Raw genomic sequence first — 70,540 nt, forward strand, 5'->3', positions numbered from 1 at the left:
GATTCTCTCCCGGGTCCCACACTGCATTTAGTCACCACGTCTCAGTGTCGTCTGTGCTGTGACAGTTGCTCAGACTTTGCTGTGTTTTGTTTGTTCGTTTTATGCCCTTTCCCCTTTGGAGAAATACTGGGCCAGGTATTTTGTAGAAGGTCTCTCCATTTGGCTTGTCTGGTGGTTTTCTTACCGTTAGGCTGGGGGTGTGGGTTTGGGGAAGAAGACCGCAGAGGCAAAGTGCCCTTCTCATCACATCACACAGGGGGACATGTCACCAAGAGGACTCCTCACTGATGATGTCATGCTTGATCACGGGGCTAAGGGCCTGCCCCACCTAACTTTCCCTTTCTTCTTTCCCTGAGTCTCTATAGCTCCCCCTCCTGGTGATTCGCCACTGTTTCAGTAATTAATAATAGGTTTGGGCACAACATCTCCAAGAGCCACTCTGGGCGGGGAGGGGGGAGCTTCATTCTTATTCCATTTAGGTTGCTGCTCAATGCTTTCACTACTGGAGAAGTGTCTTGTTGAGACATATCTTCTGGGGCGCCTGGGAGGTTCAGTCGTTAAGCATCTGCCTTTGGCTCAGATCACAATCCCAGGATCTTGGGATCGAGCCCCGTGTCAGACTCCCTACTCTGTGGGGCACCTGCTTCTCCCTCTCCCACTCCCCCTGCGTGTGTTCCCTCTCTCACTGTCTCTCCTTGTCTGTCAAATAAATAAAATCTTAAAAAAACAAAACAAAAACAAAAACACAACACATCCTCTGCCAACAAGTGCCCTGACTAAATGCAGTTGGTGATATTTTCCATGTAGAAGAGTAAGACCAAATAAAGACATTTTGCTGTCCTCCATGCTGTGAGCTTGTAGTCCACCTGTGCTCTGCCAGCAGCCTTCATCCCCACCTGAGGGAGACGTTGCCGAGTGATCAAGTGATCGTGGAAGAAAGAGAAGTTAAAGTCATACAACAGGGGCTCCTCTGGGAGACTGGGAATGCAGGAAAGGAGACTCTGCCCTCTGGGTGGAACGGATGTCGTCAGAGTCCTAAGTACAGGGTGGGAAGAGGTGCCCAAGACTCACCCTGACCTGCCTCAGGCCCTGAAACCCTACTCTCTGCCTCCCCTAGTGTCAAGAATCATCTTCAACTTCCAGAATTTTCCATTTCAGAGCTAAGTCTATATGGTTGGTTCCCGGTTTATTCAGAGATACTGAAATATTGGCATTTGTCCTTACTGAAAGGGCAAATTATGATGTACATGCCAGGCTGGAGTCTGCCCATGGAATACTCTGTATGTTTCTTTGCCACCCTGCACAGGATCCATGATGGTTCCGGGTAATATAGCACCAGTTCTCCCTCAGGAGTGGTAGAGGGCGGTGGGGGGAAGGAAGGGGCAGTCGGCTGCCACCACCACAAAATCTGGATGTTCACAGGAGAACCACTGTGGAAGAATGTTCTGTGCTCTCATTTGGGAAAAACCTGCCCATTGATCCAGCTGGACACACCCTGGAGCCACACACCTTCCAACAAGGAGAGGTGAGGAGCAAACAGATGTCCCAAGGCTATCGGCAGTGGTTTTCATCAGTTCTATTTAATGGCCGTGGCTGGAAACCCACCCAAAGCAGCCTCTGACCCTTCCCCTGAGGTGGGCGGCAGAAGCCGGAGTATGATCAGGCCTGGCTGGCTGGAACAGGGGTGAACACTGACCCAGACTGGGCCCTGAGCTATTCTGATTTGGAAAGGGCTAGAGAGTGAGTAGAACATGTCTGTGGCCACACAGCAACCACGTTCAGCCTCGTGTGTGGAGAACTGAAGGAAGCTGGTCTTAAGTAAGATGCTTGAGACCGTGGGGCCCAGAGAGAAAAGGGTTGCCTGGCTTCTCCGCCTTCCTGGGGCCTGGGTGTGTCACTTGTCCCAGCGTTCCAGCGGACACCTGTCCTTATAATAACTACCCTTTTTGTCTCAGCCTGAGTGGGTTTCTGTCACTTATACCCCCACCCCAAAAAGCCTAAGATGGGGGGTATGGGAGGGATTCAGGGAATATCACAGAAAGCAAGGGTGGGAAAACAATGGGGCTTAGGAACCAGAAAAATCACGTCTCTCTTTCTCTCTCAGTCTGCCCATCTGGTGCTTTTCTTGCCCCCATTTATCTGAACAGACCAGTTTTCTTTTTTGTTTCCATGAATAAATTCCCAACCAGGGCGCCTGGGTGGCTCAGTCAGTTAAGGTTAAGGGTCTGCCTTTGGCTCATATCATGATCCCAGGGTCCTGGGACCAGGTACCACATCGGGCTCCTTGCTCAGCAGGGACCTGCTTCTCTCTCTGCCTGCCACTCCCCCTGCTTGTGCTCTCTCTCCTTCTGACAAATAAATAAAATCTTAAAAAAAAAAAAAAAAAGTAGCCCCAAAGGAAAAACAGGATGGATTAACTCACATCACTAATTTGATCAGAATGAAAAGGGCTTCAGGAACAACTGGATCCAGAAACAGCAACAATGTCACTGGAGATCTACTCCTATTTGTGTTTGCCTCATTCCCCCATACTGGGCCTTTATGTGGGCTATAGGGAAGGCTGACAATGCTAGGCTTGTATCACCTCAACTGGTGACCCCAGGGTAAAGAAGGGGCTCTGTCTCCTGTTACCTGTACATAAGTTAAGGACCCAATCTGAGTCAAGTTCCCCTTCCTTGGGCTGGTCACGGTAGCCAGGAGGGCAAGGATAGTGTGATGGCAGCCCCATTGTCCACATGGAAGGGAAGGGGGTTCCTTAAAGAATAGGGCTGGTTGGGAGGATCCACTGTGCATGGTCTGCAGTATGATCCCTTTCAGGGGCTAAGAGGGGGGCAGATGGAATAGCAAAGCTGAGTGAGAAAGATGGAAACAGTGGCTCCAGATCCTTCTCTTCTGTCTTCCAGATCAGCTCCCCCTCAGAGCTCTGTCTCTGCAGATCCGAATCCTTCTGCCAACAGCTCTTTTGCTTCTTTGTGTTCTTGTGCTCCCTCCAACTTCAGTCTCCTGCTGTGACTCATTCTGCCGGGTGCAGCCCACAGCTCCGGGGCCCTCCCTTACCTCTGGAGGAAGATTCTGAGCGAGAGCCTGTAAGTCTCCCTGTGGGTTGGTATTGTCCACTGGGGCCAGAGGAGGTCAGTTTAGGGCGGACATGGTCTGTGCCTGGTATAGCATCATTGGCCCAGTGATCCTGGCCTGAAGGATCCCAAGCCGAGATGATTTCTGTCCCAGGGAGAATCTTCAGAGTAGCCCTTCCAGCAGCAGTTATAAGTTCCTCTCTATGTTGACTTCTGTCATCCCCAAGTCTTAAGTAAAGTTCTGTCAAATGCTAACAATAACAGAAAGACATTAGAGGTCAGGGGCCTGCAGGCAAACTCTGCCTTCAAAACCGAGACACGGGGAGACATCCGGATTACTTCACAACTCCAGTTGTCTCTCAAACAAGTCTGTTCAGACATCTTCAAATATGCATTTTAGCACTTCTCTCCGCCAGAGTGTTGACACTCGGGCTGGCTTCCCCAGGGCTGAGTGATGCCGGCGGGTCTGTGTAGCACTTTCCTGGTGCTCGGAGGCGCAGGCATCGCCAAGAGGCAGGAGAACGAGCCAGAAGAGCATTCCTGCTTCTCAATCAGTACCTTTTCTGTTTGCAAATCCCTCAGCACAGACCACTTAACACACGTGGACCAATCTGTCCAGACTTTCCAAAGATACAATGCTTGGGGGTGAGGGATAAAGAACAGTCCCCCCCACACCTTGGCTGTGACTTCCTATTCCCCTCCCTCTCAGCTCTGTCTGGGAAGATTCTGGGAGTGGACAAGAAAGCAGAAGCTTGGGGACCTCAGGGAAGCCAGAGGATGGGTCTCATGGACAGCCCGGGGCTGTGGCGGCCTGTGGGATCCACTGTCCTGCAAAGGTGTGGAACAGCATCACTCAGAATCTAATTTAGTCCCAGGCTGTGTTAATTCAGTAATTTCCTTTTAGCAGCCTTCTTATTTTGAAAATATTAAACCTACAGAAAAGTTAAAAGAATAGTATAATAAACTCCCAAATGCCCTTTACCAAGATTCACGAATATTTTACTACATGGGCTATGTATATATATTTTAAAAGATTTTATTTATTTATTTATTTGACAGACAGAGATCACAATAGGCAGAGAGGTAGACAGAGAGAGGAGGAAGCAGGGTCCCCAAGGAGCAGAGAGCCCGATGCGGGGCTCGATCCCAGCACCCTGGGATCACGACCTGAGCTGAAGGCAGAGGCTTTAACCCACTGAGCCACCCAGGCATCCCTACATGGGCTATATTATGTCTCTCTTAGACACACACAGACACACACATGTAAATCATTTTGGTACCGAACTATTTGAAAATAAGTTTCAGACACTCTAACAACATCCCTAAGCACATATCTCTTAAGAAGAAGGACATTTCCTTACCTGTCCTTAGGACAACTCCCAAGTTAAGGACCTGTCACTGATACACTATAATCTTTTTTTTTTTTTTTTTGGTTTTTAAAAGATTTTATTTTTATTTATTTATTAGAGAGAGAGAGAGCATGAGTTGGGGGGAGGGGCAGAGGGAGAGGGAGATGCAGACTCCCCACTGAGCAGGGAGCCTGACCTGGGACTTGATCTCAGGACCCTGGGATCATGACCCTAGCCGAACACAGACACACAGCCGACGAAGCGACCCAGGCGCCTGAAGTATTTGATTCTTGAAGCTAGAAGATATCTACATTGGTTTGAGGAGAGCTGTTATCTTGGGAAGTCTTTCTGTAAATCACTCTTATCGAGAAGTTCTCCTTTTCGGGATTTATCCAGGTTTGCAAGAAATTGTTCAAAAACTTTTATATAAGGAGCTAGACTGGTCTTCTTATAATCTCTGGTTCTACGTTTGATATCAGAATCGGCTTCATTTCCTTCTTTTCCCTCATCATTAATGGAAATGGCATCCAATTCACGGCAGAGAGAGCTTATGGTTGGAACAGTAAATGGATCAAACTGTTCCACTTTCTGTAAATCAATAGGCACAGAAATACGACCTGTTTTAGGATGAAACACTAAAGGGGCTCTTCAGTAAATGATTGATTCCTTTGCTAATATTGATGTCCAGCCGTGGGAAACAGTACTGGAGCATGATCTCCCATTCCAGCCAGGGTCCACATTTGTCATTTTTGGTACTATCCTGCAAGCTGATGGCTTTCGTCAAATATTCCCAACGCTGAAGTAAATTGTGATACTTCGGGAAGTTTTGCTGAAGTGGCTCATGAATTGTTTCAGGAACAAGGGCTAAAATCTTATCCCACCTTTCTTTATTTTCAAGAATATCTTGATCAACTAAGGCATATTCTTGGAAGTATTTTTTTTATTATGTTTATAGATTTGCTGACAAAAGGGTGAATTTTTTCACTTAGATGGACTTTCTTTTTAACATCTTGACCACCCTCTACAAGACTCAAATACTCAACTATCCCAGAATGTACTGCAGAGGAGAGTTTTCTAACCGATTCATCACAGACCCAACAATGAACACCTCTCCTTCCAGAATATACCCAGAGACGATGCTGAAATCCAAAGTCCTCCTTCAGTGCTCGGTCGATTATGTGTATGGCCATCGTCACGAGGGTCCAGCACTGAGAACATATGTCTGCAGAACTACAACATCTCCTCACATTGTCATAGTCTGTCATATCAATGTCAAACACCAGTTCTTTTTCTTGAGCCTGGAAAGCTCACAGCTTCACTGTATTGTGCTGATTGGGTCTGTGGGAATATATTGCGCCTATATCAATCTTGTATGGATTCATTTTCTGCATCTCCTTTTCCAGCTCACTCTGGTTGTTGAAGGATTGGGAGCGAATGTAAATATCTTTCAATGTGAATGAAAATTCACAGTGTTGAAAGTAATTCTTTATTACTCCGCCATAGTTGAGCCAACAGTAGTACTGGGCGTAGGGAAAAAGCCTCCAGTAATAAAGCTTAAGCAGTTTGGGCAGCTCGGCAGGGTCAAACGTCTCCATGGAAGGCTCGACTCACTGTCGTAGTACCGCAAAAATTGGCGGGGGCTGTCACTGATACACTATAATCTAATATACGGTCCTTATTCTAACTTTGCCTCTCCTCCCCTACTGTCTTCTGTAGCAGTTCCCCCCCACCCCAGGTTCAGTACTGATCCAGAATTATCTGTTGTGGTTTTGATGAGGGAACAGGAGGCTGGCTGAGGACAAAGCAAAAGCTGGCGCCTTGCACCCCCCCCCCTTCATCCGCTCCCCTCCATAGGTGTAGCATTCCTCAGGCACCCCTGACTGCCATAAAATGATAAATAGTTAACTTGCTAAGATCACAATTCTACAAGACAGGAGTCTCCCTTGGTTTGCAAATGTCCTTGAGATTTACAAACAAAGAAGTTACCTTATCAATAGCCCAAATTCCAAAGACACAGAACTCAGTTTCTCAAGCCTAATATCACCCTCCCCTCCATAAAAACCGAAGGAGGTGGAGGGAGAAGGAAAAGTAAATAAAGTTAAATTTCTTCTAAACCTAAATCTCATTAACAAGGATGCTTGATGGCAGGAATGTAACATTCCACCAGGAGACTCCCAATTGTCTTTACTTGATAGTAACTAAGCCTTCAATATCCTGATAGTATTCTTTGCCCCAATAGCCCTTCTGAATACCCCTTTGTCCTCACCTACCCAACTCCTGCGTATATAACCAACCACCCCTCACAACCCGGGGCGGCCGCATCTCTGCCTGCCCACGGGCCCTGTCCCCGTGCTTTAATAAACCACCATTTTGCACCAAAGATGTCTCAAGAATTCTTTCTTGGTCATCGGCTCCGGACCTCAGCCCACCAAACCTCACCTAGGTTCTAGAACTTCATCAGTTTTTCTCTTTTTTTGTTTTTTGTTTTTTAAAGATTTTATTTATTTATTTATTTGAGAGAGAGAGAACACAGGCACGGTGTGTGCAGAGGGAGAGGGAGAAGCAGGCTCTTGGTGGAGCAGGGACTCCATTCCAGGATCTTAGGATCATGACCCAAGCCAGAGGCAGATGCTTAACTGACTGAGCCACCCAGGCGCCCCTCTGTTGTGGTTTTTCATCTGGAAAAGTTATTCTCAGTTTCTTTTGCCTTTAATAATATTGACTTTTTGGAAGAGTTGGAATGTCTGACAGGTTTCCTAGGATCCGATTCCCTTTCTGCCATTGGGAAGCAGAGGCCACAAGAATGATGCTGAGTCCTCCTCAGCCTGTCAGGGGTTAAGCACGGCTGTGGAGTCGGACTGCTGGTGTTGGGACATTGGTCCGGCAGGATACCAACCTGTGTAACCTTGGGTAAATCCCTGAAGCTCTCTGGGTGGGCTTTGCTTTTGTCACTTGGGAAATGGACAGGATAATACCCGTCCCATGAGACTGTTGTGAGGATGAGACAGGCTAATGCACGGAAAGTGCTTATTGTTCAACGGAGGGACACTGTAGGCCACGGTGAGCCCCAGAGCTTCACTTACAGGCCCCCAGCCCCAGGGTCGAGTCTACCTGAAGCCAGAACCAGTGACTGCTTACTTGAGAGGCTGATGGGTGAGAGGAACAGGAAGGATCTCCCCACCCTGTGGGGCTGGGAGGGCCAGGATGACTCACTCACTTGTTTACACTGTTATCTCTCACCTGCTTTCAGAAAGACTTTGAAGTGGCTCATAATTAAGGCCTCAGGTGCCTCAGCCTGCTGGGACGGGAAAGACCATGTTCTGGCTGGAGCAGGCCTGGGCGAGGCTGGCACAGCTAGGCGGGTCCAGGGAGGAGGGCCTGACTTCCACTCCACTCTGGGGGTGGGGGATGGCAGGGGTGAGAGGGCGGGGGGAAGGAAGCTGGGTGAGCCCTGACTGACCACCAGGTGCAGAAGGACAGAGGTGACTGGAGGCTTGAAGTGTCCAGATGGAACAAAGGAATGGGGAGGAGGAGCCCTGAAAAGGGCTCCACAAAGACTCTGCAGTCTGGCTGGGCCCACTTTTGATATTTGCTGAGTTGCTGTCTTTGGGCTTAGATCATCCTGTAGGATATTCATGTTGGCCAGCCCTGGGCCCTCCTGCTGCCCCAAGGCTAATGCCCTTGGGGCCCACTGAGAAGCGCCAGCTTCTCCTCTGGGGAGGGGCCTCTTCCCTGGGTTCCAGGGGCCTCTGGCCTCGGGCTGAAATGTTTATTAAAGGAAATCTTGTCTTCCTCCTACCCCCTCACCATTCCCCCCCCAGCCTCCCTCCCTCAGCCCTTCTCCAGCAAGAGCTGGGCCCTACCCACCCCCATCTTAATGCTATCAGGAAGTCCCTGCCCCCTTCCTCCATTCTCTGCCACTCAGGGCCCGAGATTTGTCTGCCCCTCCCCCACACCATTTCCTGCCTCTCACCTTGAACGTCCTGACTTGCCCCGCCTCAGCTCTGCTCAGGTTTCCTGAGAAGGCACGGGGATTGCTTCCCGCGCTACACCAAGTTTTGGCAAGTCCTGCCCCACTGACAGACTTTCTGTCACACTTCCCTACAGCTACTTAAACCATACTTTACCTTGTAATGGAATAGCTTCCATTTCCGGAAGTGGAGGGGGCTCACCCAGGCGGGATTAAACATGATGACAGTTCCCAAAGTAGGAGCTGGAATTCAGGCTAAAAAGATGGCAAGATTTGGGGGAGAGAGAATCAGAGTTATAGAACCAGCAGCTGCTGGGTTGTGGTGCTTCCCGAGGGGCAGAGGTGGTCATTGGGCTCAGAGGATCTCCGCCTCCACCCCTGCCCTGCAGAAGGAAACCCTATCCCTGAGATCAAACTTGGGGCAGAAGGAAAACAAAGTGAGAGGGAGCTCAGAGAGTAGAGGAGAGAGTATAAGAGCTAGAGCTGCACCGGTCTAATACCTTGAAGACCAGAGGACAGGCTGGTAGCTAGATTTATTGTGGGGATCATTCTTCATTATTGTATACCTGAAACAGGTACGATATTGTGGGTCAACCACACATTGATAATAAAAACTTTAAAAAAGACTGCTATACAGTGTGCAGGATTTTATATGGAACATAGATTTTTCAACACATTTGGGTAAATACCAAGGACCACACTTGCTGGATCATATGGTAAGAGCATGTTAGTTTTGGAAGAAACTGCCAAATTGTCTTCTGAAGTGGCTGTACCATTTTGCATTCTCACCAGGAATGGATGAGAGTTCCTGTTGCTCCACATCCTTGCCAGCATTTGGTGTTGTCAGTGTCCTGGATTTTGGTCATTCTGGTAGGTTTGCAGGGGTATCTCATGGTTTTAATTTCCAATTCCCTAATGACATTGGGTGTAGAGCATCTTTTCATGTGTTCATTTTCCATCTGCATATCTTCTTTGGTGAAATCTTTTCAGGTCTTTTGTCCATTTTTAAAATTGGATTATTGGTTTTCTTATTTCTGATTGAAGAGGTCTTTGTATATTTTAGCTAGCAAGACTTGATCAGATGTATTTTTTGCAAATATTTTCTCCTAATCTGTGGTTTGTCTTCTCATTCACTTGGCAGTGTCTTTTGCACAGCAGAAGTTTTTCTTTGTTTGTTTGTTTTATTTTAAGATTTATTTATCCATTAGAGAGAGAGAGCACATGCAAGAGAGAGAGAGCAGGGGCTGGGGGGGGGGCGGTGTGCAGAGGGAGAGGGAGAATCCCAAGCAGACTCTGAGCTGAGTGAGCCCAACTCTGGGCTCCATTCACTGATGCAGGAGATCATGACCTGCGCTGAAACAAAGAATCAGACACATAACCTACTCAGCCACCCAGGTGAAACAGTGCACCAGGAGTTTTTAGTTATGATGAAGTCTAGCTTATCAATTATTTCTTTCATGGATAGTACCTTTGGCATTATATCTAAAGCCATACCCTAGGTCACCTTGGGTTTCTCCTAACCTATCTTTTCATGATGGCTCTTCGGGGAAGCATACAGCTGTGTCTTTACAGAGAAACCACCACCTCATCACAGGGATACCTAGTGAGTACGGCACCCAGATGTTTGGTCAGTTGTCACAATAGCTAGAACATACAATCTCAAACAACAAGCTCGGTTCTTAACCATTCATCAGTGAAAACTAGAAGCTGAACTTCTTCACATAGAGGAGCAACACTGGGAAAAGAAGTTGTTCCTGGAAAGCACAGATTCATTTAACAATGAACTTGAAAGGTTGTGTGGTTCACAGGTAAAAGTGGATATAGAGAAAATTGCAGTTGAAATTGCCCAGGCAGAGGAACCGACATGCAGAAGGCAGAAAGTGGCCGCAGAGCAAGTCAAACGGGGTCAGAGCAGTGCTGTTCCTGAGGAAGAGGCAGCAGCTAACCAAACCGAACCAAAGAAAGGAGGTAAGAGAAAGCATTCCCCTGGAGACAGAGGAGACACTCTGAAGACATTACAGAAAGCCAAGAGAATGGTGAAGAAGGCACGTCTGCTCCCGGGGACAAGGGGAGGGGGCAGGACGGGGCGGGGGGTGGGGGGGACCCATGCTAGTGACGCCAGCTAGAGGAGCCACGGCCCCATCCAGTATCAGAAGGTGGGAAAAAAAGAAATGTTGCCTTGTTTGATGCATTCTAAATAATTTTATAAATGAAAAAGTATTCTTTGAGTTAAGAAGAGAACAACAACAGAGGGATGGAGCCTCTAGAGGCTGCTTTTAGGCCACAGGCTTGAGCAATGGAAACTCCATCAAGGAAAAGAGCCCAAAGCAACCCTGGGGCTGAATGCAGATTAGCTCATTAAAGGACCCATTTCGAAAGAACCATAGGCCCTAACTGACCAATTATAACCAGGCACAGTTCCCCAGACTGCCCAAAAAGGGAAAATTGCATGCGTTCCCATATTCCCCACTCCGCCCTAGACCTGTGGTCTCACGACCGCCTGGTGGCAGAGGTCTCTGCTCCGCGGTCCTGCCCTCTGCTCCCTTGCGATGCATTCAATAAACTTCTGTCTCCTTTGTTCTGCCTTGGGTGAATTCTTTCACCTCCTGCAATGCTGGCCCCCACCCAATTGGGATGCCCCCCAGTTGGTGATCCCCATCCGATCAGAGCACCCCACAGAGCCCTCCTCTCACCATCACTGCGCGGCTGATCGGATGCTCCCACCCAAGACTCTGAGTCCTAATGGAGAGACAGGAAGGAGGAAATGGACAGTCGTTCCTTGTCCATGTCCGTGTCTCCCATCGTCCCCGTCCTACCTTTCCCGTCCCTTCCTCCTCCAGGCAGGGGGCACTGGCCAGATTGCTCTGGTGTGAAGCTATTCCTGTTGTTCCTCCTGCCTGGCTTTTGGGTTTTCTGGCTTTCCCAGACTCCTTCCAAAACGTCGCATCTTGTTGAGCTCAGTTAGCTCTTTAAGTTGGTTTCTGTTGCTTGCCATCAGGGACTCTAACTGACACGTGTCAGGGGATGGCTTTCCCAGCCATGGCTCTGCATTTCCTCCTAGTCCCATACTGGCAAACTAGAGCTCTGGACCCCAGCTTTAAGTGGCCAATCTGATTGGCCACCTAAAGTTAGGTTGGCCCAATCAGCCTGGCTCCAGAAGAGGAGAGAGCAACATGGCACTGGCAAGGCGAACAGAGAGGCGGACAGGACACAGACCCACAAGTGATTAGGCTGACAGTGCAAGCCCGATTCCCAGGGTCCCAGGGTCCCAGGGGTCCCCATCACTACAGACATTGTAAATATGCATACTCATCAGGAAACTACTTTGGCAGCTGGCAATAAAGCATATTGAGAAAGGGACACTTTTTTCCCAGTTCTTAGTAAAGTGCCATGGGCTACTGGCCACCCAGTGCGGCCCACTCCGCAGCACAAAGGGGCTTGGTAGGCAGCTCTTAGAGAAGATAACAAAGGCCAGGTCCACCCCATCAGCGATTCCACATATCACACATAGCTGGGAGCGGGGAAAATCCAGTGGCCTTGATATCTGACATACACATACCATTCCCTCTTCATGGGCAAAAACTGGTTGTGAAGCCCCTCATATTTCGAGACTAGTTCAAGGCTTTGGAATGGATGGCTTTGGAGAGAACGATGGTGAGAAGGTCTGGGCAGCAAAGTCTGACGAGCCAGGTTCCACCCACAGGGTTCAGAGCTGCCGCCCACACCTAGCAAAAGACACCAAGAGGGGTGCCTGTGTGGCTCAGTGGGTTAAAGCCTCTGCCTTCAATTCAGGTCATGATCCCAGGGTCCTGGGATCAAGCTCCCTGCTGAGCAGGGGGCCTGCTCCCTGCAACCCTGCCACTCTGCCTACTTGTGATCTCTGTCTGTCAAATAAATAAATAAAATCTTTAAAAAAAGAAAAAAGGCACTAAGAGATTTCTCCTCTCTGCAGCTCCCCTGGAGAGCCTTCATTCATTTGGTCACTGGCTGTGTGTCAGCTCTGCATTATGGGCTGGGTGGGGGACACAGCAGGAACAAGAGAGACAAAGTCCAGTCTAATGTGGGAGACAGGCCACGAATATTTCCTAGGTTATGCATGTGCTAGGAAAGGGGTATGAGGACAGTGCCCTTACAATGAGGGGATCCAACTTAGGGGTCAGGAAAATGTAGGATGAGTAGGATTCAACCAGGTGAAAAGTGGGGTAGCACAGAGAGGGCGGGTTTATTTAAGCTACAGGCTAAGCTCCTGTTAGAAACAAGCTGAAAACATGCAGTGGGTCAAATAAGATACAAGCGCTTTCTCTCTTGTAAAGTTCTAGCAGCTGGCAGGGTCCAAAATGAGTGGGTGTCTCAGTTCCATGAAGTCAGACCAAAGTGACAGTGGTTTAGGGGCACCTGGCAGGCTCAGTGGGTAGAGCGTGTGCCTGATGATGCCAGGGTTGTGATTTCTAGCCCCAAGCCCCATAATAGGGGTAGAGATTACTTAAAATCTTTAAAAAGCAACAACAGGGGCACCGGTGAGTCTCAGTGGGTTAAGCCTCTGCCTTTGGTTCCTGTCATGACCTCAGGACCCTGGGATTGAGCCCCGCATGGGGCTCTCTGCTCAGCAGGGAGCCTGCTTCCCTTCCTCTCTCTCTCTCTGCCTGCCTCTCTGCCTACTTGTGATCTCTGTCAAATAAATAAATAAATAAAATCTTTTAATAAATAAATAAATAAATAAATAGCAACAACAATGACAAAATAACTGTGGTTTAAACACGAGAGAAATGTACTTCTCCCTCTCAGGGCAAGGTCCAGAGCTAGAGAGACCAGGATTGGTGGGAAAATTCTGCTCCGTTAAGTCTGCAGGGAAGTTATTTTCTAGGTCAGCTGGGGAAGCAGAAGCACTGTATCACAGAAGCAGTGACTTATCAGAGGAACCAGACTTTGCACAGTTGTCAAGGGAGCTAGAGAACTAAAGATCATGAAGAGGAGTTGGAGGGTCCCAGAAAGCCACAACTTAGCTTTCCAGAAGCTCTGCGCCCATAAGAAATGTGCAAAATGCCAAACTTTGAACAAGAAGAAACAAAATAAGCCAACAACCAGGAAAATAATTGAAATGGTAATTGAAGTCATCTCCTTTAAAAATTTTTTCTCAGCTCTGTTGGCTTTAGAGCAAAGTTCTACCAAACCCACTATGTAACACGTGTCTTTTTATTCTGATTCTTTATATCTGGGACCCTGCTAATCCTGGGGAGATAGACCTCTAAGGCCCAGCCGATTCCTAGAGACAGCAAAGGATTCACCTGCGAGCGCGACTTTCACATATAAGCTAATGGGGCCAGCGCCCACACCTCTCTACCTCTTCTAACCAGTCCTTCCCGCCCCAGGCTGCCAGCATTTCTTTGCCCCCATCACCCCTGGGGCCAGGGACCGGGCTACTAGGCACAGCCCCTACACCCAAGAGTCCGTTGAAATTATTTAAACCAGCCAAGCTGGGGCACCTGGATGGCTCAGTGGGTTAAAGCCTCTGCCTTCGGCTCAGGTCATGATCCCAGTGTCCTGGGATTGAGCCCCACATCGGGCTCTCTGCTCATCGGGGAGCCTGCTTCCTCCTCTCTCTCTGCCTACTTGTGATCTCTGTCTGTCAAATAAATAAATAAAATCTTAAAAAAAAAAAAACAAACCAAAAAACAGCCAAGCCTAAGCTTGCTTACCTTGTCTTATATCATTGCCTCCTGGCCACATGCCTCTGAGCAATTCAGTCTGGACTCCACGAGGGGACAGATGAGTGTTGTTGGCTGTGAGACAGGAATCCGCAGCATCCTAAGTATCCATCATTAGGACAAGTAAAGGGGGCAGACAGATGCATTCTGTGGAGAGAAGAGGCAGCAGTTAGAAGCAGAGGGTTTGAGAAATACAGAGGAACACGACAAAAGTAAGGACCAGAAAGAGATCTAAAATGGATATGTATACAAAACACAATATATTTTCCAAAGACAAGTATATACCCAAAGACAGAAGCCAAATACAATATATTAAGTGTCTTTGAGGGAAAGAGGAAATCGGAGCAACACTAGAGATGAAGGGAAGAAAAACAAGCACATCAGAGAGAGCTGAGAGACGGCCCTCTCTGAGCCCATGACCCTGATGCATGGTCTGGGGCGTGTGGTGAATTGCTCTCTGCATCAGAGGCCCACCCCAGCCAAACGCTCCCCTCGCCCTGCCACACACACCTGCGTAAAAGCTACATCCTGGGCCAGATTGTTGGCTCCCTTAAATCAAGTCTGGGGCCTCTAAGGTGGGGAGCACAAGGACATTCGGGTGGCTCCTGGGCTACTGGCAACGTTCTATTTGTTAACCTGCATGATGGGGTATTTGTTAAAATCACAAATAAGGTATGTGGATTTTTCTTTATTGTTCTTTACATCTCATTTAAAAAAACATGACCTTGGGAGCCTAAGTGGCTCGGTCAGTTAGGCATCTGCCTTCTGCTCAGGTCATGACCCCAGGGCCTGGGGATCGAGCCCTGCATCGGGCTCCCCGCTCGTCCAGGAGTGTGCTTCTCTCTCTACCACTGTCCGCCTGGCTTGTGTTCTCCCTCTCTCTCAATCTCACAAAAATAAATAAATAAAAATTTTCATAAATAAATAAATAAAAACATGATCTCTTGGGGTACCTGGGTGGCTCAGTCCGTCCATCAAGTGTCTGACTCTTGATTTCAGCTCAGGTTATGATCTCAGGGTCGTGAGATCTAGTCCTGTGTCAGACTCTGAGCTGAGCTTGGAGCCTACTTGGTAGTCTCTCTTCTTCTCCTTCTGCCCCTCCCCTTCCTGCCCCTGCACATGCGCTTGCGCTCTCACTCTATCTCTTTCTCCCTCTCAAAAAAGCAAACACACACACACAACATGACCTTTTTTGGAGCTTCTCTAGTGAAATGGGGATGGGGGCTTTGAACCTTCCTTGCTCACCTTGCCACATACCTCTCCCTGCCTCCTTGACTCTGAGGGCTACTGAAAGCCACAGTTTCAAAAGCTTCAGTATAGTCCAACCCTTGTTTCACTGAGAAGCAAACTGCAGTTTGTGTGGGGCGCCTCTGGGATGGCCTCTTGTCGGCTTTCAAAGAGGGCTTAATCATCAGTGGTTGTAACAAGTCGTGATAAAACTAAGGCCGAGGGATGGAGGCTCTGCTCCCTCTTGACCCCAGAGTCAGGCTGCCCTCTAAGTGCCAGGCACTGAGCTGGGCACAGATGGTGGAGGTCTTAGTCCTGCCTGCTGGACAAGCCAGACCGTAGCCCTGAAACTGACCCATGAAGTTCATCCATGAGCTTCCTCTGCCTGGAAATCCTTCTGCTGTCCTTTTTCTGAACTTGTCAGGTCCTGTGCTTGTCAGTCCTCAACCCCAGCCAGAGTCCTCTTGGGAGAGAGTTAAAAAGGGAGCGTACTAATCAGTATGCCAGCCCCCACCCGAACCCAGGTTCACCTCTTTGGCTTGAAGCCGGTCTGTCAAGATGCAGCCTTTTCCTCCTTTTTAGAAGTTACCTGCGTGTCAGTTTCAGTGTGTGTTTAAAGATGTTCCATGGGTGAGGGAAAAGAGGATTAAAGTGGCTTGTGAATATTCCCTTTTCCTGGGACAACTTAACATCCCATAAAGTAAAGTGAAGTGAAGTGAAGTGAAGTGTTAGATCTCTTCTTTTCATCTCTATTTCACAGAAGATGACTGTGGAAGTGATGGAGCTTGCCCAAGGTCACCAGCCGAGTCAAGACTGGACAACAGATCTGTCTCACTCCAGAGCACCTAGCCACCTAACCCTCTCCAGAAGCCATCTGGGTGGGCGTGTGGGTGGGAGGAGAGGGTTCAAAACCAAGTACATTTCTAACTCTGGAGGGGGACTTGTGGGAAAATACCTTCTCATCCCCTCTGGAGCGAGACTGGGGTCTGTGCAGAGAAATGAAGCTCTGCTGCTTAGATGGTCCGGGGGTGCCGGGGCTCAGTGCCTCGTCTCATCCCCGCTGCCCTAGGGGTGGGCCCTGTGGATTCTTCGCGTGGGTGGGAAGGACCAGGAAGGGAGAGCTGCCTGGGTGGCTCAGTTGGTAAAGCATCTGCCTTTCCCTCAAATCATGGTCCTGGGGGGCCTGGCATTCAGCCCCGCAAGGGGCTCCTTGCACAGTGGGTGCCTGCTTCTCCCTCTGCCTGACGTTCCCCCTGCTCATGCTCTAACAAATAAATAAAATCTTAAACAAAACAAAACAAAAAACTGGGGAGGGTGAAAAGGACATAAACTGGTGGCTATTTGGGAGGAATCAGAGCTACGGTGAAGTGACAGAATCCGAAGCAACCAATCCTGGGCTTTAAAGGGAAACACAAGGACAGGGCCCTCACGAGCCACTTGAGTTCTGGCACACAGAACACTTCGCAGGGGCTGCCAGTGTCCGGGGAGGGGGCGCTTTGTAACAGCTTTGTAAGGTAGGAAAAAAACAGCCCCCCCCCCGGGGCGGGGGGCAGACGGGCCACACTGCCAGCGAAGGGACAAGAGCGGGAACCCACCAGAACAGCTGATGAGCTCCACCTTGTGGCATGTAGGGGGATGGCAGCCCCGAGCTCAAGGCAGCGGCGTCTGGGGAAATTCCTTCCTGTCCACAACACCCCCCCCCCCCCCCCCCCCCCCGTCCTTGCTGGAAAAGCTGGAGCGCCCACGTTGTGTTGGGTCTTGCACGAGCCATTTACATCCACCGGCTCACCTTCACAACAGCGGACCCCAAACCTCTTCTCTTCATACCACCTGTCCTTCCCTCCATCCTCAGGCGTGAGCTGAAGCCTTGCTTCCTCCCAGAGGGGTCTTCTGTCCCCCACCCCGGCTCCTGTACCTCTGCTTGCTACTTCTGGAAGGTCTGCCTGGCTGGTTCTCTGATGCTTGGTGCACTTTACTACTAATAGTTTCCCTAATGGTGTACCTTCACCAACGGGCCATAACTTCCTCAGGCAGCTTACTCTCCTTTACCATTCGTGGCGGAGAACTGAATTAATTTTTTTCAGTTGAATAAATGATGAATGAGAGAGTATGCCTGGCATGTATAGGGTGGACGCCAGCATGACACTGCAGCCTGCAGTGATGCAGTGCCCCAAGTTGGCACTCACTTTAGGGAGAGTGTCTCTAAAGGGCATTGATCTTGGGACACCTGGGTGGCTCAGTCGGTTAAGCATCTGCCTTCAGCTCTGGTCATGATCCCAGAGTCCTGGGATCAATTCCCACATCAGGCTCTTCACTCAGTGGGGAGCCTGCTTCTCCCTCTGCCTTCTGCTCTCCCTGATTGTGCGTGCTCTCTTTCCCTGACAAATAAAAATTTTTTTAAAAGACCATTAATCTTGAAATTCAAGCATGTCCCCTTGCACAACCCCAGATGACTACATGTTATATTCCTTTGTATTTGCTCCATTCTTTCACTGATGAGATCCAGGGAGAGAGGAAGCAAGGGAGGGATTTTATGACATAATTGTCTGGTGTTGAAACAGGGTCCTAGAGGAGGTTGGTCCTGGCCATGGTTGCTGAAATGGGTGTAGAGAATCCATTAGGTAATGACCCCTGGCAGGTGAGCCCTAAGAGGACATTTACTTTTTTTATTTTAAAGATTTGTTGATTTATTTTAGGGGGAGGGAGGGGCAGAGGGAGAGAAAATTCCAAGCAGACTCCACACTGAGCATGAAGCCCAATGCGGGGCTCGATCTCATGATCCTGACATCATGACCTGAGTGGAAACAAAGAGTTGGATGCCTAATGGACTGCACCATGCATGCACCCCCTAAAGAGGACACTTAAATTGGTCTCTGATCCCAGGGCTCAGATCAGTGGGGTTATAGATCACACCACCGATCTCTCACTGTATTGCCTTTTGTGAGCTTTTCATACATGACTGTGGCCTCTTCTGGCTAGAGGTTTGTCCTCATTCATCATCAGTGTGTAGCAGTAGAAATGGTAGCAGCATCAGCATAATCTTGGGCTCCCCAAGTGTGCTACAGAAACACCTTTAGCAATTCTCAGAGCATTGGGCAGACGTCTAACAGTCTATTTTTACAGACGAAGAAACTGATACTGAAAGACTAATATAACTTGCTCACAATCACACAGCTGATAATTGGCAGAACTAGGATGGTGATCCAAGTCCGTGGCTCCAAATGTGTGCTCTTGAAATTTGTTTTGAATCAACAGTACACTCACACAACACAAAATCCAAACAGTTCCCGACAGGGACGAGTCAGCCTTCCATCCACCCACTAGCTCAGGTGTTCTGTTCCCCTCCCCAGAGAGCCAGAACTGGAATTTTCTTGGTTATCTTTTCCGAGCTTTTCTATGCCTATTCAGACATATATGTTCTCTCCCCACACGTTGGGGGCAGCCTAGCACATGCCCTATTCCGCTTCCTGTCCTTCACACCCCACCCTAGACCTAGAATTTGCTCTACATCCTTGGATTTAGAGCTGTCTTACTCCTCTCGTGGCCGTATACTATTACACTGATAGAAAATTTATTGTCCTGGTCCTCTACCGATGAACACTGAATTTTCCAGTCTTTGAGATTGCAAATAATGCTCCAGGGACTATGTTTGTACACATGCCATTTGATACGTGTGTGCATATGATGGAATCAAAGCCTCTTAAGGCTTTGACTGTTTGCTCATTTGTTCGTTTGGCCATTCACTCATCTAGGCCCTGAGGACACCGAGATGAGTAGTACCTGGGTTCCCTCCCAGAGGAGTGTGCACCTTGGCAGAGATGGTGAGCAGGGCATGGAAGAAGTAAGTACTGGCCATTCTGCTTCTGGAAACCTGAGGCTGACAACTGGTCTGAGGACTGACCTTCTCCAAGCTCCTCCAAGGATGCTGGGACTAAACTGTAGACCACACTCTTCTTCATGCTGCCCTGTGCCCTTCCCAGGCTTTCCTGTGTATGGCAGTTTTCTGCCCCATTTGTCAGTCTTCATTTGAGTAGTTCTGGGAGGCTGGTTGGAGACGGTAAGCAACAGGTAGAGAATGGAGAGCGCCCTCTTGTGGATCTCTGTGGAGGCAGTGTGGAAAGACCCCGAATAGCCTGCCTCTCCTGGTCTTCTGATGCTCAGTTGGGTACCCTCAAGACCCCTCCTTTGCCTCAGGTGGTAAAGGCATAGGGGGAAAGTCCCCCCAAATCCTGGTACCTCCTACTAGAGAGTAGAGGCTCAATTTTAGGGGTATCCTGTGTCCTGAGCTTTAGGATGTGAAATCGAGAGAAGAAAAGGAGTCAGAGAAAAGGAAATTGGGAAAACAAAAACAAAAATGAAGGAAGGATCAGAGATGGAAAAAATAGGTGCACCAAACAGGGGATGACACCAAGGGGAAATTACAAAGACGTAGTTCCTTCAGTCTCCAGGTTCATAGACCTCTGTTAGTCCCCAGACACCCCTCTCATTGCTCAAACCAGCACCTAATAAGTGGGGCCCAAATCTAGCCAACTTGAGCAGGGCTGGCCCTTAAGAAGAGCTATCCCTGCAGCCCTCCCCATTTGGGAAAGACTCTGTGTTGGATTTATGGCCTGGTGTGGCCCTTTTTTTTTCTTTTTTAAGATATTATTTATTTATCTATCAGAGAAAGAGGGGAAGAGCACACAAGCAGGGGGAGCAGGAGAGGGATAAGCAGGGTCCCCACTGAGCAGGGAGCCCGACATGAGACTCCATCCCGGGACCCTGGGACCATGACCTGAGCCGAACGCAGACGCTTAACCAACTGAGCCACCCAGGCGTCCTGGCCTGGTGTAGCCTTATGCATTTGACCAGCCCCAGGAAAGACAGTGCCTCCAGGCCCCAGACCGGCCCCTGGTTCTACTCCACACCCAGCCTGTCTGCTAACCACTGGCGATGGGGCAGCTGAGTTCTGAGTCCCCGTTTTCTGAGACCAAAATCCCTCTGAGGCTGGCCTGGATCCTCACTTGGGACAGGCAGCCAGGGCTGTGGGGATGCTTGCCTTGTATGGCCATGGTCACAGGGAGAGAGAGTGGGATACAGATGGGAGGAGAAAGGAGAGAGTCCTGATACTGGAAGATTTTACAAGTGTGGTAGTCTCTCTGATTGTCCTCAGTGATCCCTGCTTCCTTTGTAATCTCTCTCCCCTTGTAGAAATACCTTCTCTTGAGTATGGGCTGTACCTTGAGACTTACTTCTCATGAAAAAAATACGGCAAAAAGTGAGGGAATATCACTGCTGAGATTAGGTTATGAAAAGACTGTGTATTCCATCTTGCTTGCTTTCTCAGGCTCTCTTGCTCACTTGCTCTGATGAAGCCAGCTGCCATCTTGTGAGCCACCCTATGGAGAAACTCACATGGCAAGGAACTGAGGGAAGCTACTAGCAAACAGCCAGTGAGAAACTGAGGTCTTCTGTCCTCAGTCCAATAACCCCTAAGGAACTGAATTCTGCCAACAACCTTGCAAATGAACTTGGAAGTAGATCCTTCCCCAGTCAAGCCTTCAAATGAGATTGCAGACCCAGATGATACCTTGATTGCGACCTTGTGAAAGGAATGCACACTAGAAGGTTGGATGAATGTATAGTGGTCAAATTCGTAGTATCTACCACACCTTCCACTGAAAGTGGAACTCCATCCCCCCCTCCCAGAAATTCATGGACTGAATCCAGCTAGCCCATACCCATAATCCCCTTCCACCTTTGTCCCAGCCTAATTAGCTCAGGGAAGAAGGACCCTCCCTATCCCACCAACTGTAAGGATGTCTTGTTTGTTTTAGTGATACGTGGCCTTATTCTCTGGGTACAACCAATGTTCAGTAATTCTCACTCTGCCTGTCCTTGAAATGCCAAGGTCAGCCTGGTGGGCTTGGGGTCATTGTTACCCAAGTCCCCAACTATTCTTTTTTTTTTTTAAGATTTTATTTATTTATTTGACACAGAGAGAGAGATCACAAGTAGGCAGAGAGGCAGGCAGACAGAGAGGGAGGAGGAAGCAGGCTCCCTGCTGAGCAGAGAGCCCAATGTGGGCTTGATCCCAGGACCCTGAGAGCATGACTGAGCCGAAGGCAGAGGCTTAACCCACTGAGCCACCCAGGCACCTGTCCCCAACTATTCTTACCAAAATTTCTGCCTTCAAACAGGAGGCCCTAATTAGGAGAGCCCCCCAAAAGAGGAATCTTGGCTTATTATCACTCAAAGGATTCCCTTCGATGTCAGCCAGCTTTGGAGAATCTCAATCCTTGGTCCTCACCAGGTCCTGTCTCCTAGTATCCTGCTGATGGAACGATGGGGGAGGGGTAGTGGCCCTGCATTTCTATTCCCCTAAGATGTTCTTGATCTCCATGGATGGGAGAAGCAGCCCGGAAACAACTATTATTAAGCACCATTTCTGACTCAGCCCTGAGACTGGCACCAGGACAGAGTCAGTTATAACTCAGAGGATGGCCTCTGGAGCTTATGGTCTCCTGGAAGCAAAAGACAAGTAAATAAGCACTCACAAAACCTCATGATGAGTGTGATGAGTGAAGAACCCCAAGGGCATCTTGGGAACTGGGAAGAAAGCCTATTTCTTTCCCAGGGGCAGGGGAGGCTTTGCAGAGGGTAAGAGTTTACTGGGCCCCAAGAAAGAGAAGACATTCCAGAAGAGGAAATGGCATGTACATGGCCACAGTGGTTAGGAGAGGGTGTGGGGCACTGAGCGAACTGCACGCTATTTGAAAAGCTGGCACTCCAGTGAGACAGGGAGACAGAAATCACTGAAACACCTTTTTAAAAAAATTTTTGCTGACGTGGAAAGATGTTCAAGATAGGTTATCAAATGAATAAAACAAGTCACACGAGAGTGTGGTGTGATCCCTTTGCATTCTGTGTTAAGGATATACGTGTATATGCATCTGCTTCCTTGTGAACGTCTGGAAACTTACTGACAGGACACACAAGAAATCAACCCTTGAGGAGCTAGATTGGACCGGAAAGGAGAGGAGAGAAGAGAAAGGAGAGGAGGAGGAGGGGCACTCTTCCTTTTTACCCCATCCACTCTGTACTGTTCGCATTTGCATTATTTTACAATACTGGCGTGTTCAAAGAATTTAATGGAGGAAGTGATGTAACCATATTTTCCTTACAGAAAGATCACCTTCCCAAGATTTGGGGAACAGTTTGAATGTGGGATGGATATTAGATGCTATTAAAGAATTATTGTTAATCTGGGCCACATATGAAAAGAATCTTATTTTTCAGAGGTAAACAGTATGATATCTAACATGAGAGATTTCTAAGCCCTGGGGAGATTCAGCAAAAGCTGGACCCCATGAATTTACCTGTGTGAGTTTCTGCAGCAGGGCTCTGTGGCCTGGTGAAAGAGAAAACATGTGGTCGGGATGTGGCTCTGGGCCTGGGGTTTGTCAGTGACATGGGTTAAATGCAAGGACAGGCTACATTTGGGGGAGGGGGTGGTTCTTGGCCATATGGAGGAGAAGGAGAGCCAGGAAGTCTGCAGCTACAGTGAACAGCTGTGTGTATATGTGTGCTTGGCTAGTCCACATCTGGACACATTCCAATTCGGGAGGAATCCCCCTTTGTGTGTGACTTAGAAGAAGGCAGAAGCTCTTCTGCCACTAGAGAAGCAAGGGACCAGAGATTTCTCTCTCCATCCCACTATCTGCTGCCTTTGGGCACACGACCTGAGTCAAGCTGATTAATGCTCCTCCCTGGGATGACTCAAAGATATAGGGACAGGTGAAAAGTTATTCAAAGTAGGAGCATGGGGCTGGGAACACAACGCCAGCCGCATTGGAGACATCAGTGTTCAGGGAGGACTCCAGCCAGAATATTCTGGTGGTTTGACCTTGGCTGTATTTCTTGCCTTCCTAGTTCTTGAACACTGGTTGCTCGGCATTTATATGGATTCTTTGAGTTACCCAACTCTTTTTTTTTTTTTTAAGATTTAATTGATTTATTTGTCAGAGAGAGAGACATCAAGAGACACACACAGGCTGGGGAGAGCGGCAGGCAGAGCAGGCAAAGGGAGAAGCAGGCTCCCTGCTGAGCCAGAAGCCCGACCCAGGACTTGATCCCAGACCCTGGGATCATGACCTGAGCCAAAGGTAACCGCTCAATGGATTGGGTCCCCCAGGCATCCCTGAACTACCCAATTCTCTCTTTTTTTTTTTTTTAAGATTTTATTTATTTATTTATTTGACAGAGAGATCACAAGTAAGCAAAGAGGCAGGCAGAGAGAGAGAGAGGGAAGCAGGCTCTCTGTTGAGCAGAGAGTCTGTCTCGGGGCTTGATCCCAGGGCCCCAAGACCACAACCTGAGCCGAAGGCAGAGGCTTTACCCCCTGAGCCACCTAGGTGCCCTGAGCAACCCAATTCTTTCCAAAAAACTCTCTTTACTCTTTCATATTTAAGGTACCAAACTTAATTTTTGTGCTTGCTGCCAAGAACCGTAAATAGTATACAAACTGGTACCAGACAAATGATGGCGGGTGAAAGATTATAAGGAGAATGGGAGAAATGGGGATCAGTTATTTGGCTTAGTTAGCGCTATAGGTCTACTGGAATTCAGGAATGGGAATTTGGTGGCCTATGCCATACAGTACACAGCATCTAATTATTTTTTTTTTTTTTTTTTTTTTTTTTTTAAAGATTTTATTTATTTATTTGACACAGAGAGATCACAAGCAGACAGAGAGAGAGGAGGAAGCAGGCTCCCTGCTGAGTAGAGAGCCTGATGTGGGGCTCGATCCCAGGACTCTGAGATCATGACCCGAGCCGAAGGCAGCGGCTTAACCCACTGAGCCACCCAGGCGCCCCCACAGCATCTAATTAAATTACTGCTGTGATCACCTAGAATGAAGTATCCACAGAGGACAGGCTTTAGGAGACCATAGGGAAAGGAGTACCTGCTTCTAAAACCTCAAAACAGCTTCTAGAAGTTGGATGACAGCTCAAAATATTAACTTAAACCCACGGACTTTCTATCATTCCTGGAAAATATACCTTATTTTTTTTATCAACAGGATTGACATAAATGAAAACCAATCTGAGAATTTGATCCTATTGATTCTTGAACTATAATGTTAGACAAATCATAGTCTTATAAAATTAGGACATTTGATTAAGAAAAAACAGGAACCCTAAGAATCAGAATAGGGCTATGTAAGGAAATCCTCAACGATCACTGAGCGTCTCTCACCAGCTGAAGCAGCTCCTCCCCACTGTCTGGCAATGCCTTTTCCTTGGCTGATGATGTGACCTCTTCTGGAGTTACCTTGCAAGAGGACATCATTTATTCTCAAGCTCTACCAGTCCTACCCAACATTTTCTTTCTTTTTTTTTTTTTAAGATTTTATTTATTTATGTGACAGACAGAGATCACAAGTAGGCAGAGAGGCAGGCAGAGAGAGAGGAAAGGAAGCAGGCTCCCTGCTGAGCAGAGAGCCCCATGTGGGGCTCAATCCCAGGACCCCGAGATCATGACCTGAGCCAAAGGCACCCCCATCATTTTCTTTAGATATGTCAGCTTGCCAATTTGGGGGGATGGTTCTGTTTGAAGGAGCATATCATTGACAAACCTGGACTCCCAGCTGCCCAAACTAGAACACCAAATTCAGGATCTTGGATAAGTATGCATACATCAACAAATTCTTATTGAATTTACATTACAGTGTCTCAAGCAGTGGAACCTCATAGGAATCTGAAGATATATAAAGATAGGCACATTGGAGAAGATTAATCCTGTGCAACTTGACCACCCAAACATTATGTCCTTGGAAAGGGTCCCTGATGTTTCATTCTCAGAAAACTTGGAAAATGCTTTGGTGAAGGAAATAACAGAAACACTGTAGTAAGCCGTTCTCTGTAGGTTAGAGATGCTACTGAGAGATGGTAAGTGGCTCTCTGCTTCAAAGAAAATGAATTGTGTACTTTATTTATTTTTACTTTTCAGAGGGGGAGAAGGGGAGAGGGAAAGAGAGGATCTCAAGCAGGCTCCATGCCCAGCACAGAGCTCAACATGGGGCTCGATCTCATGACCTTGAGATTTTGACCTGAGCCAACATCAAGTGTCAGAGTCTTAACCAGCGGAGTCACCAGGCAACCAAAACTCTATATGCTTTATAGCAAGTAGCAGCACTTAAGTAGCAGAGACAAATGTAAAGAGCACATTAGGCAGCAGAGGTCCTTGAGCATTGTAATTATTTTTGTTTCTTCTAATGAAGTTCCTGAAACTAAAATAGCCCATTTAGGTGCCACTTGATCAGGACTTTTTCAATGGTAAAAAATGGTGAGTAGAAGTTTGAATTGAGTAACTATGTCAAAACTACAAATTGGGGGCGCCTGAGTGGCTCAGTTGTTAAGCATCTGCCTTCAGCTCAGGTCATGATCCAGGGTCCTGGGATCGAGCCCGGCATCGGGCTCCTGGCTCAGCAGGAAGCCTGCTTCTCCCTCTCCCACTCCCCACTTGTATTCCCTCTCTAGATGTCTCTTCTTCTCTGTCAAATAAAATTTAAAAAAATAAAATAAAATGTTTAAAAAAAAAACAAAACTACAAATTGTTTCCCAAAATCTATTTCCCCCTTCTCTCTCTTTTTTTTTTTTTTAAAGATTTTATTTATTTATTTGACAGAGAGAGATCACAAGTAGGCAGAGAGGCAGGCAGAGAGAGAGGAGGAAGCAGGCTCCTTGCTGAGCAGAGAGCCCGCTGCGGGCCTCGATCCCAGGACCCTGAGATCATGACCTGAGCCAAAGGCAGCGGCTTAACCCACTGAGCCACCCAGGCGCCCTCCCCCTTCTCTCTTTTAGAAATAGGACCTCTGTGGGGCACCTGGGTGGCTCAGTGGGTTAAAGCCTCTGCCTTTGGCTCAGGGTCCTGGGATGGAGCCTCATCTTAGGCTCTCTGCTCAACAGGGAGCCTGCTCCTCCCCCCTCTCTCTCTGCCTGCCTCTCTGCCTACTTGTAATCTCTGTCTGTCAAATAAATAAATAAAAATCTTTAAAATAAATAGGACCTCTGGGACGCCTGGGTGGCTCAGTTGGTTAAGCGGCTACCTTCAGCTCAGGTCATGATCCCAGCATCCTGGAATCGAGTCCCACATCCGGCTCCTTGCTCAGCAGGGAGCCTGCTTCTCCCTCTGCCTCTGCCTGCCACTCCGTCTGCCTGTGCTCACTCTCTGTTTCAAAGAAAATGAATTGTGTGCTTTACTTATTTTTACTTTTCAGAGGGGGATAAGGGGAGAGGGAAAGAGAGGATCTCAAGCAGGCTCCATGCCCAGAAAGAAAGAAAGAAAGAGGATCTCTGATTTTCAGCAGAAGAAAGGACTACCAAGAATAAAGACTACATTTCCCAGCATCCCTTGCAGCTAGGTATGGCCATGTGACTAAGCTCCAACCAATAGGATGTGAGTGACAGCAACAAGTTTAATTTCCAGGTTGTATCTTCAAAGGTAGGGGTTGTATCCTTCTTCCTCCTCTTTCTCCAGCTTGCTGCTCAGAATACAGAAGTGGTTATGAGACATTTTGGAATGTGGGCCAGGGCAATATTCTAGTAATGGTGAGAAAACAAGCTAAAAAGGAGCCTAGATCCCTGGATGACCTTGTGAAATAGAGACATCCTACCAGCCCCTGGACAGCCTACATTTGGGTTGTCACATAAGGGAGAAATAAACTTGTTTAAGGCTCTGTTATTTTAGGTCTCTGTTACTTAAAGAGTAAGTGAGTAAGTGAATAAGGAATGACAATAGAGAGTAAGCCCCCAGTGATACAGAATGTGTGCATCTCTTTCAATTCCCAGACCTGAGTCATGTTACAGACCCAAAGTTCCTTAAGTAAAAAGGAAATTAAGCATTTGTAATGAGGAATTCTGTAATAACAGCACAATAATGTTTTTTTTTAAAGATTTTATTTATTTATCAGAGAAAGAGAGGGGGAGAGAGCAAGCACAGGCAGACAGAATGGCAGAGGCAGAGGGAGAAGCAGGTTCCCTGCTGAGCAAGGAGCCCGATGTGGGACTCGATCCCAGGACGCTGGGATCATGACCTGAGCCGAAGGCAGCTGCTTAACCAACTGAGCCACCCAGGCGTCCCAGCACAATAATGTTCTTTAATAATTATAGCTACCAAGACACCTGCGTGGCTCAGTTGTTAAGCATCTACCTTTGGCTCAGGCATGATCCCAGCATCCCGGGACGGAACCCCACATCAGGCTCCCTGCTCAGTGGGGAGCCTACTTCTCCCTCTCAAGCTCCCCTGTGCTTGTGCTCCCTCTCTCGCTATCTCTCTGTGTCACAAATAAATAAAATCTGAAAAAAATACATAGCTACTACTAATTATGAACCAAGCACCATTACAAGTGCTTTACATGTATTAGTTCATTTAATCCTTGAAACTTCCCTGTAATTCATATACCAAGAAAAGGTAATGAATACCTTGCAACAGATACAGAAATTAACTCAAAATGGATTATCAATCTAAATGTAGAATTTAAAACTATAGAACACTTAGAAGAAGCAGAAGAAAATCTTTACAAATTTGGGTTAGCCAAAGTTTTCTTAGTTATTCCTACAAAAGCACTATCCATAAAAGAAAAAACTGATAGACTTCATAAAAAATTTTTAAAGTTCTGCTCTTCAATAAACACTGCTCAGAAAATTAAAAAATAAACCATAGACTAGAGGTAAATATTTGCAAAACATATATCTGATCAAGGATTTGTATCTAGAATATATAAAGACCTCTCAAAACTCAATAAAAAGAAATTAAGCAATCCAATTTTTTAAATCAGCAAATGATTTGAAGAGACACTTTACCAAACAGACATTAGGAAAGATGATTAACATAATTAATCATTAGAGTAATATAAGTTAAAACTACAATAAGATATCATTACTCTAAAATGGTTAAGGGGGGTGGGCACCTGGGTGGCTCAGTGGGTTAGGTCTCTGCCTTCAGCTCAGGTCATGATCTCAGGGTCCTAGAATCAAGCCCCGCATCAGGCTCTCTGCTCAGCGGGGAGCCTGCTTCCCCCTCTCTCTCTGCCTGCCTCTTTGCCTACTTGTGATCTCTCTCTCTGTTAAATAAATAAAATAAAATCTTTTTTAAAAAAGGGTTCAGGGGCATCTGGGTGGCTCAGTTGGTTAAGTGTCTGCCTTTGGCTCAGGTCATGATCTCTGGGTCCTGGGATCAAGCCCCATAGTCTGCTTCTCCCTTCCCCTCTGCCCCTCCTTCCTGCTCGTACTCAATCTCTCTCTCTTAAATTAAATACAAAAATCTTTACAAATAAATAAAGGTTAAAAATTTTAAAACTAGGGTGGCTGGGTGACTCAGTGGGTTAAGCCGCTGCCTTCTGCTCAGGTAATGATCTCAGGGTCCTGGGATCGAGTCCCACATCGGGCTCTCTGCTGGGCAGGGAGCCTGCTTCCCTCTCTCTCTCTGCCTGCCTCTCTGTCTACTTGTGATCTCTCTCTGTCAAATAAATAAATTAAATATTTCAAAAAAAAATTTTAAACTGAACATATCAAGTGTAGACCAGAATATTGAGTAACCAGAACTCTCATTCACTGCTCACAGAATTGCAAAATGGCACAGGCATTTTGGAAAACAGTGTGGCAGTTTCTTATAAAGCTATACAAACATACATACATACATACATGCATAATTACTCTATGACCCAGAAATCCCCCCTTCTGAGTTCTGAGTACTTACCCAAGAAAAAGAAAACTTATATTCATATGAACCCTAAATATGAATGTTTATATTGACTTTATTCATAACTGCCAAAAGCTGGAAATAACTCTAATGTCCTTCGACTGGCGAATAGATACATAAACCGTGGTACATCCACACAACATAATACTACATAGCAACGAAAGGTAATGAACTACTGATACATGCAAGAATATGGATGAACCTTCACTGCATCATGTTAAGTGAAAAAAGCTAGACTCAAAAGGCTACATACAGTATGATTCCATTTACATGACATTCTGGAAAAGGCAAACAATAGGAACAGAAGGCAGATGGTACAGGATAACCAGGAGCTAGGGATGAGGGAGGGACTGCCTACAAAAGGGTATGAGGGAATTTGGTTGGCGGAGGGGGGGGAGAAAGGGTGATGAAAATGTTCTGTATCTTGGTTGTACGAATTCCTCCTCAGCCATGAGCACCCAGCTGAAAGATCACCTCCTATAGGAAGTCTTCCCTGGTTGCCCCTCCCAGGCTAGTTTGGGAACACCGCCTACTGGTATCGCCAACAGGGGCATTCACCACACTATACTATTATAATTTGTGAGCCTCTGCAGTGGTTACACAAATGGGTACATTTGTCAAAACTCATAGAGCCCATAAAAAGGGCAAACTTTATTATGTATAAATTATATCTCAAACCTGATGATAGGGGGGAAAACTACCAATAAAGTAGGGCACCCATTCCACAGTTTAAGAAACTAAGACAGAGAAATTTCAAAACGAGGCCCGCTCCAGATCTGTGCTCTTGACCACAGAACTCTACTGAATTCTCCTATCAACCTTCCTTCAAGGAAGCTTCAACTATTCTCAGGGAAATTAAGACCTAGAGAAAGAAACATTTACCCTTTGAGAGGTTATTAGTCACTGGCTTTCAGCTAACACAAGTGTCCCCGTGATCCATCAGCCAGAGTGGAGGTTTATGGGGGTCATGAGATAATTTTTTGACTCAACCTGCCTTGCCATGGGCTGGTGGGATTGCAAACCCATTCCTCTTTTTTTACGCTCAGGAACTAGCAAAAAATACACTTTGGGAATCCAGTAGCTGGGAAGGCAAAACAGAAGACCCTGGAACTCTTACTTGCTGCCAAAATAGTAGGCCAAAGCTGCTTTGGGTCACTGGGGTGGCTCAGTCTGAGCACCAGATTCTTGATTTCGGCTCAGGTTATGACCTCAGGGTCGTGAGATTGAACCCCATGCCAGGCTCCATGCTCAGTGGGGAGCCTGTTTGAGATTCTCTCTCTCCCTTTGGCCCCCCACAAATAAGTAAAGAAATCATTAGGGACGTCTGGGTGCCTCAGTCAGTTGAGCATCTGCTTTCAGCTCAGGTCATGATCTCAGAGTCCTGGGATTGAGTATCGAGTTGGGCTCCCTGCTTAGTGGGGAGCCTGCTTCTCCCTCTGTCTGCTGTTCCCTCTCTGCTTGTGCTCTCTCTCTCTCTGACAAATAAATAAATAAAATCTTTAAAAAAAAAAAAAACTACACCTGGGGCACCTGGGTGGCTCAGTGGGTTAAGCCTCTGCCTTTGGCTCAGGTCACGATCTCGGTGTCCTGGAATCAAGCTCGGCATCAGACTCTCTGCTCATCAGGGAGCCTGCTTCCCTTCCTGTCTCTCTGTCTGCCTCTCTGCCTACTTGTGATCTCTCTCTGTCAAATAAATAAATAAAATCTTTAAAAAAAAAAAAAACTTTAAAAAATAAATAAAAAATTAAAAAGCTATATCCTGAGGGAATTCTAAAAATTACACCACAAAAGACATTAAAAGTGAAGGCTGATGATTCCTATCACATTTCCATTTAATTATCAAGAGATGGTAGAACATAGGTGAGGCTTGGGCAAAGTTCCTATTTTCTACAGCACATCAGGGCGCTATATGGAGCCTGTGCCATGTCACAGTGGAGGCACTTCTCATGGCCCAATAAAGAACCAAGAGCCTTTTTATTCCCCTCGAAAATAGTTAGAGTACCTGGCTGGCCCAATCAGTAGCACAAGCAACTCCTGATCTCCAGGTCATGAGCTCAAGCCCCACATTGGGCATGGAGCCTATGTTTTTAAAAAAAAAGGTAAAAAAAAAAAAAGAAGAATATAGCTACTCATAGAAGGAGGCCTGGGTTTGCTATAAATCATTTTGTGTACATGAGACACCAAGATGGACTGAACTGGCGACTATCTGGTCTACCTAGCCATGTGCTGGCTGGTGGCTATCTGGTCTACCTAGCCATGTGCTAGCTGTATCCTTTAGAGTCATTCAAGTAGAAAGGGAATCCATGGGAACAAGGCCAAGTAGGTCCTGAAGGCATAAGCAAGCATCCTGTGCAGGCCACTCATCAGGGCCTGGACTAGGGAGAGGTGGACAACAGGCCTAGGGTATAAATTTATGGAGGCACTCACTCAGGCGCTGACCCAGTGTTTGCATGACTCTGACAGTGGGGGCCTCCCTACATTTTTTACCACAGGCAGCTAACTTGCCGCTGCCCCCACACCATCCCCCACTCTACATCGCTGAGCCCATGGGGAATCCCTAACATCAGATGACAGAGAAAGAAAAATTTCAAGTTTAGTTTGTAGTGCAGTAAGTCACCCATGGCCAGAAATGGCCTGTTGCTGTACAGAAGAGAACAGAACCTTCCTTGCGGGCAGAATGCTGAACAGTCTCTTTTGTGACCCACTCTGTCTGTAGGGAGAGGAGGCCTGAAGTAAGGATTTGTACTGTGTGTATGGGCAGTGGCGAATGCTTGAGGCAGATGGCAACGACTTGAATGAGATTAAAGATTTGGGGCAAGGTAAAGGAAGGAAAAAGCATAAAAAAGAATCTTTGAGGATGAATCTTTAAAAAAAAAAAATGGGGCGCCTGGGTGGCTCAGTGGGTTAAGCCGCTGCCTTTGGCTCAGGTCATGATCTCAGGGTCCTGGGATCGAGCCCCGCGTCGGGCGCCTGCTTCCTCCTCTCTCTCTCTCTCTGCCTGCCTCTCTGCCTACTTGTGATCTCTGTCTGTCAAATAAATAAAAATCTTTTAAAAAAAAAAAAGAATCTTTGGGGATGGATATAGAGTGTGAAAATATTTGTGTTTTATGGACTTGGTCACTACAGAAAGGGTTCTTTTATTTTTTAAAAAAAGATTTTGTTTATTTATTTGACAGAAAGAGATTACAAGTAGATGAAGAGGCAGGCAGAGAGAGAGATAGAGGGAAGCAGGCTCCCTGCTGAGCAGAGAGCCCGACGTGGGACTCGATCCCAGGACCCTGAGATCATGATCTGACCCCAAGGCAGTGGCTTAACCCACTGAGCCACCCAGGCGCCCCACTACAGAAAGGGTTCTTAATCGTCAGCTGGGGATACCTGGGTGGCTCAGTGGGTTAAGCCTCCGCCTTCCACTCAGGTCATGATCTCAGGGTCCTGGGATTGAGCCCTGCACAGGGCTCTCTGCTCAACAGGGAGTCTGCTTCCCTTCCTGTCTCTCTGTCTGCCTCTCTGCCCACTTGTGATCTCTGTCTGTCAAATAAATAAATACAATCTTTAAAAAAAAAAAATCATCAAGTGGAGATAACCCCCACCCTCCCCGGATCTCAGTCTCCTTTCCCAGGGAACCCCGGGGACTGCTTTGGAACAGATGGCCCCAAGGTTGAGATGAAAGCTCTGTATGAGCTCAACATCTCACCAAAGCAAACCTGGCTACCCTCACTGCAAAATGCCTGATTCGCCAGCAGCAGCCATCAACCCCAAGTCCCCCACACTCTTCTAAAACCCCAGAGAGACCAGGGTGTATCTAGTGGAGGGTTTTGATATACAGTCACTGAGCATCAAGCTTCTGCCAATACTTTCATCCACAGATTTACTCTATGCCTTATAACTATCTGATTTCCCACACATCATTGCTTCTTAACAAGAATTTGTTTTGCACTTAAGAACAACAACAAAACAACAAGCTAATGTCCGTGAGATTCCCTGACCTTACTTCTGTATCCCATCAGCCACAAGCAGCTGATTTTGTAGATCCATGGAATGGTGTAGTAAAGCCTACAGCTTGTCCCCTTGAACCTTCTCCCTTTCTCCTGAGCATATGGGTGTCCACCCAAGGACTACATGTCCCAGCCTCCCCCATCATTGATTCTCCTCCATGGAATGTGGAGAGAATTGAGAGGTACAGCTTTCAAGTCATCTTCTTAAAGAGCTTGTCTTGGAGTTGCCGCATCCTTTCCTTCCTGCTGGCCAGGATGGACAACTTTGGAAGGCACCTGTTGAGGCTGGCAGAGTTTTCTCATTAGCCTGAGTCTCTAGATGTGCTTACAGAGCAGAGCTCTCTTTCTTCCCTCGTTGTAAGACAAAAATAAACTTTTATCTTGTTTGAGCCAGTGTGTTTTTGGAGTCTTTTTAGAACTTAGAATTTTTTGTGGGGGGGGGGGGTAGTACTTCAAGGAGGGATATATGCTTTGAACTAGTGATTGATACCAGGATGTTATTTCTCCCAGAGCCCAATCATATGGGTCCAGAAAGAGGGGTGGCACTATCTACAAGTATCCAATACCCTCTCATTTCCTGTGACTCTTGTTTCTGCTGGATTAAGGTTAGAGAGTCCTGGAAGGAAGAAAGTTCCCACCAGGAGAAACAACATTTTTACTGCCTAAGGAGAAATTGCTGCCTGGTCACTTCTGGTTGCTCTTGTCAACGGATGGACGGGTTAAAGGGGGATAGTGAGATTAGCCAAGGTGACTAATTCTGAATATCAAGATCTAGTAGGATTTTTACTGTACAAAATAGGCAACAAGAAACATTGATGGAATCAAGGGGGCTCCCTTGGGGTGCCTCCCAGTGCTATTATGTCCAGTGGTAAAAGTTAATGGAAGGCTACCAGAGCCTTCATAAGTAGAATCATCAAGGACTCAGATCCTCAGGAACAAAGGATTGCTTCTTCCCTGAGTAGAGAACACAAACCTGCTCACATGCTAGCTGAAGGCAAAAGAAACATGGTGTAGAAAAGGGAGGAGGGATGTCATAAATATAGAACAGAATCTCATATTGCAGAAAGAAAGATAGGGGCTTTCACCTCATAACCTTTATCATGGTAGATGCTTGTATATTTCCACTTATTTGAATTTTTCCAGTTTTTATTCCCTTGCTGTTGTATTATTATGTACAGTGGTGATTAACCTTATAATTTGGTCTGGTCCACAGGTTGCAGAAGACTGAGACAGGATTCCAACAAAACTAGAAAGGAAATAAACAAAGATCCTGGCCTGAGCCTAGAGCTAATAAGGTCTGGATTTTCTCCTTGGGGCTCAAGTTGAATACCGTCTGTGTGAGTGATAACAGCATATGCTGGATGGGAGCATTTTTTGGGGGGTGAGGAAGGACTGTAAATTCAGAAAGAAAAGCACGTGGATGTTAAGCCACAGAGGGTGGACTGTAGTGACATCATTTTCTTTTTTTAAAGATTATTTATTTATTTGAGAGAGAGAGCACAGAGTGAGCAGGAGAGAACATGAGTGCAGGGAGGGGCAGAGGGAGAAGAAGATTCTTTACTGAGCAGGGAGACCCACTCTGGGTTTGGACTCCATCCCAGGACCCCGAGATCATGACCTGAGCTGAAGGTAGACGCTTAGCTGACTGAGCCACCCAGGTGCCCTGTGACATTATAATTTTCTTCTTTTTAAACCTAGCATCTGAACACTCTCCCTGATTTTGGGAGATAGTCCCCAAATGAGGTAAATATTTGCTTTTCTTTTTTTTCTTTTTTAAAGATTTTCTTTATTTGCTTGACAGAGGGAGAGAGCCAGAATGAACATGTGCACAAGCAGCGGGAGCAGCAGGCAGAGGGAGAAGCAGACACTCCCCCCTGAGCAAGGAGCCCGATGAGGGACTCGATCCCAGGACCCTGGGATCATCACCTGAGCTGAAGGAGATGCTTAACCAACTGAGCCACCCAGGCGTCCCTCAGTTTTTTGCTTTTCATATAGAAACCTAAGGGACTACATTCTCTCCCCATCTCTGTCAGCTGGTGCCGGGACATGTGTCCTAGATTTAGCCAATCAAATGATCCCACACAACGCTTTGAGTCTTGAGGGAGTAAAGGTCGCAATGATGGAAGGAGACCAGAAATGACACACAGGGATGCCCATGCTGAGAGTCTAGTGACGGGGTGCCGGCAGCAGTGCTCTAACCAGGGTTTCCTGCCCTTTGACCCTGTGGTGTTTCCTAAAATGGATTTTCCTTAATATTTCAGCCTACTTGCCTATCCTAGCATCCCTGCAATAAAGGAATTTTTCTCTTGAGTTAGCTGAACCCAGACTTCAACTGATGGGCATGGAGAAAATCAAGGGTTCAAGGAAGGGGAGTAATCTCTGCAGGCTAGGGTTGACAAGTCTTCTCTGAACCTTATGTGGGTGAGACAGGCTTCTGTCCTGTACTGGCTGGAGAGATGGTGTTTCCTACAGGTCTCTTTTGTGGACTCTGGTCGCTAAGAAGGCCGATTTATCAGGGCAACTGGTGTGGCTACTGATAGCTGCCAAGCTTGCAGCCCAGAGATCCGGGGACTGAGCACTCCTACCCTGCTACTCCTACATCCAAGGGCCATAAAGGCAGAGATGCAGGCAGAGTTCAGCTCTCTGGAGAGAAGCAGTCGGGGCTGGGGTTGGCTCTTCCTTTCCCCCCAGGATTCCTGCCCTTCCCAGGAATGTGACAGCAGCACTCACGGTTCACGGTGAGGACCCTCCCAGCACAGCTGCGGGCCAGCTTCCCAGCCCCACGCGCGCAGCTGTGCTTTCTCCCCAACTAATACGTAACAGCAGCACCTGGCCTTCTCTCCCCACCTTGCCCTGAGAGGCGCAGGACACACGTGGGCCTGGAGACAAGAGGCTCTGGGTGGCGCTTATTTGCATCCGAGAGCCACGGGGAGAGTGCGCCTTTCTCCTTCCAGGTTGGACCGTAGAGCCCTGGCCCTTGTCCTACTGGCCACTGGAAGAATCCTGACCCGAGGGACCGCACTCTTCCCAGGGTTTCCAAGCGCTTACCTTTCTTTCTGCGTCCGGGCGGGTCCGGTTCCCGGGAGCGGAGGCGCAGTGCCGGGGCAGGGCCGGTGGAGCGCTGCTTTGAAGTCTCAGCCCCAAACTCACAGGAGGGAAATCTTACGCCCGGGGTCCCTGAGAGGGGCGGGGCCGGGCACGGCTCGGCGCCCCTTTCCCATCAATACTGGAGGAGAGTGGGGTGGGGGGGGGTCCGGAGCCGGCAGAAAAAGCGAGGGAGCCGCGCCCTCTCAGTCTCGAGAGGCCCGTGCCGCCTGGAACTTGGGGCGCAGGAGTAGAACGCGAGCCCTTCTCGGCCGCGGCCCCAGGGCGCCGCCTCCCGGGACACCCGCCGCAGCCCAGGACCGCCCGCGCCGGGATTCTCTCCCAGGGCTCCCGCGGCGGAGCGCAGGGACTCGCCGCGGAGAGAACGGCCGGGTTGGCTGAATTCTTCCGGCAGTCGGGCCCGCAGCTCCCGCGGCCCGCGGAGTCCCGGCCCGAGCGGGCGGGGGGCGCGAGGCTGCGGGCGGGTCGGAAGCAGAAGGCGGGCGCACGCTGCGGCTTCCTCCCGACCGCCCGCCGGGCTTCAGAATGAGCGTCCGTCTCTCGTCCGTTTCGCATTTCTCGTTTGCAACCCAACTCGGCGTCCCCTGCCCGAGTGTCCTTTGCTGTCCGGGCCCACAGTCTGGACGCTTCTGGATCGTTCACTGAGCTTCCCGGCAGAGCTCCGGGCCTGGACTCGCGGGAGGCGGCGGCGCGAGCAGAGCTTCCCCACGCCGGGGGCCGCTCCTGGCAGGGGGCCGCTCGCTGGGCTCCCGTGAACTGGGGGTGACGCCTCGTGACAAGCGAGGAAGTGACACTGCTGCGTGGAAGGGGCCGTGGAGCCCACCCCAGGGCAGAAGGCGCAGGGATTGCGGGGGCCTCCTTTGAATTGGGAGTTCTGCTCGGTTTGTGGAACCAGAGGCTCCCATGCCTTTGAAGACCGGCTGCTTCAGCCGATGGCCTATGCGAACGCGTCGCCATCTCTCCCACACCGCCGCCCCTCCAATTTCCTCGGCCCTAGAAGCCTCTCCCACCGGGTCTAGGCGGCCCGTGCCACCAGCCCTGCACACCGGCCGGAGGAGCCTTCGCTGGCCGGTGCCCGGCGTGCCCGGCGTGCCCGCCGTGGAAGGCCAGCTCCTCACTCTCCCCTGGGACGGTAATTAACGCAGAGTTGATCTGGGACTTCTGTGGGCTTAATAAACTGTCTTCTCCCTCTCTTCCTGCCCACCCCAGAGCGGAATCCACCCCATTTCGGTCCTCTGCCCACCCGAAAGAGCCCAGTTTCTGGCCTGAGGTATGAAAGGGAAGGAAGTTCAAGCCTGTGGATATGAAATAGGTCCAAGGTGATCTGCCCTAGTGTGAGCTCCCAGGCCTAGGCCCCCGAACAAGCTTGCCAAGAGAGCTGGAGCTGGCTTCCCCTAGACGGCGGCAGGGTCCCTTGAGCGTTTTCCCCTGCGAACCTACCACATCCGACCCGAAGCTTGTGTGCCCTGGGGAGGAGGGGTGGCCACATGGCCACCTAGGAACAGAGGGGTGAATGCACGCCATCATGCGTTTGCCTGGACGGGAGGCAAATGAGATCTGGAATAGCAGCTGGTGTGTAACCAAGACCTCTGGGGGGGGGGGGGGGAATGAGGCAGTAAATGTCTAGACACAAAACACGACTGTTGACCTGTGTGGACACGGGGTCTCAGCATGAGACCCAGGCTGAGTGACACTGTGTGCTTGTGCACTCGCGTGGAGGGGTGTGTGAGGGGGGGTGGTTGGGAAGTGGTGAGCCCTGCTCTGCAACGACCCCACCCCTGCCAGGCGCCTGGGGGAAGGGGAGGGCTCTAGGGCTGCGTGGGTCCCCACTGAGGGTTCCTTCCCTCGGGTCTCCATCCAGCCAGGCAGGGTCAGTACCAGCTCCTTCCCCACCCCCACCGAAAGTGGGGACTGGATAATCAGCTCCTTGCTCAGAGGAGAGACGGGAAGAAGACTTAATACACAATAGCGCCTCCTTCAGACGCTGAGGAGGGAAAGCCCCTGGCCAGGGCTGCCTCCACTCCCACTTTCCCAGGGAAATCAAGAGTCTGGGAATGAGGTGGGGAGGGCAGCACCCCTGCAGTTGGTAGGACCTGCCTCCTACCGCCCCACCCTGACTGGTGCAGAGAAAAATCAGGTCAAGCCATCCTGGGGCTCCCTGCACCTTTCCTGGAATACCAACCAAGAGCCAAGAATTTTTACCTGAGTTATCTCCTTAATCCCTTCAGTAATCCGGGAAAGGTTGGCTCTGTAATTTGGGGAACAGGGGATAGGCTCCTAAAATTTAATTTGCCTGAGGTTAGGAAACAGAGAAGCTGAGCTCAAAACCTAGATGGATATCCAAAACCATCCCAGCACCCACCTAGGAGTAAATAGGATTCTAGAAAGAGGGACTGGTGCAGAAGGAGAGGAAATAGGAGATCAGAGAGAGCTACTGTAGGTTACAGGAAAGGGGCAGGACGCTCCCTAACTGGGAACAGGTGAGGAGTGTGGCCTAGGGGACAGGGATTATTTATTTTTATGTATCTATCTATTTATTTATTTTAAGTAGGCGCCACACCCAGCAACCAGGCCATCCTGGGGCTTGAACTCAGGACTCTTGAGATCAAGTCGATGCTTAACTGACTGAGCCGCCAGACGACTCTGGGGAGAGTGCATTTAAAAACCTATCAGAAGGGGTATCAATCATGTCTATATTTTTCATTTCTTTAAATAAAATGGGAAAAATACTCCTAGGCAATAAAATAAGGCTGTAGGCCATATGGGACAGGCAAATTTGAGAACCCAGGATTAGATCTCAGACAAAGGGTGATAATTTACCTCCTTGATCCTCCAAAAGCAGCATCACCAGCACCTGAAGCTTGTTCTCCATTCAGGCTGCCAGCCCAGGCCAGATGTGATCGATGAGAATCTGCATTTTAACAAGATCCCCAGTGAGTCCAACATGTTCAAGTTTAAGAGACTTGCAGTATATATATATATGAATACACCTTCCCATGTCTGGCATAGAGCTAACATACATGCATACATGCACACAAATAAAAGGGCCCCCGGGGGCTCAGTCAGTAAGGAATGCAACTCTTGATTTCAGGGTTGTGGGTTCAAACCCATGTTGGGCACACAGCTTGCTTTAAAGAATAAATGAATACACCTTACAATGTATATAAAAGAACTTCCTCAGGGACACTGCCCTACTCCCACCCCCCACAACTCTGGAGGAGGCAAGGAAGAAGGGAAGGCCATGTTCTCTTTTCTTTTCATATTCTGACTGAGCCTTACTGTCCAAACGGTCAAAATAAATCCCATGCCAGCTCTCTGAACTTCAGGCTGCACACTCCCACCCACCCCAAGCTGCTCCCCCATTCTCCAGCCCAGAGCTATAGGCTTTGCACGGAGCCGATGGAAAAGGAGAGGGAGGATTTTTCTTCCTGGTTCTCCACTCCTTTGTCTAATAAAGGGTGATTCATTTGGTTCTATTTTTAACTTTCTGCTTGTTTGAGTTCTTCCACCCTGCTGACCCAGAAAGGGGAGGATGAGGAAGTGGAAGTGCAGAGAACCTCCTTCTAATCCTAGAGGGCTCCTGGAAGGAGACAAGCCCTGGCTAGGAAGGCCCAGACGATGGGTGCTGGACAAGTATGGGGAAGAAGGAGGAGGAGGAGGTCTCACAGGCCTGGCAGTGCTCCAGGATGGGTCCTTAAGGGGTGGAGGAGACAGTCAGAGCCGAAGGAGGCCCAGTGGATTGGCATGGGTTGGAGGTGGTTTTTCCAGAGACTTAGGAGGTAATTTCCCAGCGGATCTCCAGGCTAAGAGCCTCCACATTACAAGAAATCCTGTGAGGAGGCTGGTGTGTTTCACCTCCAGTCCTTCCCAAATCCACTGCACCCCTGGGCTCAGCCATCCCCCTCGCAGATACCCTGGCTCTAGTGTTAGACCCGGATGTTGGGATACTGCCCCTATTAACAACTGCAAGCTCTTGGGCTTGTAGTTGCTTAGCCTCTCTGGTCTTCCACTTTCCTTGTCTATGAAGTGGGATGAAAATACCACTTACCTCATAGGATGGTTGTTGGAAATGTATTAGTACTTTTAAAACCTAGTGTAGTGCCTTGAACACAGCAAGCACTCAATACTGTTTTTTATTAATATTACTATTGTTATTGGGGCACCTGGGTGACTCAGTCCGCTAAGTGTCCAGCTTGGGCTCAGGTCATGATCTGGGGGTACTGAGATGGACCATGTGGGGCTCGCCGCTCAGCGTGGGGTCTGCTTGTTCCTCTCCCTCTGACCCTCCGCCCGCTCTCTCTTTCTCAAATAAATAAGTAAATAATAAAAATCTTTAATATTATCATCGTTATTATTTTCTACCGCGGCTGATAGCACCGCCCCAGCGCGCCCAAGGGCCTCCCAGACCCAGGCTCCCACGGCCCTAGCTCCAAGGCGCCTCTCCCAATGCGGCCCCTAGAGGGCGCCCGGAACTCACTCGTCCTGCGTTTTTGCGTTGGTGCCTTAACGCTGGCTCCCACTTCTGGGTGGCTGCCGAGTCGCCGCCGCCTCTTCCAGCTTCTGGGTCTTGAGACTCTTCCCGAAGGAAGGGAAGATCTGTAGGCTGTGGGACTACAGGGCGGAAATGAGGGGGCGGGAGGAGCTCCCACCAAAGCGCCCCTTAGGGCGACACGCAGCAGTGGGGACCTTGCGCCCCTGTTGCTTCCCCGGAACCCTAACAACCTTCTCACACACAAAAGGAAGCCGGATTTCCATAGGCTTCAGGGAGGCAGCGACGACCGCTGGACCTGGCTAGGGTCCTTGGCTGGAATCCCTGGCGGCCCGCTACCCCCAAGCCCAACCTCAGCGTCTTGGGGTGTCCTCACCCACAGGAGCTGCAGGGCTGGCAACAGAAGCACGGGGCTAGGAAATCCCCAGCAGGCAAGTTAAGCCTCCCCCTCCTGGCAGGGGACGAGGGGCGGGGAAGGCGAAGGGCAGTGCCCTGCGGGGTAACTGTCCCAAGGAGCTTCGTGGGGCCCAGACTGGCATGAGTTTGAAGGAACTAAGAATGCAGGCAGTGGAGACTATGTGTGAAACACCTGTAGCTCCCTCCCCTTGTGCAACATCTCCCGGCCCAGGGGTTGCACAGTGGGAGGCCCTCTGTGAGGTTGTACACATAGATGCGGGCTGTGAGATGTGAGTACCCTCAACTCAACACGGGTACCCCACTGCCCCTTCCACTCACCACTCCACCCCCTCCATCGAACACACCATCTTACCACGCAGCTCTGAGCTCCTTGGAAAGTCCAAACGGGCTCTAGCTCTTGCTCCATCCGTTCCTATGTGGCTCCCCAGGACGGGGAGTCCAGGAGTGGGTGCAGGGGAGTAGTGCCAGGGGCCTCCCAGGGCTGGCATTGGGCAGCAGATTCGAGCCACACGGGAAAAGCGAAAGTAACTCCTTGTTAGTTGCCTGAGCAGCGGCCTGTTAAACTCTGAGCTGATTAGGGAGCAAGACTCTCAGGGCTGCGTGGGAGTGAGTAGTGGGTGAAGGTGGGTGTGGGGAGAGCAGGGGGAGCCAGCATGAGGGAGGGGGTTTCCTCCCACATCTGGCTGGGGGCCTTCAAGGCTGCCCCAGCGCCCCAGCCCCCCCCCCCCCTCCATATACTAACATCTCCAGTCCTGCACAGCCGGAGGGAGGTCCCTCTTAGTAGTCTCATACACCTGGCACATATCTTGCCCACCTGCAAGTCCCACCATAAACAGGATGCCTTCCTGAGTCCTGGGCCCAAGGCAAACCCAACACCTGAGACCATAGTAGGGGCGTCACAAGGCAGGGCTCAGGCCATGCCCACACGGCCCCCGAACGCAGATCGGCACAAAGCCGCTATTATAGCTAACAGGTTGAGCCAGATTCTCTGTGTACCACCGGCGGCACAGCACGGGCCTCTCGGACCCCAGCCCGGCCTGGGTTTCTGGGCCCCGCAGGCCACCACCCACTCAGCCCCCACGCGGGGCTGCGCCTGGTCTAGGCCGGCGCTCCGGGCTCAGCCACGGCGGAATTTGGTCAGTGCAGTCGACTCACTCAAGCCAAGGAAGGAAGAGGGCCTTTCTGCTCCGACAGGTTCGTGAATTCCTCTTCTCTTTCCGCACCTCTCCACACAATTACTCAGATACTGAATTCCTTTTCTGTTTTTGAACAGAGACCGATCATTTCCGGCAGGCGCGGTGGCAGGCCCGGAGTTGTGAGCTTCCGACTGCGGGCAGTTGGCCCTGAGACCCTCGCAGCTCCCACCCCTCCAGCCTTCGCCCCACTCGGGACAGGGTATGCGAGTCCAGCTGTCCCCCCGCCCCCGGCGGGCCCCGCCGCCGTCCCGGCCTTTCCCCGCTGCAGCGGCTCTCGGCCAACCCGGGTTTCCGCGAGATTCGGTCCCAACGAATTCCGGGCGGAGACAGAGAGGTCGTGCACGGCCCCTGAGCGCCGGGAGCCCCGGTACCCCGGGGAGTCTGGCACCGCTGGGACGCCTCGCCCAAGGGCCTGGGAGCGCGGGAGGGGCCCCCGGGAGAGAGCACGACCCGGGCCTCCTGCAGCCCGAGAGCGCCCAGAGCCAGCGCGTACCTCCGGAGCCGGAGCGCCGAGCCGGGAGGGCTCCAGCCGTGGGCGCGCGGCCCCAGGGCTGGGGATCCCCGCCTGCCGAATGCCCACTTCCCCGCGAGGCCCGGACAAGCTGGACGGGGTTCGACAGCAGTGGGGTGGAGGGGGCATTCGTCCGTGTGGGTGGACCCTACCTGTTTATGAAGATCCCGGAGCAGGAGGTATTTCGGGGAGGAGTGTATGATGCCTAATTTTGCTCACAATTTTTTGTTCACAATTTGTGTTGTAAGAGGGTATGAGGGGTTGGGCGTAAAGCCTGGACTTTGGGGCCGGTTTGGGGGTCTTGTTTGTTCTGGGTAGCGGGCCCTGCACTCCTGCCGGGACTCCTCATCTGGTCTATGGATAGAAAGTATCCAGCAGCCTCCAGGGCCAGCAACCTCTGGAGGGATCCTGGGGATTGGGAGGTGGGAGGAAGGCTCCAGTCTCTGGGGAGGTTCAGAGAGACTCTGGAATCTTACAGCTGGGAGGCACAAATGAAGATACAGTGCCACACAGAGAAGGTGTAGGCCAGGTGGCTCCAGCCCCCGTGGGAGAGGAGGGATATGCCAGACCTGCTCAGGCAGAGGGAACTAAATTCTCCGGTTCCGGGAAGCCATGTCCAGATTTCTCCCTGGCTAGATCCTCGTGTTTGAACTGGTATAGGAGGGAGGCCAGCTGCAGACCCATGCAGACCCAGTGTTGTGGCCAGAACCTTCTCCCCATGACCAACACAGCTTGTCAGGGCTCTCACCCACTGGGCCTGGGAGGTGGGAGCAGGAGGGCCAGACTTAGACTTTTGGACCTAGAATCCTCTTCTGAGAAGATCAGGCTCCATGGGGGCCGAGGATGAGCCCTGCCCCTCCTAGTCACATTTCTCTTTGGGCCTCCGGGGGTGAGAGGCTGACGTGCTTTGTCCCCCTCTGGGAGATCAGGTCCAGGATGGCAGCCTGGGCAGGGATGAAGGACAGTGTGTCTGATGCTTTCTGTGACTTCCCCAGCCCCTCTGGGTACACACAGCTCTGTATACCTAAACAAGACCCAAACCCACTCACTTCTAGTTTCTAACCAGAAAGTTCTCTCACTCTGCCATCCCAGAGAAAGAGCCTCCTATCCCCCCCAACTTTATTCCCCCAAGACGACATGTCCCTAGACCCTCCACCACCTAGCCTCTTCCAGAAAAGCGGGCCCAAGTTGGTTTTGTGCACCTGAGATTGGTCTAGTAGGTGGGGGACTAGATGTTAAAGGGAGTGTTGTGTACTGTGGCTGTTCTCCTGCCTGGCGTACTCTGCGACCTCCCTGGAGGTCCCTGGGAAGTTGCTTATACAGATCTCTCCGAGGCCAGGCTAGTGCTGGGAGTGGGAAGTCCTACTTAGAGCACCACAGAGAATCCTGGCCCAATTATTGAGTCTCTGTGCTCCAATCTGTGTGGCTTGCTGGGTGAGGGCCTAGAAATGTGGAACTCCTAGCAGATGTTGGTATACTACCCCCAGTGTATCTGTACAGCCAACCTCAGACCCCCCACTAACACTGCACCATTACACCCACTCAGTCAATCATACACACACTCACCTGCAGAAGAGTCACCCACAATGATCCCCACTCCCCCCAGTTCACTCCCCCATTACATACTGCCACACACATATATAGGTAACATACACATCTCGTGTATGAGATTGCATGTCACACGATTACGTGTCACACACGATGACACATCACACACAATGATAGTTGTACAATTATAGATGATTCACAATTACAAACATTCATACATTTAACACAAAAACAGATTCACGAGGAGAAACGAATAGGTACACTCACACACATCAGCACAGAAATCATACACAGTCACACACGTACAGGTGGTTGATCACAATTACCCAAAAAGACACAATCACATTCACACACGGTTACAGACACACCACTGCAAGTTCATGCGTGCAGTGATAGTTTCGATTTGCAATTTAAGCAGAAACAAGAGCTTCCAATAATTGCAAACACAGTGACACGCTTAAACACTATTACCTTCATTATCTGTACCATCCCGATTGGCCACACCATCACAAACACAACACAAGCCTGTAACCCTCACACCCAAAGACAGTATATCCTCTTGGGCATTAGCTGGCCCAGGAGAGCCTAGCACTCCTTCCTTTCCTCAGGTCTGCCCTCTCTTTGTTTGTCCCTCCCCATTCCCCAGCCTGCCCCAGGTGTCCCACCGGCAGCAGCAGCACGGAACACCAGCAGCTGCCCCAGCGCCATTTCACACCAAATCCAAATAGCTATAGGGTGCCGGGCTAGGCAAGGAGCAGGCAGCCCTGACTCCGGATCCGGAAGGTTTTTTTTTTTTTTTTTCACATAAATTACACAAGCACTTTATAAAATGGTTACACAGAAAACACCTTATAAGTGCATAACTTAAGCTCCCCTATGAACAGGATCTGGAGAAAGAGGCTGAGTTTGTGTGAAACCTGCCTGTGCGTACCTGGGTGCGGCTAGGACGTGTGATGAGGGCCTGGCAGGTCGTGGCGTTGTTGTGTGTGGGATAGTGTGTCACAGTGCGGCCGTAGCCTTGTGTTTGTGAGAAGTGCCATGCTGTTGACAATGAAGCTGGGTCGCCCCTAGCTTATGCCTGATAGTGAGGGTTAAGGGTGTGAAGGCTATGGCCCCACGGGTGCCTGACACTCTGCCACAGGTCCTCTGTGTTTGACTGTGGGTGACACCAGGAGGGACGGTGAAGTCACCTTTGGGCGGACCTTGGGGTGTCATGTGTGATGGGGAGTGGGATACAGAGGGGGACTCCCCAGAGCAAGTTCAAATGACAGCTCATGCTCTCCTCTGAGGACCTCAGGAGCTCTTCTTCCCCCACCTCCTCTGCCTCTCTCAATCCCACATTTAAAATCAGAATAAAATAAAATAGACGCAAACTGAAAGGACTCTGAACAGTTCCAGAGGGCGTGGGACCACTTAGGCGTCTGGAAAGAGGTCCCCGTCCCTGCGCTCTTTTCTTCCCCCATCAAAGAGGAAACAAGGTGGGCAGGAGCGCCCAGGCCAGTGCGGAGGGGCACTGTGTTCCCCTCCCGTGTGCAGTCTGAAGCGGGAGGGGGAGAGAGTCCTGGGTCTCAGCCTCAGCAACCCTTTGGCTGGACCCGGGTTCCTGTGGGGTGGGGCAGGCAGGCTCACTCGCAGGCTGAAGCCACCGACGTGACGCTGGTGATCTTGGTGGAGTCGTCGGACCACGGCTGCAGGTTTTGCAGGGCGAAGAGCGAAGAGTTGTGCACACACAGCGGGTCGGCGGGCAAGGGCTGCGCCAGACTCTTCTGGAAGGCCTCTTGCTGCAGCTGCAGGAGGATGCGGTTCGCCTGCTGCCTCTCTGCCTCCCGCTCCTCGGCGGTCTGCCGCCTGCACCGGGGACAAGCCGTTACCCAGGCTCCCGGTGTGCTCCCGGGGAAGTAGCCTGGAGGAGCACTGCTCCCTTCACAGCTCCCAGCTCCGGCTTGGGGCCCTTTAACACACACCCTTATCTTGAGGGTCCTGACTCCGACAAAGACTGGAAACCCCAAAAGTAAATGAAGCGCAGGTATCCCGGGGGAGCTGTGGGAAAATCTGCTAGGCCAAAGCATTTGGGGTTCCCGGTCTCCCCATAGCCTAGGAAGGCACAACTAGGGGTAGGATGGCACCTCGCCTCTCCCCAGCTCCGCTGGCCCAAGCCTGAGGCGCCCCACCCTCCCCACCAGCCCAGGGCAGAGACAAGGGCCAGCGGATTGCGAGCTGCCTTGCCTGACCTCTCCTCTCCCCCTTTTCTCTACGATCCTGTTGCAGGCTTCCTGCCTCCTGCACCGAGCCCTGTGCCCTGCGGGGACTCCCACCACGGGACCGGCCGCCTTCCTCCGAGGTGGCCCGGGGAGGCAATGACTCACTTATTCCATTTAATGCCCCCCCCCTCCACCCCGTCAACTGAGATCAAACGTCTGTCTCTAAGGTGGACAGACCTAATGGGAGTCCCGGGGGCCTCCAGAAGCAATTTGTAGGCGATCGATGAAGCCGCGCGAAGCCGGCAAGGGCCTCTCCCAGCGGCGGACGCCGGCCTCCTTCCCAGCGCCCCTTCTTGCCTTTTGCTCCGTGCGTCTTTCTGTGTCTCGCCTTACCCTTCGGTCCTGCATTTCAAATGGCCTGACTGGTTTTCTTCCTTTTAGGCATCGTGTCTTTATCTCCTATTTTCTCTCACCCACACTTCCTTCGTTCTCTCAGAATTAAGAGAATTTATTTGAAACGGAAGTGGAGGTTTCATCCTATCCATTGCTTTTGTTTATTATCCTAAGACTTCTTAAGGTGCCTGGTTTTTCCTTTTCTCCCTGGGGTGGGCTATTTATCCTTGCCGGTTCCCCTCCCTTTGCCTGCTACTCTCTTCCCCTGTGCCCCTCTCTTCCAGGGACTTGCGTTGCTCCCTCCCCTTGCTTAGGCTGCAGCCTGCAGGGGCCTTGGGAATCCTAGTGCCCCAGCCTTATTCAGCTAGCCCTCACTACCCCTTTAGCCTTCCAGAGATCTGAAGCCAACCCCCATTTCTTCCCCAGTGCCAGCAAGGAGGAGGCGGGGTGGTGGGGGGGGAGGCAGTGGCTTTCTTTGTGGCCAGGAACGTGGAATGGCGGGCAGATTCCTTGCTTTCATTCAGAAAAAGAGGAAACTCCAATTCCTTTCTCCAGCTCTAGGCTCACCCAGCGGGGAGCCATGGACTTTGCCTGGACTCTCCTGCGCTCTCCCCCATGAGGCCTGAGCTATCGAGAAACTTTTTCTCCTGTGTGGAACGGAGTATGCAGGCCAGATGTGCAGGACGGTGTAGGGGTGCAAGTGAGGCACCTGGAGAAAGCACCGGTGGGTGCAGGGAGTTAGTTTGCCGAAGAGTGTGGGACGCTTTATGAGAGGGAGAGAGAGAAATGTATGTGTGTATGTGTGTGTGTGGGGGGGGGGGTTAGTGTGGTTGTGGGTGTGTGACGGGAGAAGGGTAAATGTGTCTCTTTCTCTCACACACAAACACCCATCTGCTCCTAATTGATCCCCCTTGCAGTGGGACTCCAAAACCCCGCCACAGCCGGTGCGGATTGATTTTCCTCTCCCAGGGTGGGGAGCCTGGCTGTGTGAGCGCCCTGCGGAGCGCCTGGGGAGAAGGGAGTCAGCAGGGCCCAGGCCCGCGGTTTGGAGCCTGACGGCTCAAGCAGGAACCCCGGCTGGAGCGCAGAAACAAGGCATGGGCCATCCCACCTCCAGTCTCCGGGATGGAGTAGGCATCTCTGTTAACGTGACTTTGCAGAAACAAAATGTCCCTTAGGACTCACTGATCCCCAAAGCCCGAACTGCACGGACTGTGCTCCGCCCCGCCATTTCCCCAAGCAGCAGCGGAGACCAGCCTCGTCTACACCAGCACTGAGTGTGTCGGCCAGAAGGTCAAGAAACCTCCGGTAAAACAGAGCCGGGGCTCTCCAGCCTCGCCCCCGGCAACGGCCTCAGTTGATTCCCGTTCCCCGCGAGCCTAGCAGGGAACTGATCAGAAGCCGGCGAGCGGAGGAGGGTGTGAGCGCCCCAGGAGAGACCCAGGGGCAGAGAGCTGCCCGTCCAGCGCGCTCACCTCCACTTCGTCCGCCGGTTCTGGAACCAGGTTTTGACCTGCGCGTCGGTCATTTTGAGCGCCTTGGCAAGGGCGGCGCGCTCGGCCGAGGCCAGGTACTTCTGGCGGTGGAAGCGCTTTTCCAGCTCGCAGATCTGCAGGCGCGTGAAGGACGTGCGCGGCTTCTTCTTCTTGGGGGGCGTCCGGTTCTGATAGGGGTGACCTATACGGCGTGTTACAGTGAAGGGTGAGAGGGCCACTGGAGCGGGAGACAGACAGACGGCAGAGGCAAGCAGCAGAGCGTCAGGAGGCGTCCCAGGCCCGACTCCCCGCGATCAGCGAGCGCAGCGGCTAGACCCCAGGAGCGGGGCGGCGATCCTCCCGTCAGCCCAGCTCCAAGCCCGCGGCGGGAAAGGGCCCCCTCCCGCCCGCCAGGCCGACGCCGCCGCCGCCGCCGCCGCGGAGGCCTCTGCAGCCCGGGGCTCCCACATGCTCAGCCAGAAAAGACGTGGTCGCCTCCCCAGTCTCCTTGAGGGCCCGTCTGATGCGAGCTAAAGGTCGCAGGCCCCCACTGCCCCAGGCAGCAAGAGGCAGTGCTTGGTCAAGGGTGAGGGGCTGGGTCTTGACCTGAGCCACCACAAGACACACACATACCACAGGGGCAAATTCTAGATCTATACACCCCGTCTGACACACAGACACAGGGGCAGGCACACAGGCAGACACATACAGGACACATAGCAACACAGGTGACATTTCCTCAGAACCTTCTTCAGGCCTGAAGAAGATTAGGGTGTACTGTGGCTGTAGGTCCTCAGTGGAACGCCTTTCGCTAGAGACCCAAGACCAGCGGGTTCTGGGCTGAGGTTCCATTAGAGCCCTTCAGGACTGGCCTGGCCTGGGTTGGGGGAGTGCAATGGGCAGCAGACCTGAGAGAACTAAGGTTGGGGACTGGGGTCCCTTGAGTACAGGGTCCTTCCTGAAGGCCCAGAGCAGAATGGTTGTAGCCTCTGCTGCACGCCTCGCTCCCTTCCCCTGACCTAGCTTGAGCCAAGGTTCCAAGGCCAGAACAGGAGCAAGGGGCCTGGGGTGACTTGGGGCCGCCTAGCTGAGCGTGTAGCTCTAAGCTGCCTATTTCCTTTCCACCATTGGGCCTGGATCCCGAGCCCCATGGGAGTCCCACGTCGCCATCGGCAGCGGCCCGTACCTCCCGCCTCCTTTCTCTAACGCCCGGCCAGGAACCCAGGTTCAACTCGTGGTTACTTCTAAGCGGGCAATGGAGCTGGCCTGGGCGGGAGGATCCAGGATCCTAGGAATGCTAAGGGGCGGCGGGAAGTGAGGCCGGAGAAAGGGGCCCGCTCGTGAATGAGAGCTGAGTGCCGAGTGCCGAGAGCGGAAGCGAGAGCGGAGGGAGCCGGGGCGGACGGGGGAAGGCGCGGAGCTGGCAGCGCAGAGGGCGGCAGCCGGCCGCGCCGCCGCCGCCGAACGCGTAATCGTCCCAGGAGTTGTCCCTGGGCCGCGGCGGATCGATCGCCAGCCAGGCCTGTGCATTATTCACACTGGAGGGAACAGGGCTGGGCCCGGAGGAGAGGACGCCATGCCGGGACCGAAAGAAAATGAAGCAGGAAGCTCAGCTTCACGCTGCCACCGACCTGGACGAAGCCCGCAGTCCGGGAAGAAGGGCCCGGTAGCTCTGCTGCTTTACTCAGGCTCGGGGCCTCTTCTGGGTTCGGCAAGCGCAAAGGGCGCTGGAGCTCCGAGCGCGAAGTGGTGTGTGTGTGTGTGTGTGTGTGTGTGTGTGTGTGTGTGTGTGCAGGGAACGAGAGAGGTGGGGAACCTGTTCTCTCCTTGCGTCGGATTCTGGGGCTCGCGGTCTCAGCCAGAGAACGCTGGCCGGGACGGAAAAAACAGTTCGTTCACATCGCGCCCCTTTCTCCAAGAATACCGAGCCCCAAATGCCGGATGAAGGTAGTCCCGAAACTACATCCCCCTTTCCCTCCGCCTGACTGAGCCCAGGGACTCCGAGAGGGGATCAGGGAGAGCTTTTCAGAGTAGGGGTCCTGCGGGAGAGACGGAGAGGGGCCCAGCCTGGGAGAACTCTTGGAGCCTGGCGATTCCGCGAGCGTGGAAAGGTGGCGGCGGGCGGCTGCACTTGGGGGAACCGCCGAGAGGACCAGGGCAACCTGGTGCGCAGAGGGGGCTGCGGGGAGCCACCGGGCAGGGGAAAGGTAGCGCAGAGCCCGGGCCGCGGCCAGGCGGGGCGCGCGCGGGCCGGACTCACCTGTGAACCTGTCCTTTGTGTATCTGCGGTTACTCTCCATCCAGGGAAAGGTGAGGCCGGTGAGGTTGTTGACACCCGGCACCGCAGGCACGGAGGGCACGGTGGGCAAGCCAGTAGCCAGAGGCTGAGGGTGGGCCACCGCTCCGGCTAGCGGCCTATGCGCCGGCACCCGGATCACTCCCGCAGCGGTCAGGGCCCCCCCGCCGCCGCCGCCGCTGCCGCCGCCGCCCCCGCCGCCGCCGGGACCGGGGCCGCCCGCCAAGGCCATGTTCACGTTGTAGGAGCCAGCCAGCGGGCCCATGCTGCAGGCGCCGCCGCCGCCGCCGCTCGCCGGGCCACCAGGGCCGCTCGGACCGCCAGCACCATAGGCCCCCGCGCCCCCGGCCCCCGCCCCGGCCGCGGGGCCCCCGCCGCCGTAAGCGTAGGCGCCTCCAACCAAACAGCCAAGGCCGTATTCTCCGTCCTGGAGGCGCGAGGCGGGCCCCATGCAGCCGCCTTGGTCCGGACTGTTGAGAATCTGGTCGATGCCGAAGCTGATGGGCTCCGCATGGCCCGGGTGGAGATGGTGCGGGCCCAAGTGCTCCATGCTGGCCCCCGGCCCCGGCCCCGCGGGGGGGCCTGGGCGGCGGCGTTTGCTGTGTTTGGCTCGGGGGGCAGCGCGCAGGGGCGCCCAGGCGGCAGGGGCTCCTGGCTGCGCGAAGACTTGGAGGCGAAGTGCGCGGAGGGCTAAAGTAGGGGGGGAGGGGAAGGAAGAGGGGGCGCCGTATTCTTCCCCTCTCTGGCTGCTCCTTCCCCTCTCCGGCTGCTTGCTAGATGTTGACTCTGGGACATCAATCACCGGGCGAAAAAGCCCGGTGCGAGCGAGCCTAGCCGTTTTGGCCGGGTCTCTCCATTGGCTGTGCGTGGAGAGGAGCGGGGTGAATGACAGCGCGGGGGGAGGGGCGGAGAGGGGGAGAGGGAGACCGGGAGCAGAGACTGATGCAGGAGCCAGACACAGAGGGACGGAGACCGAGGCTCGGAGAAGTAGTTTCAGGAAGAGAGAGAAGGGATTCAGAGACTTAAAAGGAGAAAAAGAACAGGAGGCGGCCATTCCCAGAGACCTATGAACAGACGCACCCAAGAAGGTGGAGGACAGAGACCTTTTCCCAGCCTGGCAGGAGTCTTCCCACTTTGAATTGGGCCAGAGAGGTCCGACTTGATAGGCCTCTGGGGAAGGGTGTCCGTGAGCTACCGGAGAACCTCCCCAATGTCTCGGCTGGGAAGCACCTGTCCGCCAACAAGAGGATTTACTCCAAACTTCAAGTCTGGCTTGTTAGAAAGTAGAAGACTGTCTACTCCCCAGGTATGGAGCCCAGACCCCTGAGGCAGGAAGGTGAGTTCAGGCTTGCCCTTTTTTTTAAAAACACAGGGCTAGGAGCAACTGGCTAGATATTGTTGGAAAAATCAAGAACTGTCCCAACTCAGCCTATTTAGAGAAACTGAGGAAAGGAAGACTTTCTGAGAGGCAAACACAAGTCAAGGGAGTTGGCTCCGGGCCTGCTGCCAGGGTGCCCATGCCTCAAGGTACCCTTTTCCTTTTAAATAAACAGAGTCCTCAAGAAGTAGTTCCCACAGCATGTGAGTGAATTCAGTTAGATTGCTTTCACCTAGTAACTAGCCCTCGCTGGCTATTCCAAACAAGGAACCCTTGGATAGCTATGAGGGGAGGGAGTTATTTTCTTACTTTTGGAATCCTGGGAGGGAGGTGTGGGGGATGTAAGACTGTGGGGGCTGGGGTTGGTGGGACCGAGATCAGGGCAATCCATCCGGGCAAACAGAGGCCTTTTAAAGTTTTGCCTCTGGCTGACTGGCTTAGCGCCTGGGAGAGAATGAGGAAACTCCCTTTTTCTGCTTCCTCTCTTTTTTCCCTCTTCAGTAGGGAAAGGTTTGCTCCCTCAAAGAAGCCAAGCTCTGGAAAGGATGCGGGTTGGATCCCTTGGGATCTGTTTCTGGTCTTATCATATTCAACAGGTCTTCGAGGAGGGACTGTCTCTATCAGGCAAGATGCTAGAATATGAAGGTTTGCATTCCACTTCTCAAATCTCATTACGGTCTATTTGCTTTGGTCAGGTCTGTTAATTCCACTTGAAGAGACCTCGGTGGAGGCAGGGAGTGGTTTACTCATCTCAGTCCCCCCTCCCCACCCACTGTGGAGTACCACCCCAAAGAGCAGGATATAGTCATCCTGAGTGAATGAATGAGCCTCCTTATTCAACAAATATTTATTGAATACCTTCCACGTGTCAGGCACTGTTTTTGACATTGGGAAAACAGCAGTAAACAAAACAAAGGTCCTGCCCTCACGAATTTACATTTCATAGAGGGGGTTAGACAATAAAGAAGCAAATACATTAAGTCAGATGGTGATAAGTGTTATGGAGAACACTATGAACTTTCCCAACTCTTCAAGATGAGTATTATCCCTATTTTACAGACGTAAGAAAGTCAAATTTCAGAGAGGCTAAGTGACTTGATCGAGACGGAGGAGCTGGGTTTGACTTGCATTTATAACTTAGACTGGAAATCTGGCTGCTGTTGGAAGCCCATCTCTGTGGGAAATATCATGTCTCGGCACCAGGCAGGTGGACAAAGGCCCACTCAGAGCAAGGCCAGATATGAAGTAGGTAGTGGTTTGGAAATGCTACACAGAAACAGGAGAGAGCTCTATTCCCTTGCCAGTTTGCTCCTCTCCATCCACCCAATCCAGGTTTCACACCTCTACCCAGGGTAACTTTCATCAAAAATTGTTTGAACTTAAATCTGTCTCTTTCCTGCCTTTTATCTTGGGGGAACTAAAGCAGAGATAAACATAAGTGTTTTCTTGAGAAAATCCTATGTGCTGGGTTCCACACCACACTGATCTCATTTAAGACAACAACTCTGTGAAGTTAATGGAAACATCTCTAATTTTTAAATAAGAAAATTGAATGAATGTTCATAGCAGTATTATTTATAATGGCCAAAAAGTGGGAACAGATCAAATGGTCATCATGCAATGAATGGATAAATAAAATGTGGTATAACCATACAATGGAATATTATTCATCCCCCCCCCTCAAAAAAAGAATAAAAAGGAAGTCCTAGTTCATGCTACAACATAGAAAAGCCTAGGAAACATGATGTTAATGGAAAGAAGCCAGGCACAAAAGGCCACATATTATATGACTGCATTTATATGAACCATTCAGAACAGGCAAATCCACAGAGGCAGAGAGTAGATTAGTGGCAGCCTGGGGTTGGAGGAGGGAGGGTAGGAAGTGCCTGCAAATGTATACAAAGTTTCTATTTGAAGTGATGAAAATAGTCTGGAATTAGATAGAGGTAATCATTGCATAGCTTTGTGACTAACTTTAAAAAACCGCTGAATTGTATGATTTAAAGGGAATATTATGTTATGGGAATTATATTCATTTTTAAAAAACAAAAACAAAAACTGAGACTTGGTTAAATGAACAAACTTGCCCAAAGTTCCACAGACTGAATAATGTTGATCTGGGTTCCCCAAACCTGAACTCTTTTCCCTGGATGAGGCTGGAAAGTATGGAGAGGGGTGCATTCACTTCCTTTGAGACTGGATCACAGTGGCCCTGTTTCTTTTTATTAACTACAGTTCTGCCTGCTGCAGTTAGAACTCTGTCTTTCTAGAACTCTGCCTTTCTTTCTTAGAACAACTTTCCTTTGCTGCTCTCTGGCCCATGCAGGAAACCCCCTCCATGTTCCTAACACTCTCCCCATTCCTCCCTCCGTCCTCCTCTGGATGAATCTTTCTAGCACCCATGTCTTTTTGACCTTGCCCATTTGGGCATCCGCCTTACTTACTTACTGCATCTTGAATTCCTCACATCTGGCATCAGTTGGCCAGGGTCCCTGGCAGGAGGTATCACCTTATTGGCTCAGCCCAAGGTTGGCAGAGGTCACAGCTGCCTAGTGGCCCATTAAGACTGTTGGGATGCTCTTCTCATCAAAATCCCCAATGAAACCCAAGGACATCCTGACTTTCCCCTGCCTTTACATCTGTTTACCTCTACGTCTCTTCCATACCCCCCCTCCACCCCCCAACCCCATCTCTCCGACTTGCCAGAGTCAACTTTTCTCCCAATCCAGTTCTGAGGTGCTGGCCTCCCCCAAGGTGGGGTTCTTTGTGTCCAACTTGACCTCAGCCTTTGTTTTCCAATGAGGCAGTTGCTGAGGTCCTGGGGTACACTTTTCGGTCCCTTCTCTTCCTAGGAAGTTGAGACAAGAGGGTCAGGAGTCTCTGGGTTCTGGTCCCCACCCCTCCTGGGTTCCCTGAGCTCAGCCCTGCAGGTTGGAAAGTGTTCTGAAGCGGGGTAGTGGGGGCTGGGGAATGGGAGTGAGAGGAGACTCACAGGGAGCTTAACCTTAGGTGGTGCAGCTTTTGCATTTCTACAGTGTTTCTGCATGTTGTGCAGAGTAGCGCTCCTTAGGAAGGACTAGGGGAGGAAAAGACAGCAGGATAAGGCACAGTGACATCCTAGGCACCCTCAGTCACAGTGATGATCTTGTGTTGTCCACCAGTAACCCAATGTTGTTATCTCCATTTTGCAGATGGGAAAACTGAGGCACTAAAAGCCAGGAAGCGACAGGAACTAGGCTCAAATACTGTTTTTCAGACTCCAGGCATTAGAAGCTGATTTTTTTTTTTTTTTTTTTTTTTTTAAAGATTTTATTCATTTATTTGACAGACAGAGATCACAAGCAGGCAGAGAGGCAGGCAGAGAGAGAGGAGGAAGCAGGCCCCCCGCTGAGCAGAGAGACCGATGCAGGACTGGATCCCAGGACCCTGAGATCATGACCCGAGCTGAAGGCAGCAGCTTAATCCACTGAGCAACCCAGGCACCCTAGAAGCTGATTTCTTAACACCAAACTTGGTAGATAGTAGATGTCCTAGCTTTGCAAGAGTCTCTCGAACACACATCTAGGTGAGTTCCAGCCCTGAGGCCACCTAATAAACTGCCCCCTACCCACATAAAGCACCACCTACTCCCCTGGCCTGCAGAATAAAGAAGTGCCTCCAATTAAGAAAGGAGCAGCTGGGGCTGAGGCTGGGGCTGGGGGAGGAGAAACAGGAGGGCTCAGCCACAGAGGGCGGGCCCCTTCAGATCCCACACGGTTCCCTCCCCCCTCTGGGAGAGACCCCTGGGCCAGGGGTTGTCCTCTAGCTTAGGGGTGTGTGTATGTGTGTGTGATAACTTAATTACCTTGTGTTTGGGAGACTGTGTGTCCATGAGGGGAAAGCCAGATGTGAAAGTGTGCATGACAGTGCGGATGGCCACTTAGATAACACTGGGCATGTCTCCAAGGAATAATTTTCTAAATTTACCCAGCAACTATGTATTGGGTGTCTATTATGTACCAGCGTTAGGCTGTTGGGATTCAACTGCAAGCAAAACGCATGTCTGTAAGGGGGCTGGGGGAGAAGGGAGTCTGGGCCATTTTTGCAACTGGATTTGTCTGTGTAAGAATGCAAGTGAATGTGTGTTTTCTGTAACAGATAAGATCAGGTCTCTCCAACTGTTCCTGTATGATGAGCACATATGATGGACTGAGGGTGTCCCTTGGCTACTGTGTGAAAGTGTGAGTGTAATCATGGTGTGTGTGTATGTGTGTGTGTGTGTGTGTGTGTGTTGTCTTATTTTCTAGTGTAGCTGTCAGCACAATGGCCATATGTTGGACTATGGGTGTGGAAAAGGGGCGACAGGATATGCCCAATAGATACGCATCAGGGACAGTGAAGGACAAGCTGAGAAATGTGTAAGGGGAGGTGTGAGATGAAACAGTTCATGCTGGGGCCACTGGGATCTGGATTTTCAGCACCAAAGGGGCCAGTTCTGCCTTGCTCACCCGCCTCGGGAAGGAGGCAGAAAATGGAAGGGTTGGTGCAGCTGGGGATGAAAGCACTTAGAGACCCACCCAGTAAAGGGCACCCCACTTCCAGGGTGTGTGGGAGGGGGTTCTGTCCAGGAAGCTAAGTTGAGGAAGGAGGGAGTGAGCAGGTCAGGCTGGTTCTTGCCATACACTCTGTGATTTCTCAGGGCTGGGGGTAGGGGTTGTCCAGGGCCAGCCCCGGGTGCTTCTACCCAATCCTTATAGCAACAGGGATTGAGGATCTCTCCAACATGGCAGGGCAGGCATACATTTCATCAGTGGGGGCACCCCAGCTAGACTGAAAGCAGAGGGACAAGGGACAGACCTTTCCTGCTGTAAGACACACCTCAGCTGTCACCTGGGTTAGGAGCCAGCACCTTTCTTCTCCTCCTCCTGCCCCTACCCCAAGGCCTGCTTGAGCAATGGGGTCATGAAGTCTAGGCCCTGCCCTGTAAGGCTTCCCCTTCTGATATAAAGGAAGCTATTGGCTCCATCACCTCTGGGCATCAAGCTAGGGCCTCAGGCTTCTCTCTGACCAACTCCCTTCCAAAGGAGGCCTGGACACCCTCAGGTCCTGCCATCTAGAACTGCTGCCCTTGACAGAATATATCTTTGATGCTTTCGTTCTCTCAGGATGCCAGAATGGGGAAAGAGTTGGGCAGGGGTGGCCTGAGGTTCAGGGGAGGACAGAGCTCTGTGGTCCTGCCATCCCCTGAGGGGCTCCCTGGGCACCGACATTGGCTTCCCACCACCAGACCCCAGGAGAGCACTCCAACCTAGGACCCAGGACCACAGGCACACCCCAGCATGCCCATCCTTGTCCTCCAACCTTGGCCTACCCAACTGACAAGTGGGTCTGAGCTGGTCCGAGGAATTGTGGAATTTCGGGAGGCAGAGGGCATTCCACTGCCAGCCCCTGAGTGTGGTGTGGGGGAAGGAAGGAGTAGGGAGGGCACTACCTCCGAGGGCCCTTACCACCTTCTAGGCACCTACTGCCTGCGCTGGGGGCTGGCAGGCTTTTTGGGATCCGGGATGGGCAGGCTAGAGTTCTGTGGGTGTGCGATGCCCTCACTCTGGCCCCTCAGTCAGAACGAGGGGTTGGGAGGGTTCCAGCTGGACCACAAACCTGCAGTGGCCAGATCTACTCAGATTTCTCACCTAATTCAGCTCCCCAGCCCTCTAAGAGTGTACATTTGGGTCGCAAAGGAGGGGCGGGGGAGGAGGGGAGACACCTTCCAGTTCCCAAAACCCAGATCCGTCCAGGACTCTGGTTGGGGAGCCTGAAGTTCCCCCGGTCACCCAAAAGAGCTTGGGCCATCTGGAAATTTCCGCAGGCGTTCAGGGCATGTCGGAAGCTGCAGGCACTGGCTGAGCTCCGGCCACACCGCACCTGGAATGGAAAACCAGTCAGCTCAGACCCCCGCAGGCTGAGAGGGCCTGCCCCGCGCTGCGCGGGGTGCCGGATGAGCTCGGGAAGTGTCCTCCGCGTAAAGGAGTTGAGCCAAATTGAGCCTGAGCTGGGGTTTGAAATCAACTCGCCAAGCTCCTCCTCCATCAGGGCCGGGATGGGGTGATGGGGAACGAATTCCAATTCCTTCTGGGAGTCCCAGTTGCTGCCCCCGAGGTTCTGGGTTCCACGCTAGGTCCTGACTGCACATGGCCCCCGCATAGACATCCTGGCAGACATAACCAACACCCGAGGCTTTCCAGATACAGCGCTGGAGCAGATCCAGCACCCTCTCTCAGGCCCAGAGTCACAGACCTTGCACACAAAAACGCACACTCCTGTGTGCAGTCCCGACAGCCGCTCTGGAGGCCTCTTCCGCGTGTCCCCATACAGGCACACACAGAAGTTGCAAACCTACAGGTACACTGGCTTCCTGCGCCTCAGATAAAAAACACATCCCTCCCTTCAGGCACACATTCTGCCGGCCGCATTGGGCCCACAAGCAGCCGCACAGTCTCCCAAATTTTCGGGGGAGGCCGAGGGCAGAGAGGGTGGGGGAGGGGGGAGCCGCAGGTGCCAGAAGTTGGGGTAGGGGTGCCTAAGGGGGAGGGTCCGTATCCATATGTATGGGTTCCGCACAAAGAGCAGCTGCCCTAAGCTGAGCCCCGCGGGCCCGGAGTCGCACCGAGGCGGCAGCGACCCAGCTAATTGAATTAGACTGGCCAGGCCCTGCCACCCGCGCGCCACCCGCGTCCGCTCTGCCACCCGTCCCTGGTCGCCGCAGGCGCTCGTTGGGTGCCGAGGGACGGATTGAGGGAAGGAGGCAGCGCCGCCTGAGCCCCTGCCCAAGGCGCCCTCTCCCCCCGGAAATAATCCCATTGTTCTGCGGGCTGCGTGTGGCACGGGGCGCCTGGGATCCCCAACTGGACTGCCACGCTGTGATTAATGGGACGGCGGCGAGGGAGCTGACACCGGGAGAGCCCGCGGCCCTCCTCCGCCCACTCTTCTCCCTGGTTCTCAGCTGCCTTGGTTTCGGGTGCCCCTTCCCGACCAAGTCTGGGGAAGTGAGGGCCGAAGGGGGAGGGAGGGCAAGGGGCCACCGGAAATTAGACCAGACGACGACGTCTTAGTGAGGAGGGGCGGGCTGCTGCCTTAGGGCGGGAGAGCTGTGAGTCCCTCTGTACTGGGGGTGCTGGGGATGTGTGTGAATGGGGCTTCAGGGTAGAGTGTGGGGTCCTGTGTGAGATGTGCATAAGGTATGGGCTCCAGCACTGCCTTGGGTCCCCAGGAAATGCCTGCTGGGCACCTGCCTTCTCATAATGGATTTCCACGAGGCCTCACCCAAAACCCCACCCACATCCATCCCCCCCCCCCCCGCAATTGATAGTGTGGCTCCTGAACCCATCCCCCACCTCCCTGTCCCCACCTTTGTGGAGAATGGTTTCCAAACACAGGCATCTTTTCCTTCAGCTCTTCTCCGTCTCTGACATCCTCCGCCCCTCCATTGAGTCCCTGCTGGCTGGGGAGACTCACAGCGCCCTCAGCCAGGGAAGCTCCCTGACCTGCTGCTGGGAAATAAGTCCTCTGTCCAAGGCGACCTTGAGTCCCTGAGGTTGGGAGCACCTCTGAATGTCTGTCCTGCTCCAAACAGCAAGTACCCGGGGCCACGCCAGAGTCCCGGCTGGCCCCTCAACACTGACACCCACTCACAGGTGCTCTCAGCACCAGGGACACCTCCTCGTGCGGCCAGCTCCACCCAAGGGCTGTGGAGTCCGGGGCTCTCAGGCAGCTGGGCACATAGCCATGCTTCCAAGGCCATGGGGCAAGTTCACCTCCTCACCTTCTCCACCCAGAAGCAGGACACGTAGGACTAGCCCAGCATGTGTGTGTGGGGGGTGCCTAAGGACTTTGAGCCATGGATCCTAGGAGGGTAGAAGAGGATGGCCACCGGGAGAACCTAGGGCTTTGGCCATCTACGGGTCAGCACTGCTACTGAGACCCTGTCCCAGCAAGGACCTCTGGCCCCCAGACTTCCTGCTGGCTGTTGCCCTCCACCAAACCACCCAGGTGATGCAGTCAAGGCAATGTACCCTAGAAATCCAGCTAGGGGAAGGAGTGAGCCAAAGCTGGGGGCCTCGTGCCCACCAGAAGGGCTCAGTGCATCTGGCAGGGACCAGGGCCCTTTGAAGGAGTGACATGAAGTGGGGCAGTGGCTGGTGCCTCTCTCCACACCCTCTTGCCCCGATACCCAGGGCCCCAGTGAGGTGGTGGAGGTGGGGGGCTTCGGTCAGGCGCAGGCCCTGTGGGTCACCCTGAGAGCACCGGGCGCCAACACTGCCCACTCTCAGGCTGGGGCCAGGCCTCGGCGGCCCTCACTGTATTTCCTGGGACTTTTACTGCAGCGCCAAGATGAGCAGTGACATCCCCCTCTCCCCTTTCATAAATATTGCATCTTCCCAATGCAATTACAGGAGACGGAGCGGCATGAGCGTTTACTAAATAAGATTATGGGGCAATGCTAATGCAGTTTATGTCTACGTTCTGACACCAGACAAACTCCCTATTAATAACCTCTCAATGAGGTGGGAGGCTCCGAAGGCAGAGCCTGGGGCTGCCCAGGGCCCAGCACTAGGTAAGAATGGTCACAGAACGGCCAATCCGTGCTGGGTGTGGGGGAGGGGCTCGCAGGGCTCCTGCCCTCCTCTTTGGGACTCTTGGCTGGGAGTTCTCTCCCCACTCCTTAGGAGGCAACCTGGGCCTCCACCCTCAATTCCAGAGTCCCACTGACACCCTACTTCCTCCACCTCACTTCTGTTTCTCAAGTTTGATTTGGGCTGGTGCCCCTCCCCTCTGTTTGGAATTCCCACCACTGGAGGGGCCCAGTTCCCTCCTCTAAAGGATGCAAGGCACATTCTTCTCTGGCTTAGGAACCACTCACCATTGCCTATGGGAAAATCCACACCCTTTATCCCACCATTCAAGGCTTTCAGTTTACTGTTTCACAGGTAGTCCCCTCCCCCAGTCCCTGGCCACCATGGACCACTTTGCATCAACTGAGACAAATACTCTCACACCTTTCCCCTCACACCCATCTCCTCAGTGCAATGCAATGACAACACCCACTTCTCCCCTACCCCAAACACACACACACACACACACACATCCTATTCCTCCTACTTAAAAAGCTACGTCAAATTTCTGCCTCTCCAGGCATATTTCATGAGTCCAACTGGCCAAGAGCACACAAGTCTTTTAAAAAGTCTTAGTTGTTGCTGTAGATTTGGAGTCACACACACATGGTTTGGAGTCCCAGCCATGCTGCTTTGTAAATCCGTATCAGAACAGATCAATTAACTTCTCTAGCCCTTACTATGTTTGTTTTTGTTTATCAAATAGGGACAATGGACTCTGCCTCCGATTTCAGCATTGTCGGACTCTTTGGAGTTCATTGGGTGTATCTCTGCTTTACCATCTTCCTTATTGTAATCAAATTTGTGTAAAATGTTCGTCATCCCTACTTGTCTGGGTGTCATTGAAACTCAATGTTGTTAGTCCTGCTTAGTTTCCCAGAACAGTCGATGAGCTTCTAGAACTTGTAGAACTCTTCTCCTTGCCTCCCTAATTTCCCTCCTCTTGAGGCCTTTTTAAGGTCTCATTGAGAGGCTAGGGCTGAGGCAGTAGAGACAAGTTCTGGAAAAACAGAACAGAACATCAGTGCAGCAGAAAAGTATAAGCAGGATTTCAAGGTCAAGAGAGCCAGTCCCCTGCTTCGGGCCCTGGTGCAGGCTGGTCATTAATGCAGCCCTGGGTTCTTCTTGGCCTTCAAATAAAAAGACATTTCATGCCCAAGGACCTCAGTAATGAGGAACTAGGGAGGGGCTGGGTAGCCTGCAGGCTCAGCAAAACCTTCCCCACCTCAGAGGCCTTCCCTCCTACCTCCCTCCTCCTCCGTCTCTGAAGTCAGCGAATCCTTTCAGCAGCTTCTGGAAGGAGGTTCCTTTGCCTTTGGAGCAGGGAGAGAGATGAAGGGCTCTGGCAAGGCCTCTTTAGAAGCCTCCTGGAGGGACGCCTGGGTGGCTCAGTTGGTTGAGTGGCTGCCTTCTGCTCAGGTCATGATCCCAGCGTCCTGGGATCGAGTCCCACATCGGGCTCCTTGCTCAGCAGGGACCCTCCAGCTTGGCAAGGAGCCTGCTTCTTCCTCTGACTCTGCCTGCCACTCTGTCTGCCTGTGCTCACTCTCTCTTTCTGACAAATAAATGAATAAAATCTTAAAAAAAAAAAAAAAAGAAGAAGAAGAAGCTTCCTGGAGCCTTGCTCCTCTGCCCTCATCTCTCTACCAAGGACAAACCGTCTTTACCTCAGAGAAGCCGATCGTTCTGTGGGGAAAGGCTGAGGCCCAAGGCCTGGAGGATGGGGACAGTGCTTTACCATCTTCTCCAGTCACTCATGCCTTAGGACCAGGGCAGCACCTGATCAGGCTGGCACATACTTACCACTAACTCTAACCCACTGTTCGTGCCCTGGGCTACAGGTGACTTGGCTGAATGCTGCAAACCTGAGTCTGTCTGGGCCATTTGGATTTACCACAGCATCCCTTCACTTATTTGCGAAACCTTAGACTTGACTCTTTTTTCTATTTTCCCTTTCTCTGTACCTTACCTGTCCTGTCCAGTCTCCCTGCTGAGTCTTTTCTTAATACTGATGGACTGAGAAACTTCCTAACCAGCCCTTTACCCAACTTGTACATTGTGTGCACACAAACACACATGTAAACTCAGAGGTACATGCCGACCATTACTCTCAAAAATACTTGAACAAAAGTCCTGTGCATGACCCATGGACCCATCATGAAGTCCTGGAGCCCCCTGCGCAGACACGCATCTGTGCTGTCTCCCCCCGAAAAGCATGCATGCAGAGAAAAATACGACCACATAGGTTAGCAAGTTTGCACAAACACACAACCAATCAACGTGCCAAGCACAGTTTCTGAAGTTGGTACTACCGTCGAATATTCCAGAGTTTTCCAGGGACCAGGGAAGTCCCTTCTTTTATCTTTGGGGGCAACTCAGTACACATAGGGTAAAGTATGCTCAGGGGTATTTGGCACTTATAGGATTGTATGACGGGATGAGGGAAAAACCACTCCCCACAACAAACCGAGCTCAGAGTCCTTCCAGAGGAGTAGGAGGAGGACACATCTGAGCAGAGGGTTGTGGACTTGTAACTGGAACCAGAACCTGCCCTTTGTCTTCACTCTGTAAATCAGGTGAGGATGCTAAGGCAGGAAGTAAGGACTTAGAGGGTGGGCTTCAAAGGGGCGTGGACTTTGAAAGAGGAAAGGGGGGCGCCTGGATGGCTTAGTCAGTAAAGCATCTGCCTTCAGTTCAGGTCACAATTCCGGAGTCCTGGGATGGGCTCCATGTTCAGCGGGGAGTCTGCTTCTCCCTCTGCCCCTCACCCCACTCATGCTCTCTCTCTCTGTTGCACTTTCTCTCAAATAAATAAATCAAATCTTAAAAAAGAAGAAAGAGAAGGAGGAGGGGAAGGAAAAGAAGAAGAAGAACAACAACAACAACAACTACAAGTTCAGGGAGGTGGTGGGGGTGGGTCAAATAGGTGATGGGGATTAAGGAGGGCACTTGTGACGAGCCCCGGGGATGGATGGAATTGCTGAGTCACGGTATTGTGCACAGGAAACTAATATAATGCTACATGTTACCTATACCAGAAAGCAATCAATCAATATTTTTTTAAAGCCCAATCATAAAAAAGAAAAAAAGAAAAAAAGAAAGTTTGACCAGATGTTAAAACATTTTATTATAAGGCAATGGAATGAAAACTGTGGATATCAGCACCAAAACAGACATTTAAATCAATGGGACAGAACAGAGCCTAGAAACAGACCCAGCTACACCTGGATTTAACATAGGTGTTAGAAAACAAAAAAGAAGGGAGCCTAACTCAATAAATGGTTTGGGAAAAGCTTTGCCACTTTGAAGAGAAGTTATTTTATTATTATTATTATTATTATTATTTCAAGTAGGTGCCATACCCAACTGGGGCTCAAACTTATGACCCTCAAATCAAGAATGGCATGCTCTACTGACTGAGTTAGACTGGTTCCCTAGAGAGAAGTTATATTTTTGTAAGATTTTATTTATTTATTTGAGAAAGAGAGGGAGCAAGCACAAGGAGGTAGAAGGGTAGAGGGAAAGGGAGAAGCAGGCTCCCCGTTGAGCAGGGAGCCTGATGTGGGGCTCAATCCCAGGACTCCAGGATCATAACCTGAGCTGAAGGCAGAGGCTTAACCGACTGAACCACCCAGGTGCCTCAGGAAATAAGTTATTTTATATCACATAAAATTAAGTATGATAAGATTAAATAACTAGGATGATGAGTAAGAGATGTAGATGCAGAGAAATATGGGTACAATGCAATTTTACAGTTTGAAGATTCAAAGACTGTGTGTTTTTCCTGAATGCAAGTGGGGAAAAGTACAGATCTTAACTGAAAAGGATCAAGAGATGAAACACGACTGATGTAAATAATCAGTGTTTCCAACTCTTGGAGCTTGTTGAGAAGGTAGGAGTTCATAAAGCGGGGAAAGGAAAGGGATGTGAGTGCTCCCATCTCATCCTTGCACACGGACGAGAAGGTGGTGCTGCCGTGGAAGGGCTGGGACTCCACGTGCTCCAGGCTGAATGGAGGGACGGACCCTGGCAGTAGGGGGATCCAGGACAGCTAGCTATGAATACTTGCTATCTTCTGATCTGGCTCCTAAACCTGGCCCTGAACCTGAGCTTCCCTGCCTCTAGGCCAGACTGAGACACCCTAAAGACCACACTGCCTGGGTTCCAATTAAAGTTCTCCACTTAAAAACTAGGTGAGGGGCGCCTGGGTGGCTCAGTGGGTTAAAGCCTCTGCCTTCGGCTCAGATCATGATCCCAGGGTCCTAGGATCGAGCCCCACATCGGGCTCCCTGCTCAGCAGGGAGCCTGCTTCCCCTCCTCTCTCTGCCTGCCTCTCTGCCTACTTGTGATCTCTGTCAAATAAATAAATAAAAATCTTAAAAGAAAAACAAAAAACTAGGTGACCTTGGACTAGTAACTTAACCTCACTGGGTAGCAGTTTTCTTATCTGTAAAGCTGGATAATAACAGTAATTACACAGAGAATAATGCGACGATTTCATCAGCCAACTCCTGGAAACCTACAGAACCGTGTCCGGCCTAGAGTAACTTCTCAGTAAAACTTGGTTACACTTCTGGTTCAGTTTGAAGGAACTCTAAGGGAGGAGGCAGAAAACAGCATTTTTTTTTAAAGATTTTATTTATTTATTTGATGGAGAGAGAGATCACAAGTAGGCAGAGAGGCAGGCAGAGAGAGAAAGGGAGAAGCAGGCTCCCTGCTGAGCAGAGAGCCCGATTCGGGGCTTGATCCCAGGACCCTGAGACCATGACCTGAGCCGAAGGCAGAGACCTAACCCACTGAGCCACCCAGGTGCCCCCAGAAAACAGCATTTAATTTCTCTGATGCTTACGTCTTCTGGGTCTCTGGTTGGCTTTAAAGTCTAGCACACCTGGCTTTCTCCCTTATCTTAGCTGATGAGGCAAGAGAGACTTGACCAAGAGGGAGCCCTTGGTGTAGACCAAGAATCCAGTGCTGACACACAGGGCTCAGCTGCCTCATATTCCTCCTGCCTACATGCCGTACCCACCCTGGCCGGAGCTGGCATGGATGGCCTTCCCCTACCCCCAGGGGCCAAGACCAAACCAAATCTCCCATCTGGGATTTAGGGGAAAATGGGCTTTGTGCTTGGGGGATAAAGAAGTGGCAGGTTTTGAACACTTGGCTGCAGGCTCTGTCCCACTAAGCAGAGGTAACTCCCCAGCCGAGGACCAACTGAAGACAGGAGCTCCCACCAGAAGTTTCCAGGCATACAGAAAAGTGCGGATGCTTTTCTTGAACTGTGAGTCCTCTGGCTAAGTCAGGCTCAGATGGGGGGACAAGGTATAGTGGGTCCGTTTCCTGTCATCCTTCCCCTTATGTCCCTCGCACAAACCTGGGAGTGTCCTTTTCTTTGGGTGAAAATTTTGTTTATTGCCATATTATTTTGTTATTATCACTGTTATTACAATTAAACAAGGTGGGACTTCCCCGGATGGACTTAGTGGCCACTTAATGGCCCCCTGGAGGAGCAAAATTGAGTGACTTCTGGATGGAAAGACATGAGGGCAGAGATCTTTGAGAGCCAGTTTGAAAAGCACTTTCTTCTTCTGGGGACTAGACCAGGTAAACCTCTAATAGCCAAGGAGGGCTATGGAACGAAGGGAGTGTCAAACCCGGGAGAGGGTGCCCAGAGGGTCCACTGCAAAGAGAAGACAAGGGGGAGGCCTGGAAAGGACTGAGGCGCCTTCCTGACTCCCCAAGTGGCGCCAACCCCATATATGTGCTCGGAGAGTTTTGAATCCAGAGTCAGGGAGGCTGATTACCAAGAAACCTTCTTTCCATTCATCTACCCATTCATTTATTCACTTACCTGTCCACGCAGTCTCCTCCTTCGTTGAGCTTTGCTCCAAGCCAGGGACGGTGCCTGCCCTGTGTGAGCTAGGCTGGCGCCCTAAGAAAGGGGTTCAGGGGGAACCCCTGGGGGGCAGGCCCAGCAGTACCTTCACGGCCATCAAAGCCAGAACTCAACCTTTCTGGGGCTCTAGTGCCTTTGTCGTTTGCCTGTGTTTGTTTGTTTTTGCTGACCCCTATTTGTCTGTAGTTTCTGGTGGTTAGAAAAACAAGCGGGGCAGGGCTTAAATGGGAGAAAGGGCAAGAAAGTGTGCGGGTCTCAGAGCCCAGGAGCAGAAGTGTCCTGGAGAGGCACCAGGAGAGATGAGTCTGGGGAAGGAAGAACCCAAAGTCAGCCCTCTTCCCTGTCCCCCTCCCCCACCTACGTTGCCCTCACCCTCTCCCCAGTGTCCCCCACCCAACCTTCTATATGCCTTACTCCTTCCTCTCCGCCGCTCCCTTTAAATGTCACCTACCACTCCCCCTTGGGAGTCTGGCCTTGAGCCTTGGGTGCTGGAGAACTTGGGCTGGGCCTGAGCAGACCCCTCCCTAATGAGCTTTCATCTTGGGATGAGCCCTGGCCTCCAGGGGTCAAAGGTGGCAGCTTTATTTACTCCCAGCCCTGCTCTCTCCGCTCTGGCGCTTTCATCATTTTGTTATAATGGAAACAGCCGATGGCCACAGGCGGCGCCCTGGGAGAGACCGCCGGCCGGCTACCTCCCCTCTCTGCTGGCCTCCAGACACACAGACACTTGTAGCCCTCCAAGAAGGGCTCGGATTTCTCAACCAAGTAGAGCTTTGCTCTCAGGACAGTTTTCAGCTGTCGATTTGATCACATTCCTGTGTCTGCCTAGAGCCTGTGCTGGAGAGGCTGGGGGTTGGCCAGCCTGTGAGAGTGGGCACGGGTGTGAGGAATAGGTACGGTGTGCAAGTCTGAGAGTGCGTGGCATGTGTGTGTGTGTGAGAACGTATGCAACTGTGTGTAAAGCATGCGTTTCTGGGTGGATGTTTAGACACGTATGTGTATACTGATAGTCACATGTGTGAGTGTGATGAGAACAGGCATATGTGCACGAGAACCTGGGTGTGTTTGTGTCTGTGTGTGTGCACATTTGTATCAGAACCTTATAAACGAGCCTGCCTGTGTGCAAGCCCTTATAAGTGTGTGTGCATCTCTATGTACAAATATCATTTGAGAATGTGTCTGCACAACATGGGTAGATCTGAGAACTCTAATGTTGGGCAACAGAAGGCAGACAAAGAAGTTAACAGACTCTGTCAACATTTGTATAAAGTATAAAAACAGAAAAAGTAATCTATGGTGTAAAACGTCAGAAGAGAATATTGTGCTTGGAGAGCGGGCCAGAAGGGGCTCCTAGGCACTGATAAAATTCTACTTTTTGACTGGGATGCTGTTTACATGTATGTGTCTGGTTGGGGCGATTCACTGGCCTGTATACTCCTATATAATGAGAAACCATAAGGCGTATATAATTTTACTATCTGGATATATAATTCAATAAAACATTGGTCCAAAAAAATTGAATCTGAAGACTGTCCTCACATGCCTGTGTCACTCACCTTCTCCAACCTGCCCCTTTGCCTCCTTCTCCTCCTCACAACCCTTGACAGTGCTGGTGTCTATGCTCAGGAAAGGCCAGTGTCTCCTGATGGCCAAGACACCTGCCCAAATCCAGCTCCCCTCCAAGCTTCTCCCCCCAGCCTTCCTTCTTACCTCTGTCTCACCTTTCTTGGTCCCCTCTGGGAACTCAGTGACCCACCCCCTTGGAAGGCAGTGTCCTGAGGGCAGAACTTAGATGGGAGAAGATTTGGCCACGCTGTCCAGGAGGTAGGGGGGGGCACCGCTGATGTCCTGGAGCGGGTAAGACCTGGGGTGGGGGCGGGAGGTATTGGAAGGCCAGTCACGCTGCAGAAGATCACACTGGGAGGCAGGGAGCGGCTGCAGGGCATTAGTTAAGTATGGCTTTTAATGAAAGAGAAACCTTGAGGATCTCCCTTTGAAAACTCCCAAAAGTGAGCCTTGGCTGCACTATTTGAGCTCTCAGGATCTGGTTTCTTAATCTGTTAAGTACCAGAAAGCTCTCTGGTTTCCGGCACTATCCCTGTGATTGTCTGTGCCTGGGTGTCTCTTTGCTTACAAGACGGTGCGCGTGTGCCTGCAGGTGGTGTGCGTGAGTGTGGGTACGCTGGTACCTGTGTGAGTGGGTGAGGTCCTGTCTGATACTCAGATAGTGTGCTCATGCTCCATGCAGGAGGCAGGGTAAGTATATCCCATTCCAAATTACTTTGCTCTGTGATTCCCACAAACACTTGCTGAGCTGTCCCACTTGGGGGTTCAGAACCTGTGATTTCTGCAGGTTTCCGGGACATAGGGTCTATACTGGGAAGGGGGCTGTGGCTCCAAGGAGGAGATCAGCCGGCTCAACTCTCTCATCTTCCTCCAGGTTGGGTTTATTCCTTCCCCTCAAAGGCTGGCACCTGGCATGATACCCTAAGGAACCTGGCTCTGTCACCTCGGTGCCTGGCCCAGGTCCCTCCCCCAAGCAGGGCTCCTCCAGCCCTTTCCCAAACCTGCTCAACCCGCCTGGCAGCCCAGCATCTCCCAGAAGTACCTCTGGTGCCCCTCTTCCAGGGAACACCCATCCCACTGGTATCAGGAGAGGCAGCAAGAATGGGATGGGGTAGGGGGGAGGGCAGGCTGATCCCTGCGGAAGGGGTTGGGGAAATTAGACTTGCTGCTGCAGGGAAACTGCCTTGAGGCTTCTCTCTGGATGTAGCTTGTCGGGATGTAGCTTGTCGAGCCCCACCCCCATTGTCCCTGGTTCCACTTTGCTGCCAGCCTGAATTCTCCTCCTCACCTCCAGCCTTAAAGATTCAGTCCTCCCTCCTGGCTCAGCTGACATTCTATCGGATTGACCCAAGGGGGCAATTGGGGCATTGTCCTGGAATGTCCTAGAAGTACAGAAGGGATGAAAGCTAGATGTGAGTCACCCCTCTCCTCCCAGGGCTCCCTTTGAGGACAGGTCCTGGCTCTGGATCAGCAAGCACAACAGATCACTGCAGCAGGGTGACCAGACAGACCAGGAGAGCGGACCTACCCCACCATCTCCCCTACCTGACAAGAGACAAGCTGGAACAGTATCCTTCTTTTAAGAGTATTAGAAACACTCACAGATGCACACACACACAAAATTGTTGAATATTTACGTGCCAGGGACTGTTCAAAGAGTTTTATAGAATCCAGCTCATTTTAATCTTGGTAGCAATCCTATAGAGTAGGTACATTCATTATCCCCATTTTAAAGATAGGAAGACTGAGGCACAGAAAGGCCAAGTAACTTGGTCAAGATCATATCTCCAGTAAAGAGTGGATTCAAGATGCCAGCCCAGGCAACAGGACTACTGAGCCTGTGCTGTAAACCACCACCTATAATGTGTGTATAATTACCCTTCAGGATCTATACACCCACTCGTACTTAGAGGAGGCCGGCTCACGTGCGTAAAATTATATGTACATAGAAACATATCATTACCCAGATGCTAATCACACCTAACATTTATACAGCAATTTATTTACAAATCGCTTTTACACCTAGATCCAATGCCCACTAAAGAAGGGATTGTCACTCTGTTAACAGACAGCAATTAAGGCTGCCACTTACTGACTCAGCTGAGGCTCAGTTATTTGGCTGGAAATGGTTTATCTTTTTCATTCCTTCCTTCCTTCTTCCTCCCCCTTCCTTCCTTCCTCCCTCCCTTTCTTCCTCCCTTCTTTCAGTTTATTTCTTTGAGGTGTAGAGCACAAGCCAGAGCAGCAGAGGGAGAGGAAGAGAGGATCTGAAGCAGACTCCATGCTGAGCAGGGAGCCAGAAGTGGGGCTCGATCTCACAACCCTGAGATCATGATCTGGGTCAAAATGAAGAGTCAGACA

The 70,540-nt window shown here is 51.1% G+C and overlaps 1 protein-coding gene and 2 pseudogenes across 1 annotated transcript; 1 reads left to right on the plus strand and 2 right to left on the minus strand.

The window, feature by feature from the left end:
• Positions 1 to 4,557: 4,557 nt before the first annotated feature.
• Positions 4,558 to 6,200, minus strand: LOC101670106 (annotated as a pseudogene).
• A 1,205-nt stretch (positions 6,201 to 7,405) lies between these two features.
• Positions 7,406 to 36,697, plus strand: LOC101694190 (annotated as a pseudogene).
• An 8,363-nt stretch (positions 36,698 to 45,060) lies between these two features.
• Positions 45,061 to 51,720, minus strand: TLX1 (T cell leukemia homeobox 1). Its single transcript, XM_045068887.1, has 3 exons — positions 50,659 to 51,720; positions 48,399 to 48,600; positions 45,061 to 46,177 (listed from the first exon to the last, which is right to left on the minus strand). Exons 1-3 carry the CDS (start codon positions 51,242 to 51,244, stop codon positions 45,955 to 45,957), a joined length of 1,011 nt encoding a protein of 336 aa, XP_044924822.1. The 5' UTR covers positions 51,245 to 51,720; the 3' UTR covers positions 45,061 to 45,954.
• Between the last annotated feature and the right edge of the window lie 18,820 nt (positions 51,721 to 70,540).

Source organism: Mustela putorius, unplaced genomic scaffold, assembly GCF_011764305.1.
Source record: "Mustela putorius furo isolate JIRA1106 unplaced genomic scaffold, ASM1176430v1.1 tig00003909_pilon_pilon_pilon, whole genome shotgun sequence".
NCBI classification, from domain to species: domain Eukaryota; kingdom Metazoa; phylum Chordata; class Mammalia; order Carnivora; family Mustelidae; genus Mustela; species Mustela putorius.

What these genes read in the sequence shown, in the direction of transcription:
- TLX1 (XM_045068887.1), bottom strand. Translation starts at nt 51,244, where the DNA reads ATGGAGCACTTGGGCCCGCACCATCTCCACCCGGGCCATGCGGAGCCC. An exon ending in CACAAAGGACAGGTTCACAG is followed by an intron (nt 48,601 to 50,658) that starts GTGAGTCCGGCC and finishes CACGCCGTATAG; the next exon opens with GTCACCCCTATCAGAACCGG. An exon ending in AACCGGCGGACGAAGTGGAG is followed by an intron (nt 46,178 to 48,398) that starts GTGAGCGCGCTG and finishes TCCCCGGTGCAG; the next exon opens with GCGGCAGACCGCCGAGGAGC.